The following is a 61,964-nucleotide window of genomic DNA, read 5'->3' as shown; positions in this document are numbered from 1 at the left end:
CGAGGTGGTGGGGGAGGAGGACAAGGTGGTGGTAGAGGAGGACGAGGTGGTGGGGGAGGAGGACGAGGTGGTGGGGGAGGAGGACAAGGTGGTGGGGGAGGAGGACGAGGTGGTGGTAAAGGAGGACGAGGTGGTGGTAGAGGAGGACGAGGTGGTGGGGGAGGGGGACGAGGTGGTGGGGGAGGAGGACGAGGTGGTGGGAGAGGAGGACGAGGTGGTGGGGGAGGAGGACGAGGTGGTGGGGGAGGAGGACGAGGTGGTGGTAGAGGAGGACGAGGTGGTGGGGGAGGAGGACGAGGTGGTGGGGGAGGAGGACGAGGTGGTGGGGGAGGAGGACGAGGTGGTGGGGTGCTCCTTGCTTAACTCCACTCAGGCATTGTTGTAAATATTTTCCGTCCTCGTGGGGGAGGAGTGGACTCTGGGGAGGGGGGCACCTCTCGTTCCAGGTCAGGTTGTGACTGCACAAAGCAATTCCATCTCTTCATTGGATTCCATTCAATCTTCTATGAGATTGAATGGTTGTCTCCATGTGTACGAACGTGCATCTTGGTGGAGGAGGAGCCTCCACTTCAAACCCAAAGACACCAAACTCAATGACCTTTCAGTCAATCGGGGCCGTTTGAGTCACCAGGTTTGACTGTGTGCTGATAACTCCACCTCTGCCTGGGGGGGGGTCAGCTGTCCCATATCTCAGCTCAGCACTTATCTGTCCGCCTGCTGATGTCCCAACGACGAAGCCCCCGGGGGTTAAGTGTAAGACAATGAAGACGCACCCGCGATCAAGAGGACATCTGAAAGACGCGGTGATGAGTGTTTTTGGTGGTTAAACAATGAGGGTTTCACTTCAAACAGATGCTTTAGTGCTTTAAGACAACAATATATTTAACACGCAAATCTAAATGAGACAAAACAGATGGAAGAGATTAGTAATATTATTTGACACATACTTTTCCAATAGCGCTTACGATTGTTGTTGACGTTCTTTTCTCCAATCGATCATTTTGGTTGTTGTCATTTCACATAAGTGTTGATCTCTAACTGAATGAGGACAATTAGTCTATTTTGTGCGTCATGTTCCTTTGAGAATTTGTTCAACTTTGCCACGCAGTATATTTATGTTTGAATGAACTGCCACAACTGCAATTTCTTTCAAAATATCTTTTCCCCATGAATCTCCCAAAAACAGCAGTGGCACACACACACACACACACACACACACACACACACACACACACACACACACACACACACACACACCATGAAATTACAACAGAAAGTAGGGTGACAGGTAATAATTGATTGAACAGACACAGCACACGCACACACGTCCTCTGTTTACTGGCTTATTACGGTAAACGCCGTCACTCACACGAGGTCACACAGGAGCGTATTGCGTATGACTGTTTGCTCAAGAGAACATCAGGAGAAAACATGTTTTCTCCATGACTTGCACCCTGCGGAGCGTCCAGCGTTTCCTCGCGTGACAAAGCTGCTTCATGTAGTAAAACACAGAAAACTGACGCTGTCTCATATTGTTCTGCTCTAAATCATCAATATATAAAACAGGAAAACCCTTCCCCAAACACGAATAGGTTACTAAACAGGGAAGACAGAAAAAAACTTCACCATTTCATTTTAACAAAGTGTGACATTAAGCGTGACAACTTTATTTCAAAGACAAAATGTCACATCATTTTTTGGTTTTAGTTTACACAGTTTACAGGGTTGGGGAAAGATGTTGTTCAAAGGGTCATTATGATGACGTCTGACTCTGTTAAATAACCTGCTCCTTTCATATATGAAAGTATTATTATGAAAGCATTAATACTACGGCTTCTTCAGCAATGCAAAGTACAGCGGTTGAGAGGTGAAGGATCCAGAGGTTGTTTTGTTCGCACTAATAATCTGGATATTTCAGCTTCTGCCTCATCGATTTTAGAAGGTGCAACATCACAATAATGGTTTGTCCTTTTGTGGGGAGGAGAACATCAACACTAGTTGTCCCTGGATGAGCCGTTCGTCTTCTTACTTCACATGATGTGTGAGGTAGTTTCACACTTTGACAGTTTAAAGAGGACACTTTTATTAAAGGACGTGATTCTGGGGATATTGGTGAAGACTATTTATATTTCTACTTAGATGAAGAGCTTGTATAATGTAAGTAGTAATAATATGTGAAATTACAATAAATATACAAATGGAAAATATCCCTATAGAAAAAGCCCAGGTAACTTCAAAGAGAAAACAACAAAGCAAACACACACCCACACACACACGCTGCAATCTGTTAAATGTTTGCTCCACGGTGCAGAAGTGTGACAGTAGTATTTGCTCTGCCAAAGTTTCGTTTTTTCAAACCACGGGTCGCTCTGTAACGCGGTTCAAGCGAACCGCGTCACCTCTGATTTGCCCCATCTGTTTATTTATAAGGCGAGGGGCGGGGGGGGGGGGGACTTCCTCGGTCTATCCGGGGTCATAGGACCTTTCCAAAGTGGATAAATGAATGGTGGGCTCGCCGGCCACACCATGCAGCACCGGCCGCTGATTGGTCCACTTTACGCAGGAATAAACACTCTGAGGGTATAAATGTCCTGGTGAGGTGAGAAACTCCCCGAGATAAAAGGACACGAAGGGGAAAGAACAAGAGCCACTATTGAACGATAAAGAATTCAGCTATTTTTAGGTTTAAAGTTTCAGGATGAGGGTGCAGATCCAAAAGGTCCCTCAGATCGTCGAGTTTCTGAAGAAGAAGCACGTCGGGATGCAGCACTTCAAACCCACGTCGTCGGTGTGCGTCCTGGAGGAGAAGGATGCTGCGGAGGCTGCGGGGTGCCCGCACGCCGCCTCCAGGGCGCGCGGCCTGGACGCGATCCCAGGTCCCACCAACTGGCCGCTGGTCGGCAGCTTGTTCCAACTGCTGCGCAAAGGAGGGCTGACGAGGCAGCACGAGGCGCTGGTACAGTAGCTCCGACCACGACGCACAGCCTCTGTCCCGATAATCTGTTGCCGTGTGTTGATGTATTCTTACATGTGATCTCAGGTTGACTATCATAAGAAATTCGGCAAGATCTTCCGGATGAAGCTGGGCTCCTTTGAGTCGGTGCACATCGGCGCGCCCTGCCTGCTGGAGGCGCTCTACAGGAAGGAGGGGAACTACCCCCAGAGGCTGGAGATCAAACCGTGGACGGCTTACAGGGACATGAGGGACGAGGCGTACGGGCTCCTCATTCTGTGAGTACACGCGCGCGTCAGGATGAGATCACGCGATGGAAGGACGCCGGGGTGTTAAAGCCGGCGCTGTGTTTGCAGGGAGGGGGAAGACTGGCAGAGGGTGAGGAGCGCCTTCCAGCAGAAGCTCATGAAGCCGACGGAGGTGGTGAAGCTCGATCGCAAGATCAACGAGGTGAGAAGCTCGGCCTGTCGGCCCCACAGATCACGTGTGTTCGGGTCGGGGGTCCGCGGCTCACCGCTTGTGTCCGTGAATGAAGGTGCTGGTGGACTTCGTGGGAAGAATCGGGGAAAAGAACGTCAGTGGGAAGATCGAGGACTTGTACTTCGAGCTGAATAAATGGTCCTTTGAGAGTAAGTTCCACTCTTATATTATATTATATATCGTATATTATTAGTTGATATTCATAAAGATGCTTTATAACAACAGTTGTAGAATATGCATTTGTAAAGTTGTCCTTGTCCTGCAGCCATCTGCCTCGTCCTCTACGACAAGAGGTTTGGTCTCCTGCAGGATGAAGTCAACGAGGAAGCCATGAACTTCATCACTGCCGTGAAAACAGTAAGTACGTCGCTCCAGCGGTGACCCTCCAGCGTGTGTGACGACCCGCTTTGAACCCTGTGCCCTCTTTGCCTGTGAAGATGATGAGCACCTTCGGCGTCATGATCATCACGCCGGTGGAGCTCCACAAGACCCTCAACACCAAAACGTGGCAGGACCACACGGCAGCGTGGGACCGCATCTTCAGCACAGGTACTCAGGGGCCGGTGGGGGGGGGGGTTGACCCGAGTGCCTCTGTGTTTTTGTGTACTTGTGCACTCTGAATAAACAGCAGGCAGACACATCTGCCAAATATTTGTAGAAGCAGAAGGGGGGGTGGGGGTGGGGGGTTGTGCTCCTCAAACATGGGATCATTTTAAAGCTGAGGTCACTTCATCCATATTACAAGCAGAGATGGACACTTGAAATGTCTCATTTTAGTTTTTACTTGATTAATCAATCAGCTCATTGCTTCAACAAACCAAACCAAGGGCCTACGTTTTAAAATGTTTGATCATCTACAGTCAGTAACCACGGAAACCTGTACCATGTGGACCACAGCAGGCAGCGTGGATTAACTCTTCCTCACGTTCCCTCAGCCAAAGTCTACATCGACAAGAAGCTGAAGAAGAACGCCGTCAGAGACCCGGACGACCTGATCGGTGACATCTTACACCAGAGCTGTCTCTCCAAGAAGGAGCTGTACGCGGCCATCACGGAGCTGCAGATCGGAGGAGTGGAGACGGTAAGCGCCGCCTTCCCCCCCTAACCCCCCCCCCCCCCCCTCCAAAGGCGCACATTCAAAGTGAAAGGCTCAAACAAACAGGTGCTTGCGGTTCCGGCGCCTCTGAAGCGGAGCGTGAATGTGATGTGGATGTAACCGAGGAGGCCTTCAGGGACCCCACACACCCCTCAGGAATGCACTCAGACGAGCTGCCTCAGTCAGTGACATCTCCCTCTGTTTGCCTTCCTCAGACCGCCAACAGCATGCTGTGGGCTATTTTCAACCTGTCGCGTAACCCCGGCGCCCAGAGGAAGCTGCTGGAGGAGATCAGAGAGGTGGTCCCTCCCGGCCAGGACCCCAGTGGAGAGCACATCAAGAGCATGCCGTACCTCAAGGCCTGCCTCAAGGAGTCCATGAGGTACAGTAGGGTTCTTAACGGCAATCCTTAAAGGCACTGAAATGAGTGTGCTGTTTGCAGACTGGCTGCAAACACATTTAACTCCGGGGTTTCCACGGAGATTAAGGGGCAACAATCACACTCGTGACTCAACAACATGGGGCACAAAGGACCCCTCTGCGCCCTCCCTCTCGTGCACGTGGATGGAGGCGAACGCCACGAAACGAGAGATTATAGCTCACTCTCACTCATGCACAACATGAGGAGTGTGTTTAACGGCTTAGAAGTGTGTGTCATGCTTTGCACCAGCTTCACTGAGGCCGTATTCCCATGTGCTTTTCTTTTTTCCTTGCAGGTTATCGCCATCAGTCCCTTTCACCAGCAGGACCCTGGACAAAGACACTGTGTTGGGAGATTATGCCATTCCCAAAGGGGTAAGTGGCTTAGTTCCTGTCTACCTACACTGACACGGTTACATGGTTGTATCCCACTGTACAAAGTCTGGAAGTGTTTGCTTCAAACTGTCAGAGCCTTTACTCCTGCACTCTATATGTCGCTAATCGCTCTTTAACTCCTCCCTGCAGACGGTTCTGATGATAAACAGCCACGCGCTGGGCTCCAACGAGGAGTACTTTGAGGACGGGAAGCAGTTCAAGCCGGAGCGCTGGCTGCGGGAGAACAACACCATCAACCCCTTCGCCCACGTGCCCTTCGGCATCGGCAAGCGGATGTGCATCGGCCGCCGGCTGGCGGAGCTGCAGCTGCAGCTGGCCATGTGCTGGGTAAGGTCGGGCCCGCTTTCACCCTGAAGCTCCCGTCGGCCCGACTCTGACCCGACTCTGACCCGACTCTGACCCGTCTCTGACCCGACTGCGTGTTCCTTACAGCTGGTGAGAGACTACGAGGTGGTGGCGACGGATGACGAGCCGCTGGACGTGATCCATTCGGGGCTTTTGGTCCCCAGCAGAGAACTTCCTGTCGCCTTCATTAAGAGATGAGGTGAAGACTTTAAATAACTCCTGTTGGCTGCTGAGCTAAGCTAACTGAGTGGTGTAAATGTTCTCACTCTGGAACTCTTCCTCTAAATGATTCTTTGACGAAGCGTTGTGGACACTGACTCTTTACTCCTTCTGTCTCCCAGGCTTCGTGTCCAGCTCTTTGGGACGTGGTGACGGAGGAGGAGACCTCTGTTGCCGAGGCCCTGATGGTCCAGTGACTCCGTGTATTGCTGCTTTGTAAATAGAAAAAGACACATTATTATACATGTAATCATGCCATAAATACCTCAAACTTATTTAAAACTATTACTTATGACTGAAGAAAATACCAGTTGCTGTGTACAAATAGAATGTTGTACCAAGGCAGCTGTGTATTTAACGATTTCTTACCCTTGTTCAATAGTTTATGTATGTAATATAAATGCATATGTATATATTCATTGTGTATATAAAGTGCCATTAAAATATTTTACTTTATTCATATTGTATTCACTGAACATTTTATCTTGTCCACAGTTGGATTGGAATCATTATACTTTTATATGATCAATATAATATAAAATAATCAATCTGAATCCTTTCTAGATATAAACAAACTTCTGATTGAACAAACTAAAACATGTTGAGTGTTCATTTAGAATTGACTGTATTATACATCCCAAGCACTGTAGACTTGTGATTATTTAAAATAAGACATAAGTCAGGAGATTGTTTTGTCTTTTTACAGCTGTTGTCTCTTCGAAGGACACAAAAACATCTAAAACATGAGCCAGCGATGACAAAAACACACTCAGACATTAGGCCTCTGTTTTACTTATCCAGACAAATGGAGTTGACTTTGAAAGCCAGGTATTTTTTTAGGATTAAACTCCTCACAAGCAATGAGCTGAATAGCGTAATATTGATTATTATATAAAACATTTGCATGAGATCTTGACTTATTCTGAGGAAAATTGAAGGTGCCACTAAAGATAAACGTTCACCATTTCCTTCCATCCAGTTTGGTAGTAAAAGCATCAAATAAGGAACTATATGTATGTGTTCAATAATTGTGGCTAAATGTTAGCTCCTCCTTCATGATCATTTGCTTTAACCTTTAAATACAATTCATAAAAACCAAGGATATTATATATATTTAATATGTATGTGATACACTAAATCAAATGATCCCTCCAAAGACAGCACTGTTTCCTGTGTGAACAGTGAACTTAGAGGCCTCATGACTTTAGTCTATAAACTGTATCCAGACAAAGGATCCAATTCAGCTCATCGCATGATTGGTAAATGTGTGAAAATTGTCAAATGTTTGAATAAACTCTCATGATGGAAACACAATTCTAGAAAGATCCAAAGCTCTTGATCATGTTTCACTAATTATGAATAAAACTACAGTGTTGGTTTAACCGGTCCGGCCCGTATGAGATCTAATTGGGATGCATTTGGCTAATAAACTGAAATCTGTAAAATCATCTTTTCATATACTTTTCCTTTGCTCTTGGGAATTTACATTATTTTTCTATTTTATATGTAACACACAAAATGTGAACTGAGTCAGACAACAAGCAGCTGAACAAAATTGGTGGGTTTGTTTTGTCGGAAAAGAAGAAGAAGATTTGCTCAATACTGTGATCGTAGTTGTATTTCCATTCAACGCTACTTTTATATAACTATCATTTGTTGTCCTGACATGTCGTCCCTGCAGGTTTCACACCTTGATTCACATGAATCGCATGTGAAAGTAAGTAGTTAAGAGTTAAAAGTAATGTTAGTGCGGGCCTTTATTTGATGGGACCGGTTTAAAATGTAAAAACCTTCTTCCGAGAGTTGATATGTGTCAACGTCATAAAGCAGTCATGTGACAGAAGGTCCTGTTCTTGCCTCAGAGGACGCTGGGTAATAACGTGTCTTCAGTCGTGTCCCCGCAGGGACACTTTGTCCGCCCCGCCAATAGTTAGGCCCTAGTGAGAATTGAACTCACGACCCCTGGTTTACTAGACCAGTGCTCTAACCACTGAGCTATAGGGCCGCACGTGAATTACATGCTGGTTTGGAGTATATGACGTAACGTGCGCGAGCGCTGGTCCCAGTGCGTCATCTGCTGATTTCAGGAACTGGGACATTTAAAAGTCTTGGTGTTTAGTGCTGCAAAAATGTTTGCGTCATCGCTGTTTCTTTGGCGATGAATATAGAATTTAGTTTATAAAGATGAACCAACTAAGGCTTTAAAAGAGGCTCTACAAATGTTTGCGTGTTAGGTGCATTTAAAGCGTAAAGTGACGTAGTTTGTACACATTTAGACCTCAGAGGGCGACGTGTTTAGTTCTAAAGTCTAAGCATTGCCACATCGGAAGGTTTCCTGTGTATTTACATTTACACACCATTCAATACAGCGTCTTGTCTGGTAACGTCATTGCACGGTACCTGAAGTCCAGGTGGGCATGCTGCACGTAAACGTACTTATCACCGAGTACTTCAGTTTACTTTTTTAAACGATCGCTTGACTCTCTTTCATTTAGGGGGGGGGGGGGTCACCACGTGGAAAGAAGCACACTTTGCTTGGTTACTCATTTAATTTACTATAAATGGAACATAATTTCCAACACGCGTATCCTGCTTTACGGAAGACGAGCGAGCTACTGAAACAAAGAAATATAGTGACGTCACTCAGAATCTCTCCCGCCCTCTGCTGCCCGGTGGAGGATCCAAGTTTAAGGCACACACACATATATATTTATAACTCTAATTAAACATTATTCTTAAATGTGAGATGTGAAAAGCACTGAGAGGGACAGATGAGGACGAGGATTGAGGAAAGTATGTGTATTTCTTTAAATGTGGAGGAATGGAAGCCTTACGATGCTGCCACCTGGTGGCCAGAAGTGGATTAACTGACTTCTAATGTTTACTGTAGATTTGTGATATAGGTAAAGAAGATGTACTTGTTGATTGATCCCTATGCACTTTATACTGGGCATGTTTGCACTGTCAACTTTACAGATACCCCTATTTTATTTAAAGCCTTTATTTTATTTCTATTTCACAATGCTGCTGTTAGTAGTGTGATATTAATTCAATGGTGATGGTTGCTATGTGTATATTGTTCTTATCCAGGTAAAGAGGAAGAACACCTGCCCTTTAATGTCCTCACTGAGAAAAAGTCGTGGAAATTATTTCTCTGCATTTTTATTTTCTGTGAAATAATAATCGTGTTTTTACATATTGTCATATCTTTTTTTCCATAGCTCAATTAAAGTAGTATACATGGCTTAATGGGGTGGAGTTAGGGTGAATACATTTGACAATAATGTATAATGACTCAAAATGTGCTTGACCATTTGGAAGTTGAGATCTTGTTATGGCAGCCAGTCTGCTGCAGATACCTGGTCTCCCTTTACATTACATACCGTGTCTCTGCAGGAGGAAATGAGGCCCGTTCGAATGGCACAAACACGCGCGCGCACACGCGTGTCCGCGTCATCTGGTGACAGGAAGCGTGAGCCGCGCTCGTCTTCTCACGTCGCGTTGTTCGATCTCACATTCGAGCAGCTGCTCTTAAATCTGTCGGTTTCCCCCCATGATCATTATTATTTGTCACATGCGCACAGCTTTGGTTTGTTTGCGACTTTGAAAAAGTTATTATAAGAGGCACAATCGTCCAAAGAAGGTAGAGATACTTCGAGGGGGAGATGAGTTCTGCAGGTTCGGGCTTCGCTGATGACCTGGGTCCAAACATCAGCCAGGAGGAGCTGGACTTCTCCGACCTGTTTCTGTATCATGTTCCTGGGGAGGACTTTCCTGGCGACTGCGATAAAGGTGTGCATGCGTTGCTTATTCTGCTTTTACTTACACTTTAAATACGCCTTTTATTACATCAATGACGTGATGTCTTCTTTATGGTATTTTTGAACTTCTGGCTGTGTGTGAGTTCTAGTTATTTTTTGGATATCTGAGTGCTGTTATCCATCCTCCTCATTGAGAGGGGATAAACAAAGGCTGATTATATGCATATATTATTAAACTAATGGTTCTTAATTCATAAAAATTGTTATTCCAATTGAAGTATGAAGGCATTGATGACTTTTTAACGTTTTCCATTGAGTTCATATTTTTTATTTTTCCATGTCTTCACCATCTCTACATCTCCCAGGGTTGTGTATTTGAAGTCTCTTGACATGTGTGCTGCTTACAGACGACCTTCAGAGCACCAAACAGCCTCCTCTGCTGGTGGTGGACCTTCCCGCTGCCTACATCTCCGGTTCCGACCGGGACGAGTCCAGCCAGGACACCTCTCCCCTCAGCCCTCCCACGGCCCACCTCTCCGGGGTCATGTTCGACTCCCTGGGGCAGGCTTCCAGACCCGGGACCGTCCCCGCACCCAGCCCCAGGATAGAGATCACTCCGTCAGGGGACTCTCTCAGCTCTCAAACCCTGGAGCTGAGCCCCGGCACCAAAGCCCCGGCCTACAGGGAGTGTGTGAGCCCGGCCAGCAGCAACTCCTCCACCGGCTGGCCCGCAGAGGCCCTGTCTCCTTTGGCTTCGCCGTGCATCTCCCCGTCTAACGGAGGCAGCAGCGCTGGCGCCGGCTTCTCCAGCTTGGACCTCTGCCCGGGCCTCCAGGGCATCCACACTTCTTCTGCCCACTCCTCCCCGGGAGCCTCACCGCGCAACAGCGTGACAGACGAGACCTTCCTCGTGCCCAGGCACCAGCGCGCCGCCTCCTCCCTCCCCCACCAGCGCTCCCGCTCCGCCTCGCCGCACGGGAAGCGCTGCTACGACCCGTCCCACCCGTGTCCGGGGGCCACTCCTGTCAAGCAGCGCTCCCGAAGCCCCAGCCCCATCCCCTCGCTCCATCATGAGCAGCAGGGGTCCTACTACCTCCATCAGTACCAGGCCCACGCGGAGTTCCACCCCCAAACTCAGAGCCCCCCCCCGGGCCTGGAGGAGATGCTGAGCGGCCTCAGCTCCGGCCCCTCCAGAGCGCCGCCGTATGCCGCGGGGCGAGACGCCGACGGGCCGGCCCAGAGGCAGGACTGCGTGTACGGGCTGGGCTACGAGCAGGAGGTCAAGTCTGAGACCTTCTACATGCTGCCGACCGCGTGGTCTCCTCCTCATGCGCTCCACCACGGGGCCCTCAGGTGTGTGCCTCTGATCCCCAGACTTTATCTCTACTGTGAGCTATGAACGTTTTTGTCTTTGGTTTCCCTCTAATGGTGCTCCTCTACGCGTCCTTTCCCCAGCGGACTGGCGGGGGCTCCCCTCCCCTCCCTCGAGTGGCCGCTGCCCAGCCAGTCGGGTCAGTACGAGCTTCTCATCCAGCAAGAGCCCAGATCCCACCACAGAGCTCACTATGAGACGGAGGGCAGCCGCGGAGCTGTGAAGACACCGAACGGAGGGCATCCCGAAGTTCAGGTGCTTTTTTTGGGGGGGGGGGGAGCAGAAAAGAGAAAGATCCCTCTCTCACTTCCCTTCAGTGTTGCTGAACGTTCTGTTAAAGAAGGAGGGATTGTAAATGTTCCCTGGTTTGTGTGTTTATGTAAAGCTACCGCCCTGATGCAAATGAGAGAAAGGACAAATTATTTAAGAAACACACCGTTTCAAATTGCTAAAAGATACACAAATGAATTCACATCATTTGTGTTGAAGTATTCCAGAAGTATTAAGTATTAGGTTTTATGCTTGGATGAGTTGGATGTAACTGTTGGTTTTCCTGGCACTGCTGCACAAACAAACACAAACAAACCATGCAAATCTCTGTCCTTGCTCAGCCAGTCGGGTCGTGACCTGTGAAATCCTCCCTCAGAGGGAAAGACATGTATGGCTCTCTGCCTCCATTGATGTTAATGGAATTATAGTTTATTTAACTTGCAACTGATGGGCTTTGTTGGCCCTCAGCTGCGTGGGTACCAGGGCCCGGCTCCGCTGGGGCTGCAGGTCTTCATAGGCACAGCGGACGAGAGGATCCTGAAGCCGCACGCCTTCTACCAGGTCCACCGCATCACCGGCAAGACGGTCACCACGCCCAGCACCGAGCACTGGATGAACGGCACCAAGGTGCTGGAGATCCCTCTGGAGCCAAAGAACCACATGAGAGTGATGTGAGTGGCAGAGAGACTCCGATCTTCTGCAGTCACCTCTTTGGTGTTTTTGCGTTTCCTTTCTCTGAGCTACAGATGCAGAGATAAACCCGGTCCCGTGCACCTTGTCATCCGTTTTCTTCTTATTTTCTGTTGATAAAGTTTGAGTTTTTTGAGCTCACTGCTGAGCTACAAGGTCTTTCGTGCTTTTTGAGATGAACTTTTGGCGGCAACACAAACTGCTTCCTGTGTGCCACACCGTTTTTCCAAGAACATCCGCCGCACCCTAGAACCCCTGGTGTGAACGATGTCACGGACCATTACAAACTCAATCACTGTCCACGCTGTCTTCTCTTACGCCTTCATAGGATCGACTGTGTGGGAATCCTCAAGTTGAGGAACGCCGACATCGAGCTGAGGAACGGGGAGACGGACGTTGGGAGGAAGAACACGCGCGTGCGCTTGGTGTTCCGCGTCCACGTCCCTCAGCCTGGAGGACAACTGGTGTCCCTCCAAGCGGCCTCTCATCCCATCGAATGCTGTAAGGAGCGCTATTCACCATACGTTTATATATGTATGTTTGCCGTGCTGGTTTGGGTTGGACCATGTGTGTCCCAGTGGGGTCCTTCATCCAGATGTTTCCCCTGGTCTCCTCAGCCCAGCGCTCTGCTCAGGAGTTCCCTGCAGTCGAGAGGCAGGACCTGGACCGCTGCTCAGTGCTCGGAGGTCAACAAATGGTCCTTACGGGGCAGAATTTCACATCCGACTCCAAAGTGATATTTTCCGAGAAGACGCAAGGTGAGAACTTTATTTGTCTGTTCATGTGAAGTTTTAAGTCATCCGTCAAATTACAGGAACTTGAAAGAAACGATTCACTCCTTTAGTTAGATGAGAATCTTATAAGAAGAAGCTTAGCAAAGCAAACAAGTTCCCAAAATGTTGTATTATCCCTTTAATGCAAAATGCTCACTCATAAAATAAACGTATATTTTTTGCTGCTTGAGCCGATCCACCTACTCATATATTTGTTTTTAGGAACATTTGCATTTTTCCCGGGCAACATCAACTTTTAATGACGCACATTTTCCCTTCAGCCCACACTTCACATCATTACTTTCAACTTTTACCATTTGGTGACACCTCTTATTGATTTCTACATGGAAACGTATCGCCTCATTATTGCTCCTGCTGCCCACACACAGCTTGACTTTGCTCGACATGCTCTGCGAGCAGGATGGCGTACAGTCGGCTGCACGTAAAGCCTCTCTGTCGCACTGCGTGGGGTTTTATGCAACAGGATGTGGTTCGTGAGACTGATAAAGATTCAGAACCGGAGCCGAGACGTCTTCTACATTGTGTGGGTAGAAAATAGTGACTGCAGGTTAAAACCTATGTGGTGATGGTATAATAAACCAGACTGCTTTCCATTATCCGTAAATTAATTAGCTGATGTAATCTGATTTGTTAAAAATTCCTCCATTACTATATAATATTGCAGTAACTGTAGTTTGGAAATTTGCTTTTATTTCATTTCATATATCTTTCAGGCTAAAGCCATGGCCAGCAGCTAGTTAGCTTAGCTTAGCACAAACTGCCAATTTAGAAGCTGCACAAATTAAATCATTTGCACACCAGCAAAAAGAAACTCCAGTTAAAGCCGCTGCCTTAGAGCCCGGTTAAGCCTATCGCTAAATACATGCTAACTGCAGCTAATTGATGTGGTTTCAACCTTCTCATCTATGTCTCGTCTAAATGTCAAACTGCTGCTTTTCACCTTGCTTTAAAGTGTTAAATCCCCTTTGCCTGCAGATGGGAAGCAGATCTGGGAGGTGGAGGCCACGGTTGACAGAGATAAAACACAAGCCGTGAGTTCACTTCCCCGTAATGACACGTTATGCATCTTTTATCAAACTTCATTAAATCATTACATCCACATTGTCTGTGACAACTTCACAGAAACTGAAAGCTAAATGCAAAACCTTTGGCCCAAACACCAGATGCAGCTTTGAGTGTCATTTTCAAAGAGTTTTGTTTCTGTTACGGATTTTAACCCGAAACACACAAGCGTAAGATTTGGGGCAACCTCCGCTGCTCGGTTTCAAAATGACTGTTTGTCTCTGCTACATCTTTTCTTCTGTCGCAATCCCCTTCTAGAACATGCTCTTCGTGGAGGTCCCTCCGTACAGAAGCCGCAGCATTTCCCACCCAGCTAAAGTCAACTTCTACGTGGTCAACGGGAAGAAGAAACGCAGTCAGCCTCAGCACTTCATCTTCAGCCCCATGATGGGTACCTAGCTCGCATGCCTAGCACTCACCCTGTCCCTGCTACCAGGGGCGCTGTGTTCTCTTATCCTCCTTCCTGTCCTTGAGCTCTTGTCCGTGACATAATGATTGGTTTCTCTTATTTTTTTCGTGTTGCAGCCATAAAAGCAGAACCGCTGGACGATTGCCATTCATACATCTACTCAGACAACCAGTGCCTGTCTGGCCTGTCCATGAAGTCTCTTCGCCACCACCTGGAGCACGAGAGCAACCTTCACTCCTTGAATTTCGGTCCAACGGTGTACCATCGAGCCCCCGTGGAGCCGCGAGGCCACGCCTCCTTCCCCGATCCGCTGGACGACGCGCCGCTCTACTACCAGTCCGTGATCGACAACCCCGCCCTTTACCAACGTTACGCCAACTGGGCGACCCCCCCCCATGGCGCCCTGATGGCCTCCCACCCGACCCCCGCTGCCAGCCCGTGCGTCAGGGCCCCCGAGGGCAAACCGGGCCCGGGCCCTCACGCCGGCGACTCGGTGTCCAGATACCAGAGTTACACGCAGACAGCGCTGCCCCTGGGGAAGTCACCATCGAGGTACGCCCCCCCCCCAAGCCAGGCGAAGGCCGGGGGCCGAGCGGAGCCTCTGGACCACGGCGGCTCGGCCTACGAGGAGCGAGCCCCGGGGCGGGTCCCGGTCAAACGAGAGAATCCCCGCTACGCTTACCTGGAGGACGGTGAGTCCTCCCCCATTTCCACACATTAGCAGGGTTTAAACTCTCTAACTCGATCCCCTTCATGTGTTTGTAACATCTGGGTCTGAGTCTCTGTGTCTGAGTCCACGTCTGGATCACTAAACGTTGTGTGTGTGTGTCTCTGCTCGAGCTTTTGGGGTTTTCCCACAGTTACGGAGGCGTTAGGTGGAGTTCTAGAAGATATCGCTTCGCCCCAAAAGATGAAATGTTAGGAAATAAACTGTGAACATAACACACCAAGTTGCCTGAGGGAGGGGTAATTTGTGGTCCAGTTTGCAAATGCACACGAGCTCATTGTAACTGTACGCTTGCAGATCCTGCATTGTGGTTCTGGTTGGTGTTTCTATCCACTTTCCAGTCTCTTTCAGTCTCACTCTGACACACACGGCCAGACGCTCACCACACTCGTAACGGCTCAATGCGCATGCACAGCCTGATGCATGATGAATCTAGGCCAGCTTATTTATTACCTCTGATGTATTTAAGCCTGATGGAGAGAGGAAAACTAGCAACACCACCACAGGGTGAGAGTACCTTGATGTTTTTTTTTTTACTGCGGGGCAAAGTTTCTGTTTACACCTTTGTGATGAAGACAGAAACAGGAAGTTTATTGCACACACAAATACATGCAGATACATCTGTGGTGTGTGAGAAAAAGCTGCATTGTCCTTTGTTCTGGTCACTGATACAGACTGGGCTGATAGTGAGAGCTCAGATTACAATTTTGCATAGTTTTGTTTGGAAAGACACCATTGATTAGTCCAAAAAGAGTATGAAAAAAAATCTGTCTGACCAAATATCCACATAGTGGAAAACGCCTTTGGAGATGCGTTGCATAATAAAAGTCAATGCATGAAATCGGAGGTTTTCAGAGGGACCCCCCGTGGCTTTAACCACAAACCACGAGTCCAAGGGAGGAACTTTGATATCCACCTCTCTCATTTCCTGTCACCTCTTCACTTCACACTCTCATGAAATCATTAAAGCCCCCCAAAAAATGTGCTTCGGCGACAGCTGCTGGTTGTATTAAATATTAAACACTGACGTGGAGGCCCATATTATTTAAAGAACCTGCACAAGTGGGTCCTGCTGTCAAGTAGGTTTGGATCTACCAATAAATGATCTATTTATTGAATAATAATATGTAAAGTGCGTTAGTCAAAAGAGATAATATCAAATGTGAATATTCACAAAAGATCAAAGGAATGATAAGTAATGCGTAAGAAGAGGAATGTCTTCAAATGTGACGTAAAATAAGCATGATGTCTTTGTTTATTACAGTGTAGTTGTGATAGTGGCTTACCGTGTTTACAATGTTTTACAGTGAATGACATCATAAGAAGAGACATGAAAGGCCACAATGGAGAGTGATCCTGGAGGCCAGATGTCCATCAGACCAAGCATAATATGTCAAATATATAATCTACAATGTCCTGAAGTGTCTTGCAATAAAACAACTTCACGTGTTCCATGTTGATTTTAGACTTTTTAGCTTTAGAAATGGTAGTAGACAGCATGTGCTGTACCCTATATTGTGTATCTAATGGGGCTTTGTATTAATCTTTTTATCTTTGTTCATGTATTTGTACAATTTCTCTTTGTAAGCATGTATAAGATGTTGTAAATCAAATATATTCTGTTGATACTAATCAGTATGTTTGGATTAAAACGAGGAATAGACCAAAGAGAATTATCTCAATTAGTGTGTAATAGGACTCCCACAGATGAACTAGTGCTTCAACCACCGTTGTCAAGTAACTATAAAATATCTTCTTTAAAAGAAGTTCATGACTAAAAGCAGGAAAGTATGAATTCAAAACGTTGAGTTATTATTACTTAGTGAATGGGTTATGAACTGCAATCTGAAAAACTCAATAAAGCTGTCAGACAAATAATAAGAATAAAATGTTATATAGTGGAGTTGGAGGCCTTAAAGTGATATACAGTCCTTGGAGGTGTAAAAATAGGTTGATACTCGTAACTAGGTTACATTTATCATACTCCTGTCATTGTGTGTCCTTTTTTTAATCCAATGGCAGCATTCTTTTTTGTAAACGTTTATGCCAATAAAGCACATTGCTCTGAATTGGTTGATACATATTGATTGAGCGCTAGAGGGCGACATCTTACAAACATTCACCGGGGCGGAAGTTGAGCGCCGGAGGCTACGTCACTTCCGGTTAGAGGATGTTTTTTCCCTTTGTGAGATAATTAGCATTGGGTTTTTTTGTCTTTTTACTGCTTCATTCAGCTTGTTTCGAGACAAAAACTCCCGTAACGTCAAGTAAAGCTTGAGGTACCCCCCACTGACACTGGTGAGCTCCTCCTTCCACGCACTAATGTAGCGTGTCATCGTTCATTGAGTGAATGCGTAGCGTTAGCAGCTGCTTTGCTAATGTGTCCATCGCGACTCCGTCCACCAAATACAGCATGTTTATCGTTATCCGTCTGTAGAGGTGCTAGTGTCATCGACGTGACTGTAAGAGCACGATACATCATTAGATTCACTCTTCCACGCTTACCTTTTATAATAAACATGAATAATAGAATGCAATACTATGGGTGAATATCATAGTGACGCATCGTTTGTGTGGTTAATACGTTATTTTTAAATAAATGCACGTTTTTATTCTTGTTTTACCATCGCTGGACGTGGTGTTTTCACAGACAACCGGACCGCAGATCAGCAGAGTCATGTCTGCAGAATTGGACCTGTCAACACCTGAGGTCCCTGAGCCCACCTTTCTAGAAAGCCTCCTGCGCTATGGGCTTTTCCTGGGGGCCATCTTCCAGCTCATCTGCATCCTGGCTGTCATCTTCCCCACAGCCAAGTCTCACGAGCAGGTGGGTGGACACTTCAGGGACAGGACCAGGTTTTGTGTCATTGGATACAACATTTTACTACACAAGTGTGTTACCTTGACTAAGTAAGCTTTCTTCTGCTCAGAATAAGGATTTGGGGATCATGGGAAACACAACTCAATAACTTCTACACAAAACTCTAGAAGCAATAAAAACACCAATCATGGTATTTTAATTGTTGCATCTAGACTTGTGTAGCGATTTCTGAAACTAGGTTAGCGCGACTTAACTCTCCTAAATAATGTTGATTCCAGTGGCTACGTCTGCCATGACAGTAACACAATATGAAACATTGGTGTCACAGCTGCTGGTAGTTTAACTAGGGAAATGATTTGGTAAATATCTTTATGTATTAGTTCTGCAATAGCACTCTTTTGTGAAATACAGAGAAACCAGATATCCATTAGTTTAGTGCTGAATAAGTCTTAATTTTAAATGTCCACAAAGACCGTACCATGAAGGGCAACTTCCATTATCTCCATAAAGACAACTGTCGGGAGGGATTATTTATAGACGAGGGCAATTAAATCCACTATCTAATTATTCTATTCTCAGACGCTGCCATCAGATGCACTGATTACGCTCCACACCGAGTTGCCGTTTCGTCCTTTATAGCCTTCTGTAGTTCTGTATTTCCATACAGAGACAGTTGAACGGCATCTGAATTTCTTTTGTTAGATTTGTGTGCATCTGTGCTCCAAGAACTCGGGGGATTTTATTCAGACTTCTATTTAATTGAGACAAGTCTAAGCAGAGTCTGAGCTATCTGGACCAAAATGTACTTTGCTGCTTGCTATCACTAACTACTCACTTCTTGATGCACAGTGTTCTGTACAAAACAGACTGTGTTGACAAGATTTTTTTGGAATATAATATTAACATGGCAAAAACTGTATTTGCAAGTCTGACTGAAAAAGTATTTTCCAGTTACACCTTGGCCTTCATATACATTCACACTGTGACTGATTAATTTGGAATTGACAGGTTAGTTAATGCTTCCTCTGTTTGCTCTACAGGAGGAGACTGAATCCACTGAAGGAAAGGCCACTGACCAGGTGAAGAAACCCAAAGGACTCGCTCCGCAGATCCGACAGAAACCAAAGAAAGAGAGCAAAAAGAAGCGATAGTGCTGTGTGTTTGTGTGTGTTTTACCGGCTTGTGTGAATGCATTTGTATGGTCAACAGTGAGTCCGCATTGGCAGTTACCAATACAATTATCACTACAGGTGTACCAAACAATGTCATATTACAACAATTAAAATGAGGTGCATTTAATTCAAGACTCTTGAGGATGACCTCGATGTCCTTCACGTTCAATGTGAAAACACTAATTGTCATTTATCTTTTGAATATTTTTTTTATGCAGCTAAATATTTACAGGGCATTTGTTGCGCCTTATTTTCTTTTATATTGAATATTACTTATTTCATTTTTGGGATTTCAACTTCGAAATAAATACATTATGTGTGATTTGTTTCTGTATTTATGAAATTTCTATGGCAGAATACATCAGGACTTCCTCACAAAGCTGCAGTTTGTGGCACTTGTTTGGTCTGCAGGTAAGGTGTGTGTGTGTGTGTGTGTGTGTGTCTGTGTATGTATGTATGTATGTATATATATATATATATATATATATTAAATGCCTTTTAAAAAAATAATTACATGATTTGTAAATCATGACACCATCCAAAATCAAATTTATGTAACTAGGGAGGATCAAGACAAATAAGTTAGGGCATAGTTTCATTCACAAATCAGATTTAAGGATTTTTTTATTGAAAATTATTGTGTTAAAAAAATCATCCAATATAAAGGCGCATTTATTGGGTATTTTTAAATTCTCAAATAGAGGTATGAGCTTAAAAAAACAAACATTAACAGCAACCCTAATTTCAAAGAACCTGCCGCGCCGCATAACCGCTCGCTTTAAATATCAATGCGCAGGACCGAAGTTGTGTCGCTAAGCAACCGGTTGTGCTGGCGAGCAACGCAGCTAGTTCTGCACTGGATAATAGCTGAGATGGAAGTACCGCTTATTTGCATCATGTTATTGTGACAATTCTCCTTACGAAAATAAAAAAAAGCTTCTAAATACTTCATCTCTAAGTGGAAAAAAGGCTAAACGTGGCCTCGTGAATTTAGCGCGTTACGCAACACGACGTGAATCTCCATCCATCCGACGTTCAGTGCGTAAAACCCGGACTCATCATATTTGTGCCCTCGCGTTGCGCCGATGATGCACAACCCTCCCCCCCCCCACTCCATACACACACACCCCACACACTACGAGGCAAGTCTTCCCCACGCCACTCCTGCTTCCTCTCATGAATGTACCGCGCCGTCGTCTCTTCCCAGCTGAACGCACCGCTCCATCACACTGACCCGGCGGGGGGGGGGGTTCTGTCCCGGCTCCATCACACTGACCCGAGAGGAGGGGTTCTGTCCCGGCTCCATCACACTGACCCGACGGGGGGGGGGGGCTGTTCTGTCCTCCCGGCCGGCAGCTGTGGCCTCTGCTCTGAAGGCGGCCCCCGCCATGACGTCCCCGCTGCTGCCTGCGTGCCGGTGATCGTCGCTCGGTGGGGTTGGTGTGTGTCTGCAGGGCTCCCGTTATTTCTCCAATGAGGACCCCCACCGGGATTTAACGCCGTTCCGTCCCGTCTTTAGCGGTGGGGAGGGACTCTTCACACGCGGCAAAGGTGAGTTAATTGCGGCTTTTCTGTCGGTGGATTGGGGGCATTGTGCGGGTTTGTCTCGCGTCTCATTGTTTCACGGCCCGTTGGTGTGTGTCCGTGTGTGTCCGCGTGAGTCGGACAAACGTGTGTTTAAATGTCACGATGCCGACCGTCTGCAGACGAGTCAGAAAAAAACCAAGTCAACAATCCATCGAAATTCAAAATGGAGCTGTAGCAGCACCTGTTTTGACTCATCACCCCCCCGCTGCCCCCCAGTCGCCTTCTGCCCCATTCATTCATTCACAAAATCCACTGTTTACGCGTCTAATGTGGATCCGTTTGGAAAACACGGATCGGTGGTTTTTCCTCTTTTTCTTCATTTCCCTCCCGTGGCAAAGAGGTTATTATTTTGACAGCTGCTCGTGTGAGGGGGGGCTTGTGTGCCCCCCCCCCCCCTCACACTGCTGTTTAATCCCGTGGAAATAGAATTTTAATTACGGGGCTAATCTATTTACAGTCTTTTCTTGGGGGGGGGGTGTCCCCGTTTATTTCCCATCAGGCAGTGAATTCACGTTAAGAATTAAACAAAGAACGCGAATCATCGAGCTCACGTGCGCTTCTTTTTTTTTGTTTTTTTTGTTTGCCAGTGGACACGTGAGCAGATGCTATGGAGAGCTAGCCTTAGCTAACACACACCAAAACACCACATGTCTCTCTCTTATAAACTAAGCAAAAAAAAGCCCCTTTGTTCGTCCGTTTTGTCTGGGCCGCATTTCATGGAAACCCATCCGGAGACAAAGGGATCAAATGTTCTCTTATGAAGAGCTGAGTGGGTTATTTCTACCATACCTTCTTATTACTGCTGGACTGTCACTTACCTGGAGTTTGTTTTAACACTCTTTGTGGCAGCTATTCATCGTCCTCTAGTTGAAATGAACAAATGTAAATGTCTCCCCCCCCCCCCCCCCCCCTTCTCTTCTGGGGGGAGATGGGAAGGGACAGCTAGACGCCGCCTCGGCCTTTGCAAAGTGAGGCCGCGTTCTGGGGAGAAGATGAAGCAGAATATCTGACCCGGGACCCGTGATGAGACGCCATCGGCTCTCACTCGGGTCACAGAGAGAGAATCTGTGTATTCTGCATGTGGGCCGAGCGCAGTCCGGGTCATCGTCCCACACACGATAGGATGTTGAATAATGTGCCCGTTTCCGCTCGTTTGGATCTCGAGGAGGCATCATCATCATCTTCATCACCCCCTCCCTAGCTGCTCCCCCCCCCAGGGAAACTGTCAGTGAAACGTTGGCTCTCTTTGTTGCCGTCTGCTGTGACTCAGGGAGGTTTGTGCTCGTGCTCCTGACCGGGGACCTGCAGCATGTGGGCTCAGCTTCAGGTGGAGGGTCACCAACGCTGATTAGAGCGGGGGGGGGCGTGAGAAAGAGTTGCATCATTTGTGCCGCGTCCTCCAAGCTCTCTGTGGCACAAATGACTGCATTTGTAGTACAAGCGAACAGGATTGAGGGTGATTCCATTTGTGTAGGACGATGACAATGTGCAAAGAATTCAACAGATGATTTGAAGGCCGTGGTTCCTTCTGCGTGCAGAGAGTAGACGAACTGATGATGATGATGATGATGATGATGATATAAACCCTAACCCAGTAAGTAATGTGAAGAATCCTGATGATTGTACTGTGCTTTTGAACTGGCCCCTTTGAACCATGATTCACTTCTGCTGCTTTAGTTTTCCATTCCTGTAACTTTATATAAATGGTGATGCCCCCCCCCCCGAGATGACATCCTGGCAGGGGCTGAATCAAAGCCTAACACGCCCGTACGGGCTCTGCAGTGTCCACATGTCTCCACAGCGAGGTCCTCCCGTGTCTTTGAGAGCCCCCGTACCCGTGTAATCATGCTGTGCAGATCACACTTAACCCCCCCCCCCCAATAAAGCTCAGCTGGCCATCATGCAGGATGCAACAACCACCTACGTGTTCCTTTTTACAGCCACTGCCAGTTCCTTCCTTCTCTCGTCAGCTAATAACCCCCCTCTGCCCTGTCCATCAGGGGGGGGGGGGGGGAGAATGTGTTTGTGCACGATAGAGCCTCGTTTCCCAGAGGAACCGAGGAACAGCTGCCCCCCCCCACACAGACTCTCTGTGGATCCCAGAGGGCCTTCAGTCACAGCGGAACGAGGCTGTTTCATGTGTGCATCACTGTCTCCGTGTCAGCCTGAAATAGCCCCCCCCCCCCCCCCCCCCCCCTCTCAGTGAATCACTCTGCGGCGCCTCGGGGGGGCCTCGGAGGGGGCCGGATGTGGTGCTCGAACACGGCACTACAACCTTCTGTGGGGGCCGCCAGTGTGTGTGTGTGTGTGTGTGTCTGTGTCTGTGTCTGTGTCTGTGTGTGTGTCTGTGTCTGTGTCTGTGTGTGTGTGTGTGTGTGTGTGTGTGTGTGTGTGTGTGTGTGACCTGCAGAAGGTGAATCTGTTTCTGTCCTTTTTGCATATTGATCCCGACAGGAAGGACCCTGAATATGTGTGTGTGTGTGGGGGGGGGGGGCTGTTTGAAGGTGTCTTCTTCTCACAGTATCTGCTTGCTAAACAGCTCTAACTGAACCTGGAACAGCTCCCAGGAGCAGAACGCGGCGCTTTCACCGTGTTTGGTCTGAATGTAACTGAACGAGTCACTTTGCTGCTAGTTTTTACACGATGTTTCCTGATGGAAAACTGATGTGTGTCTCGATTGGCTGACATCAACGTGTTCTCCTGAGTGCTGCTGCTGCAATCTAGAAGCACCTTTTAGGTGCAGAAATTAATTAAGTCTAAAGGGCATCCTCATCAAATTTGACACTTTTTTTATTTTGAAAAGTTGTTATTTTGAAACATCGTTGCCACAAAAATCTGAATCCGACCATCAACCCTAAAGCCAGAAGAAGCAGCAAAGCCTTAAAAATAGAAGGCAGACCACCAGAGACGATGGATTCGGTGGCTTTCTGACCCACGACTCTCTTCCCAGGTCTGCGCATGGGGGCGGGCAAGAGCAAGCCCAAGGAGCCGGGCCAGCGCTCCATGAGCCTGGACGGCACCATCGGCGCCGGCTCCGACAGCGGCCACTTCCACCACCTGGGCCCGGCCCAGCAGACTCAGACCCCCAACAGGAGCCCCGCCGCGGGCACGGGCCGGCGCGGCCACGGCCACCAGGGGCAGCACCAGCTCGCCCCCACCAACACCCCCGTGCTGGCTCTGTTCGGAGGGGTGGACCACGCCGGCGCCGTCACCTCGCCCCACAGAGGTAGGGCCCGCTTCGGCACCAGTGCAGAGAGCTTATGGGACGACGTCGGCTTTGCGTACAAAAGGGAGTGAAAGTTTCCTCTTGAATCCTTGAGGGTAAAAAAAGAAAAGGGGCGGGACGTTTTTATGAGAAGGACGAGATGAGGCTCCAGGTCACTTCTCGACTTCCAGGAATCTCACATGAGCGAGAGATCCAGCCCGTTTCAGATCAGAACTGGAGAGGATTATCTACTCGTGTAGCAAATTCACCTCCAAGTAATAGTTAATGAATGTGAGGGAGTCCTGTGACATTACAGACAAAAAGGAGCTTTAGAAAATGATTCACGCTGAGTCACATGTCCACAGAAAAGCTTTTTTTTCCCTTTTCCACCATCAGCGGCCCAATCGGACTTGAAGCCTTCTCTTTGGCTTTGAAGCCAAACTGATCTTGAGTGGCGTCAGGCTGAAATGTGTCTAGACCGTCCAGATGGTTAGTGCTGCTGCATCCAGGGAGAGGAGGTGTGACTCCTCCTCCTCCGGGTCCTCTAAGGAGCCAATCAATGATCGGCGTGGAGTAGATCGCTGCCTCGGTAAAAGGGCCGAGTAGAAGGAGAGGTTAAATATAGCAGTAATACAGAGGATGTAACCACATCTGTATTAGGGAAGTGAATCGGACTAGTTCTTCACGGGAAGTACCTTTTCTCTGTTTAGCTGGGCCTATAATTACATTCTTCCTTAAACGTGTGTGTGTGTGTGTGTGTGTGTGTGTGCTGTCTTGCAGGAGGTGTCACTACATTCGTGGCGCTGTATGACTATGAGTCACGGACCGCGTCCGATCTGACCTTTAGGAAAGGGGACAGGCTGCAGATTGTCAACCACACGTAAGAATCCACAGTGTGTGTGTGTGTGTGTGTGTCTGTGTGTGTGTGTCTTTTAACCAAACATCCTAACACACAGATTTGTAGACTTGCGTTGTGTGACTAAATGAACAAAGCGATGTGTCTCCTGTTGGACGCCTGTCTTTGACGTGGAAGTGAAAAGTGGATTTGGAGCCAAACTCCTACACAGTTCCAATGAGAACAATCGTTTGGTGTTATGGTCTGGCACCAGTTGGGCTGACAAATGGAATTCATTCATAATTAACACATATTATTTGACTATCTAGTTTTCCAAAGACTTAATTGGTGCACGGGAGTTTTTAATGAACCGCTTTAATGGAGTAAAAATGATGAAGAATCCCACGATACCTGGTTCTGATGATTCATGGATGAGACACGGGTCACATTTCTGCAGCCCCTCTGGAGCTTGTGAACTATCGGTGGTCCTCGCCGGGTGTTGATGTGTCTGCTGTGACTCTCTCCCTCTCTTTCTCTCTCATGCTTCATGCTTCCTCTTAGGAAGAAGTACAGCTTCAGGTCAGTAATAAAAAATCTCACGCAACCTTTTGTTCACCGTCCCTCTGCTGCTGAAGCTCGTAGCATCAATTAGAATATTAAAGGATGTTAGAGGGTTGGTGGGTGTGTTACATATTGTACGTCTCCCTCTATTTGGGTATTAAAATGTAAACTGAGGGGTTTCAAGTTGAACGAAAGGTTGCATTTGTTTTGTCCGACGATGAGTTTTTCTTCACTTTTTGCACTTTAATGTTGAATGAGATGTGGTGTTTTATTGCAAACACAATCTGTTGGGTTGTCTGTCGCACAATGTGGAGGTTTCACACCTCACTGAGGACACACACACACACACACACACACAATATCCTTATAATACGGGTAGATGAACTGATCCGTTTCGGGCAGTTATTTACTTGGTATTAATCATTTGGCCGGTACATCACCTCCGAACTTTTAACGCACAATAAAGTACAGCCTCTCGTACCTTTGTGCTTAAATATATAAAAGTTAATGGATAAAAATGTTTGTGATCCATATTCTTCTCTTATTATTAGAGATGGACCTCATTATTCTAAAGACACGCCCTCATAGATGGTGACCTTCTATGTTCCTTCATTATGCCAAACGTAGGAAGTTCTATTTTGAGTCCTTCCAACAGAAGAAGAATACAGAAAATATTCATCCATATTTAAAATATCTGTAAGAAGCAATGGGCTTTGGACAGATGTCCTCAGACGGGTTGCATTGCTGCTTTTAGACAAAAAAAAAGTTCTTCCTCCATCAGACTCATTAACTCGTCATTAACGCGTAGTCTCTCGGTGTCTCCGTCACAGAGAGGGGGACTGGTGGCTGGCTCGCTCTCTGACCACCGGAGAGAGCGGTTACATCCCCAGCAACTACGTGGCTCCGTCCGACTCCATCCAGGCCGAAGAGTAAAGGGCCTCCTCCTTCTGTCCCTCTTTACTTCCATTACATCTCTACTTTTCTACTTCTACCAGCTCAATGTCTCCAACGTCGCGTCCCTTTGGACACAGCGCGGCTCCGTGGTGGCTTCTCTCTGATCTTCTTCTCCTCTTTGGCAGGTGGTATTTTGGGAAGATAACTCGGCGCGACTCCGAGAGGCTCCTTCTGAACTTGCAGAACAGACGAGGAACCTTCTTGGTGAGGGAGAGCGAGACCACTAAAGGTGAGCGGATCCAACCTGAACTTGTTCCTCACCATGAAGCCAATGTCTTCAGCCTTTGGGATTGTGAAGCTGAAACCCCGACGCGTGACTTCTGATGATGAAACATGGGCTTTTAATCCAGAGGACTAGGAAGTAGAAACCACCATCTGTCCCTGGAGTCTCCTCCACGTCGCGGATGTGATCCTACTTATAACCACATCCTTAGGGACTCAGAACCTCGTAATTAAGTCATTAGTTAACCTTCACGCAGTGTCTGTAGTTCCCTCCTTCTTTCTCTGGATCTGCAGTCGGATGCCGTCCTCGTGACCCGTGACCCGTGAGGGGGTTGAACACGTGGTACTGGTGGGGAGGCCTTGCATTGTGCTCACATTCAGTGTAGTGTCTCTACAGACACTAATGTCTGACCACTGGTTGGACCGCAGTACAGACTTATTGGGGCGATCCTGCACAAATGTAGGATTAAGGGATTTAAGCTTATTTGAGTTTGTGTCTCTCTCACAGGGGCCTATTGCCTCTCGGTGCTCGACTACGACAACACCAAAGGCCTCAATGTGAAACACTACAAAATCAGGAAGCTGGACAGCGGCGGCTTCTACATCACGTCCCGCACGCAGTTCAGCAGCCTGCAGCAGCTGGTCTTCCACTACCGCAGTGAGTCCTCGCGTCCCATCCAGGCCTTGCCCCCCCCTCACCTTACGCCGCCCCGCTCACCCTGCCCCCCCTCCCCTCCCCCGCTCAGAGCACTCCGACGGGCTGTGCCACGCTCTGTCCGACGTGTGTCCGGTGGCCAAACCGCAGACCCAGGGACTGGCCCGGGACGCCTGGGAGATCCCCCGAGAGTCGCTGCGCCTGGACCTCAAACTGGGACAGGGCTGCTTCGGAGAGGTCTGGATGGGTAAGGACCGCAGACCCCCCCTCTTTTAGTGGGATTGATTGAATTCGTCTCACACTGATGCTCTGGTTATTGCAGTCATGTGAGAATCGGGTGCTCGCTGTGCAGAGACGACGTCCGTCCCCATAATGGCTCATTTGTTTAGATGGAAGGGACATAAGATGCATGTGTGATCACCTTGAGAAGTTATTAGGTAGGGGGAGGTGACTAACTCCACCTCGCAGCGCCTCTCGTTTAATGGCAGCTTATTTACTGCCTTTAAGACTCTTTTTTGTGCCGAGTCAACTGTTGATTAGTGAGATTTGTGCTAAGCTAACAGGCTCCTAATGACATCAAGAGTGGCTCTGATTTTCTTATCTATGAAATAGGGTGTATAGGTATTTTTCTTTGAGTCTTTGTGGTGATAAAATAACGTTGCGTTGACAGGCACGTGGAACGGCACGACGCGGGTAGCCATTAAGACCCTGAAGCCCGGCACCATGTCCCCAGAGGCCTTTCTGCAGGAAGCTCAGGTCATGAAGAAGCTCCGGCATGAGAAGCTGGTGCAGCTGTACGCCGTTGTGTCCGAGGAGCCCATCTACATTGTGACCGAGTACATGAGCCAAGGTAACAAATGCTGCTTACATTTTAAGGTTTGAACATGGAATGAACACCTTGATACCTGTGTCCCTCACAGGCAGCTTGCTGGACTTCCTGAAAGGAGACACGGGGAAGATGCTTCGTCTGCCTCAGCTGGTCGACATGTCCTCTCAGGTAAAATCACCTCAGTTCAGCCTCACGACAACACACTTCCTTTTTTTCTGTTCGTATATAAAATCCACCCCCCCCCCGCCCCCCTCCAGATTGCAGCCGGCATGGCCTACGTGGAGAGGATGAACTACGTCCACAGAGACCTGCGCTCCGCCAACATCCTGGTGGGGGACAACCTGGTGTGTAAAGTGGCCGACTTCGGTCTGGCGAGACTCATCGAGGACAACGAGTACACGGCGAGGCAGGGTGGGTCCACATGCGGTTCCTCCTGTTCCACCCAACCACTGACTGAAGATCCGTTTTACACTCGCGTCTCTGTGTCTCCTCAGGAGCCAAGTTCCCGATCAAATGGACGGCCCCGGAGGCGGCTCTGTACGGACGCTTCACCATCAAGTCGGACGTGTGGTCCTTCGGGGTCCTGCTCACAGAGCTGGCCACTAAAGGCAGAGTCCCTTACCCAGGTAGGGCCCCGCAGGGGACATGGACCTCAACCCAGCTGGATCCGTTAGATCCAACAAAACTAGGAGAGGACGCCATTGTGTCCTCTGCGACACTGTGGGACCTTTTTCACTATTTTCTGTCATTTTACAGACCAACAAGGACGATCATCACTGTGATCCGATATGATGATAATCACATCTTTTGGTATTTCACGCTTGCTTCGTGGTGACTCTGCGTCTCTCTCGGCAGGTATGGTGAACCGCGAGGTTCTGGACCAGGTGGAGCGCGGCTACAGGATGCCCTGCCCGGCCGAGTGCCCCGGCTCTCTGCACGAGCTCATGCTCTCCTGCTGGAGGAAGGACCCAGAAGAGCGGCCCACCTTTGAGTACCTGCAGGGCTTCCTAGAGGACTACTTCACCTCCACAGAACCCCAGTATCAGCCCGGGGAGAACCTATAGGGCCGCACACTGGACCCAACCAGGGGGCGAGGACCTCAACACAGAAGCGACCTGCACTAACCGACCTCAGAGGAGAAGCCTGTGAAACTGGGAAAGACTTGAGATTCTTCTGTGTAAAAGGAAACAAAAAAAGAAAGCTGCAGGAGTCCAGTCTGCTGTAGAGAAGGTGTCAGAAGGTCCTCCTGCTGCAGTGAGCTGCAGGCTGTGGAGGAGGTCTCCTGGGGGACCACGTGTTTTTAGACCGGTGCTGATCAGGGTCCACAGGCGGAGCGATGGGGGCCCAGAAGAACCAACCTTTTGACAAGGAGACCGGGTCAAGGGAGGATTATTTGGGGCATCTTCTGTCTCCTCGCCATGGGCCGGGTCATCGTTCCGCCCACAGAAGAGCGGCGCCGCCGAGGCTCAGGTGCCAAAGGAAAGTCTGTCTCTCTTAAGATGCTTTTATCTCCTCTCTCTCTTTCAGTATCTCCCTCAATTCTTCTCAAGTGCTGCTTCTTCAAAGTGTCTCCAAATAGCTCAGCGCTGGAACTCTTTATTCATGTTTACTTGGACTTTTTCCGTCCTGTGGTTTAAGCTTTTGTTTTCGGCGGCAGACAAAACTTGTAATTCTGTAATTTCTCTTAATTATTTTCTGGTAGTGCAGAAGGTTTCCATGGTGGACCCAGTGTAGGTTGTGGAACACTGGAAGGCCCCCACAGCTCCAATCCCAACCATCACAGATGATTCTGGCGTCGTGTTTGGAACCTTGTTATTATTCATTTGTTTTGATCATGATTTAACTGCAAAGTTGCGTTGACAATAATCCTCCTCGTTATGGGGGCTAAACGGCACGTGTGTGACCTGCTGAGACGCTGATATGGCAACCAATCAGATTACTGCTTAATACTCGACGACCTAAAAGTGTGCCAAACTACTTCTTTACTGCCATCCATGTATATAATGTTTTATCATCACGCAGCGGGGGGGGGGGAGGGGGGGGCACTGCACTATTTCCCCAGTAAACGTCAAGGATTTAAACGGTTTTCATTCACATTACGGAAGCTATTTCCTTTTAAAGAACATAAGGCCACTTTAATGAAACTGTTGGGGCTTAACGGTGAGTTTTAGAACCAGTTTGCATGCTTTTGTCGTCCTCCTGACCACTGGCTGGGTCTGTGGTTCTGCTGTACTGTGCATCCACATGTGGATGTTTACTTCTCTTAAGGTTCAGGCGACGGGATCATAAACTGACTCGTTGGTGCCATCAATCATTTTAAAATCTTTCCCACTTTCCTTGTGTACATATGTAGCTCAGTCACACATCACAGGGGTTTAGTTCATGAATTAGCTGATGCAGAAACATTAGATGATAATTAATAGATTTTTGATTGAATAAATATGAGCCATGCAGCAATAAGAGATGGTCCGTGCCCCCTAAAACGATTAAATTATTATTCACGGCTACTTTAATCAATGATGAGGACGATGGTGACTTTAAAAAAGGGCGTTTGTGATGTGACCCCAACAATGAGGTCAAAGATGTAAATAGTATCTTCAACAAATGACTGTGACTATCATGTAATTAGTTTTTCCATATTTTTCTTTAATTGCACCTCATTGAGGCTTTTACAGTAACGCACGCCGCTCCTAAACTGATTTAATATTTACCAGCTGCTGTTCATGGGGCTGAAGGAATGTTTTTTTTTTTTTTATTTAATATTGGATTCATCATTTCTGCTGAATAGAATTTGAAATTAAGCTTGACATATTTTTACTTATATGTGAAAATCAGTGCTTTCCTCTTTAATAATTGGAAACCGCCTGTAACGCGGCCTGATCGGCTTCTCTGTGCCATGTTAAAGAAGCCTCCTGCCTTCTGTTTTTAATGTTTTTTGGGGTTTTATCGATCTATGCAGTTACGGTCTGGCATTCCTGCAACGACGTGGTTATTTTTTTTGGATCATGAACAAGGTGTGAGCATTTGGTTAGGGCTTCTTTTTGTCTTTTGTTTCTGATGTAACAGGATTGAAATGGGTATCGTGCCACATTATGTTGATCTTTAAATGTGCAATAAATTATATTTGAGATGTGTTTTGATACGAGCGTGATGTCCTTTGAGCTACCAATGAGCGTTGTGCTGTTTGAATGGAGAAGTGAGCACGTGACCGCAGGTCATCGGGGGCCGAATCTGTCGCACATTCAGAAAGAAATGAAACGTTGCATAATCAGAGAAAAATTAAATTAAAAATTGTGGCTGTTAAAATACAAGTACGGAAAGAAGTTCAGTGCAGAGAGAAACAAGATAAAATCTATAACTATAAAACTGACCAGAAACCAGATCAAATGCATAAAAGCAGCTCACTGTGCTGGTTCAGGTTACCCCCCCCCCCCCCCCCCCCAGAGCGGCTGTAGGTTGTTTTGTCCACACGGAGGCAGTATTTGCCAGTAGTGGTGGAGAGCAGCACACCTGCTGCGGGGGCTTCCACTAAACTGCAGTAACCTCCGGGGGGGGGGGGGGGGCATTCACAGGCGACGTGATGGATGGTCCTCTCTTAAGGCCCCGTACTGTACTCGGCTCACCTTTTCTCTCGTGTTTGCTTTGAAGCCCCTGAAACCAAATGCAGCTGTTAATTGATTACAGATGAGCTCGGTTCGGATTGGACGCCCTGTTGAGCCAATCAGCAGCTGACGTTTCCTCGTTAATGAGCAGCTACTTCTTTCCTTCCCTGATGTGAATACAAGAGAAAGAATGTTTATAAAGGGTTTAATTTCTAACATACAGCATATCTGTGTGTGTGTGTGTAAGAGTGCGAGTCATTTATCTCAGTTATCCAGACAGTGTCACAGCTCCATCTGTGAAAACAGTAAACACACTGACTCACACTCTCTAAGTGACTGCCATTGATAGCAGACAACGCAGCACTGTGGATACACACAAGGATATAGAATGTCTGCTCTCTCTCTCACACACACACACACACACACACACACACACAGGGCTACAGTTACTGTTTGTTTTCATCTCATTACAGTGACAGCAGCATGGCAGCCCTGGAGGGAATAGTGGGTTTTTTCCTCTTCCCCCTAATGGCCTTCTCTTCTCATCAGTGGTTTGTCTGAATACATGAAGTTATCACAGTCCTTTGTAGCGAGGTGATTGGCTCTGTGGTTAGGGGTATGGGTTAGGGGGAGGGTTGGGGGGTTAGGGTTAGGGGGTAGGGTTGGTTGCTCCTCCTCTCTTCTATATTGCATGCGGTTGTTTATGCTGCAAGTGTTGTGTGGTCACACTACATGTGATGTTGGTTTTGTGGACTCTAGAAATGCACACATGGATACTACATGAGCAAAATCATTCATTTTGAGACGTGAGCTTTCTGCACTTAGATGGCCCACAATGCATTGCATCTGGGGGCCATGAGATGAACAGCACCCTCCGGGTCTGAGAAAGGAGGCCGTGCCTTAAGATTTTTAGATTAGATTAAATTAAACTTTTATTGTCATTGCACAGGGTACAAGTACTGAGGCAACGAAATGCAGTTTAACATCCAACCAGAAGTGCAAAATAGCAAAAAGTGCAGAGTATGTGCATATGTTAGGTGTAATAAGTAAATAAATAGATATGTACAATAAAGTTTGGACACCCAACATGGGGCTTTAACCCACAACCCTGAGATTAAAAGCCTTGTTTTGTTCACTCTTCACCACCTCAACGTTGTTTCTAATGACATGGTTATAAATTAAATGGATTGTGTATAAGTCTGTGAAAAAACAATGATTACCTCAGTAAAGATTACAAACATAAGTTTAATTTAGTCTTCAACATTTATGAAATAATGTTGCCGTTCTTTATGTACTTTATATCAACACCATAGAATGTGAATGTTAGTAGATAATGTATACGGAAATATATTTAAATGCAATATACCTGGCTGAGAAATAAGAAACCAGTCAGATTTAAGTACAAGACAAGTATCTTAATGTATTGCACAATGGATTAATGATGACAACCCCAGATTAGCTGATTTTAATACCGTTTTCACTTTTGTAACTCATGGATTTCCTTTTACATTTGTATGAAAATCAGCGTCTTTGTTTCAACTTGAACTGTTCTGAAAAGTAAAATAACCTAGACGTCCCGTCTGCGTGAGCGAACATGAACTTAACATTTCTTTTCATTCTTGATTGTGAGATCTTTAAATAATTGACTTCCACTCCTTTTAGTCTCCTGATTATTCCCTCGTCTCTCTTGGTTCACTCAGGTATTCGTTTGAATGGAAACCGACCCACATGTTCTCCATCGTTCAAACACCGCCTCCACGTGTCCAAACGCTCCCCGTGGCGTCCTGTTTGCAGCATAGAGACACGCGAGATTCTTTTTGATATCACAGCATAGACAGGTGTGCCCCCCCCCCCCCCCCCCCCCCCTAACTTTAATCAGTCCTCCTTTGTTGCGCGGCGATCCGCCTTGTTGACCGAGCTGTTTGGGGTCCAACCCACACGGCGCCTCCCACGAGCGACCCGCCAAGTCGCCGCTGCATCAGGAGGAAGCCGCTCCCCGACGTCGGCCGTTTTGGCGGGAAAAGTCCCGCCCGAGGCCGCGTTCCGACTTGCCGGCGCGACCTGCGTCGGGATTGTTTTGACGCGCATGAAAACCCGAGCACACGTCTCCAGGAGACCTGAGAATATTCCGTGAGGGGAAATATTTCCCTGTTTTGATGTGTCAGCCAGCGTTATGTTATCTCACATCTCTTCATCGCCCCCCATTGGTTTGTTGAGGTTTGCGGCCTCTGATTACAAACCGAGAACAAATGATCCTGTGGTTTGTGTACTTTGAGCCTGTTGGTGGTATCATACGGTACATGGATTTACCCGCACACTCCGCTCTGCACCAAGCTGCTCACTGAGAGCCAAACACTGGACTAGATCACCACTCTTTGCTGTCCTGCTCCTAAATGGTGGAAGGAGCTCTGTGATGACATCAGGGTTAGGGTTACACTAACACACTGTAGACCTTAAACTCGATCTTATCTAGAACATATTTTGAAACGGCTTATTTGATGAAAATTGTACTTTCTTGTTACTTGTTCTTCTGAGTTTGTATCTCTACGATTGAAATGCACTTATTGTAAGTCGCTTTGGATAAAAGTGTGTAATGTGAGAAAAATACCTATATACAAATATTTCAATCATGTATGTACAAGGAGGCACGTGGTAGAATCATTCATAGTTCACGAATCATTGTGTTTCCTTCACACATAAGGGAGGAGGGGGGAGCGACGGGGAAGTCTCCTCTTCTTCCTGGATCCTTACCGGAACGCAGTACGTCGCTCCCGGACCGGGGGAGGGTGTTGGAGGTCCGGCAACCCTCACCGTCTGGCCCACCTCCATCAGTGGGCATTCCCGCCGGTAGTTCCCGGGTTGCCCGCACCTACAACACTCCTGCCCTGGGGGTTGAGGCGCTCTCGGCGGGTCGGGAAGAGTGCCAGGCCCGGTCGGTTCCCGGTGAACCGCCAGGTGGTCCTCCGCCAGGGTGACAGCAGCCTCCAGCTTCGCCGGGCGGTGGTATTGGACCCACGACGAGGTCCGTGGCGGCAGACCCGGTCAGCAGTGGCAGTAGGCGGATCGCCCATTCGTCCGCCGGCCACCCGCACGCTCCCTCCATCGCCTCGAACATCTCCAGGTAAGACTGCACCTCATCCGCCGGCGTCATTTTGTGCAGCACCACCCCCGCGTAAGCCGGGGGACCCGTCGCCGGCGCTGCCGCGACTGGCCGGGCCACCAACTGCTCCAACACCCGGGTTTGTCGGTCCGTCTGGGCTTGAAGCGCCCCCAGAAAGTGCCGGTTGGATTCGGCTGCATTGCCGCGATTTTTTAATCGCTCTTAGTCTGGACTCTCCCCTGAGACCGGTTGTCCTTGGGCCGGCCTACAAGGGGCTCGGGCCACAGAGACGACACAGATCACATGATCACTGAGCCACTCAAACTCCTCCACCACGTTAAGGTGGCGATTCACGGACGAGATTTTTTTTTTAATGTGGGAAACCCAAGAAGGGGTGGGAAAACCCACAGGGGAACCCCCAGATGGTGGGTGGGGGGTGGGATTTTTTTTTTTATGTGGGAAACCCAAGAAGGGGGGGGAAAACCCACAGGGGAACCCCCCGATGGTGGGGGGGGGGGGATGTCAACCCTAGGTGTTAGTGGGGTTGAAGGGGGGGGTCTTTAGCGCTGTCAACCCCAGATGTTGGTGGGGTTGGGTCTTTGGCGCTGTCAACCCGGGTGTTAATGGGGTTGAAGGGTGGGGGGGGGGTCCTTAGCGCTGTCAACCCGGGTGTTAATGGGGTTGAAGGGTGGGTGGGGGGTTAGCGCTGTCAACTCCAGATGTTAGTGGGGTTGAAGGGGGGGGGGGGGGTCTTTAGCGCTGTCAACCCGGGTGTTAATGGGGTTGAAGGGTGGGGGGGGGGGGGGGGTTAGCGCTGTCAACTCCAGATGTTAGTGGGGTTGAAGGGGGGGGGGGGGTCTTTAGCGCTGTCAACCCGGTTGTTAATGGGGTTGAAGGGGGGGGGGGGGAGTTAGCGCTGTCAACTCCAGATGTTACTGGGGTTGAAGGGGGGGTCTTTAGTGGGGTTGAAGGGGGACGGGTGGGGGGGACCGGGGGAGATGGATGAGGGGATGAGGTGAGAGATGAAGACAGGTGTTGTTACACAGGCACGTTGATGTTGACGTCTCATTTTTCTTCTCTTCTCTCTATTTCTTTGACTCCTGCATCTTGCGCCTCATTTTGTCCATCTCCGTCTGACGGTCTCGCATCCGTCTCCCAAAAAAGCCTAGATGCTTTTTTTTTTGGGCGAGGCAGATGTCCTCAAGGAGAGTTTGGTCATCCTCTAAATCTTGGATCCTGGTGATGAGGATCTGATCTCCTTTGGCGATGGTATCCTCCATCTGTCGGATCTTTGCGATCAGGGAAGACTCTGTGGAATGACAGGTAGAGACCACCGTTTGGTGGGTCTCCTCTTGGCTCTTTTGTAGAGCAGCCAGAGTCTCTGTCTCGATCTTCAGCAGTTTGTGTTCCGCTTCCAACTGGTGGTTTATGGCCCGCTGCACGTGCAGCTCCTCTTGAAGAGAACCGTTGGTGGAGAGTAACCCTGTTACTTCAGATTCAAAGGACTGTTGTTGGTAAACCAGTTTATTTGATGTCTTTTTCTCCAGATCGTGATACTTCTGCTGCCAGGTGTTGTTCATGACAGTGAGTTCAGCCCTTTGGACAGAAAGTTGTTCTGTGGTCTCGCTGAGCTTCAGAGATAAACCCTCGTTTTCCCTGATAGTCTCGGCCAGAGCCTCTGTCTCGATCTTCAGCAGTGTGTGTTCTCCTTCCAAATTTTGGTTTATGGCCCGCTGCATGTGCAGCTCCTCTTGAAGAGAACCGTTGATGGAGAGTAACCCTGTTACTTTAGAGTCAAAGGACTGTTGTTGGTAACGCAGTTGATTGGATGTCTTCTTCTCCAGATCGTCATACTTCTTCTGCCAGGTGTTGTTGTTGACAGTGAGTTCAGCCCTTTGGACAGAAAGTTGTTCTGTGGTCTCGCTGAGCTTCAGAGATAAACCCTCTTTTTCCCTGATAGTCTCGACCAGCTCTTCTTGAAGAGAACCGTTGGTGGAGAGTAACCCTATTACTTTAGACTCCAAGGACTGTTGTTGGTAAACCAGTTCATTGGATGTCTTTTTTCTCCAGATCATCATACTTCTCCTCCCAAGTCGTGTTGATGACCGTGACTTCAGTCCTATGGAGAGAAAGTTGTTCTTTGGCCACGGTGAGCTTAAGAGACAAATCCTCATTCTCTTTGGTCAGGTCTGAAAGCTTTGTAATCGTGCGAGCATAGGCCAGACCTTGGTTTTCCGACTTGCGGTCGGTAATGGCCTTCTGCGTTTCAATGTAGCCAGTAAGTTCAGTCACTTTCCTTTTCAGGGAGTCTACTTCATCGGTGGCATGATAACGTTCATTCCTCACATTGAACCTAGTTGGAGGAGTCCTGTACACTGGAGTGTTAGCTCCATTTCTTTGGTTGTATCTGCGAGACATGGTCAGCAGTGGTGTAGACTGGTGAGAAGTCTTGAAAAGCGCTAACTATTATTTGTTGGTAAAAGACTCGATGTAGTGTCCGAAAAATGTTGATGAATCTTTCAAAGCACTAATTAAGTCAGTGAAGAAGTGAACTGGAGTCACCATGACAACAATGACGTCATTGAGCTGACAGGGTGGGGTGCGCTAGCGGTCGTCGACGGGGCGTGGTGGGGGGGGCGGTGCTAGCGGGCTTGCACAATGGGCAGCGCACAACTTCACAACAACCGGGAGTTTTTCGCGCGTCATTGACTTAGCAGGCTGTGATTGGAAATCGGTACTGGAGCTGTCAAATCAAAATCGCCCATAATTCGGGGTGTCCCGGGTAATACGCGATGGTTGGCGACCCTATCGAGGGGTGATGCACCCCGTTGCAATCGGTGACGCTGCTCTGCTGCTGCTGCTGTTTTGTTGTTGTTTTTGTTTGTTTTACGTATCTTAGACGAGCACCATGGCGTTATATGCACAAGGACTATTACTTGTACTGGTTGTCTGGCAGCTTTTAAGGATGTGCCAAACTTTTCCACAATCGTTGGGCGGATTACGTCTCATCTACTCCGGAGACACGCTGCTGTCCCTCCGTTACCCGAGAACAACGTCGCCGCCCGCGGTTTTACTCCACCTGCCGGGGGGCGTTTACGATCTACGGAAGAGAGACCGACGTGGGGGGGACCCGACAGACCTCCGCTGCCCGGTGTGATCCGGAGCAACGTTCGCTCTCTTAAAAAACTAAATGGAGGAGCTCCGTATTAACATGAGAGAATGTTCTGAATAGCGTGAGGCGGGCACGCTGGTGTTTACTGAGACGAAGACACCCCCCAACGCCCCGATCGAGCTGGTTTCTCCCTGGTCCGTGAGGAGCCGAGCAGGAGGTATGTGTGTGTCTGTGAGTGACAGCTGGTGCAGGAAGTGTTCAGTGTGCTGCCCTGCCTTTGCAGACTGTGTCCCCCTGTCTTCATCCTCTGAGATTTCAATCACTGCAAATCTGAAATTTGCGGCACCCGAGACAACAGAGTGTTGGACAAATGTTATGGTAAAATAAAACACGCATACAGGGCCAGTCCAAAGCCCCCTTTGTCAAACTCTGACCATAATGCTCTCCATCTTATACCTACATACAAACCAGTAACCAAGGCAGTGACTGGATGTAATGACAGTATTGAGACATTGAAGGGCTCATTTCTCTGTACTGACTGGGACGTTTTTCATGATCTGGGTATTGACGAGGCCACTGGCACTATTACGGAGTATATTAAATTCTGTGAGGATTGTGAGGCCACCAAGAAGGTTATTAGTATCTATCCTGTGTGCTGTATTTTATTATTTTTCATCTTTAGCTATTTATATTTGTGTATATGTAGTTTTGTGTATTTTTTCTATTTTCTATGTGTATTTTATTGTCTGTAATGGCAGCGATGGCACCAAGCACTTTTGAGTCCATAATAAATTTCCCCCAGGGGACAATAAAAGTATATGCTATTCTATTCTATTCTAACACATTCGCTCAGAATATGTGTGTGTGTGTGTGTGCACATACATACATACTGTATATACAGTGATACACTGTATATATATATCACTGTATATATGTGTGTATTTTATTTTTTGTTATACTATTGCTAATATATATATATATATATATATATATATATTTATATTAATATTGGAATGTCAATAGATTAAAAAAAACTATGGTGTTGGAATGCTAATATTATTTTATATTTTAAAATGCACTCCACTCCCTCCTGCAGAAAGCTCAGCTGCTCCCCATGTTCACCTCTTTCTGAACCTTGTCAATTTGTATTTATTATATTGGTGGTAGTAGTAGTTTTAGTAGTAGAAGAAGTAGCAGTCTATAAATGCATATTAATGAAGCTCTAATCGTCTGTAATAGCTCCTTCGCACCGTCCTGCAGGCGCGGCACCTGTCGTCCGTGAGCAGCGGGAAAAGACGTGGTGCACATTCCTTCCGCCCTGCTCATCAATCACTCTGGAACCCTCCCCCCCCCCCTTTAGCCCCTGGGAGGGGGCTGAGGAGCGATGGGAGGGAGGCTGAAGTATGTCGAGTGTCTGCTTCATGAATGTTCTGAATGTCCAATGTGTGCTGAGGGCTTCACGCTCACATGACATGTTCATGTTCATGTTTGAGCCTCAGCACGTTTTAAACTTTTTTTGCAGTGACGTAAGTATAATATTAAAGAAGCACTATGATTGAGTAAATGCACATAGTTGTGGAAAACAGATAAACTGCAGTTGGCAGATTAAAAAAAGCAAATCACATATATTCAATATATTTGTTCCTCAAATTTCCAATTCAAGCAGTTCCCCACTGGGGACATGATGTCAAATTCCACACGGCTGAGCGACCTGTCGGGGGTCGATATCGGAGCAGCAGCTCAAAATATCTGATCATTTTCGATCAATAGGTTCTATTTTGGATTTAAAACTGCAGTATCCACACAGATCCTTACTACGTTATATGAGTAGAATATATTTAATGTGTGGAGGAGACACGTCCAAACTGTCAACATGCTGACCACAATCCAACGTCCCAGGAAAGGAAAGGATTTAAATCTCTAAATCTTTCTCTGGACACAAAGTAAATCTTTTCCACGCTTCACATGTTCAGAAAAAGCAGAATTTGAGATGCTGCTGAGGACGTAAGATCTTGTGCTGCCAGAGGAGCATGAGCTCATCACTAATAATCCATATTACAGCCAGACGCTGCTGTGTTTGGAGGACGTTCTGTCAACCAAATGCTCTCATTTTCCACAAGGCAGCCTTCTTTTTAATAGACTTCTAACCTCCGCTTTGCGTTCAAGCCCCTCCAGGCCTCCTTCTCCTCCTTCACCTCCTTCTCCTCTTCCTCCTGCACACAGGATCTACTGGAAGAAATGGATACAAAATGTTGTGGGTGCAAGAGCAAAGTGGTTTGTCTCAGAGGTCGGCAGAGGAGGAGGAGAGGAGGAGGAGGAGAAGAAGAGAGGAGAAGGGGAGAGGAGGAACGAAGGAACAGCTGCCGCAGCCAAACAAAACAGATGTTCGTTTGTGGACGTTTGGTTCCAGCTGCAGCGGGTGGGAAACAGAAAGGTCTCCATGGGATTTACATCCAGCGCTCCTCTCCTCCTCCTCCTCTTCCTCCTCTTTCAGCCTCCTCTTCCTCTATTTCATTTCATTCCTGCACTTTGTCTCCGTTCCTTCTTCCTTTTTCTCTTCCTCCTCCCATCGTCTCTCCTCCTCTCCACATATCCTTTCCTCTCCTTTTCTTCTCTTCTCCTGCTCTCTCCTTTTGTTCCCCCTCTTTCTCTCACCTCCTTCCTTTCCTTTCCTCTCCCCTCTAAGGAGCCGTCTCATGTAGTATCTTAATCCTGTTTGTGGTGCAGCGTCTCAGAACAACTAAATATTATCACATTTCATTGTTTAGAACAACAAAGAATGTTTGAGGTGTCTTTGGATTGAGGGTCCGGGGGGGGTTCAGTCTGGAAAAGACAGAGTCTCCCCCCCCCCTTTGCCTGCAGCTAGCAAATGGAAATCATTATCTGTGATTAGCTGCAGCAGAAAGGGTCTGTGTCTCTGACTGAAGACCACCGGCTCCCTGATGGAATGTGTGATAAAGCCATCAGGCCCTCGGGATTAAAAAAGCCTCTTTTTAACTTTCAGTATTGGGTTTGGCTGATATTAATCTGTATTTATCCAAAATGCAGCGATGCCTTGCTTTCCATTCCCACCGTGCAGACATCAACGCCTACATGCCAGAGGTCCGATAAGGTCTCAAGTATCTCGGACCCGTCTGCTTGTCCCGCTCCCCGCGAGGCGCTGCTCCTGACCTGCACTTTCTCTCCTGCTCCTCCCTCCACCTAATCTCCGTCGCCCCTCGTCTCCTCCCCTCTGTTTGCTTTGATGTTCCTTGTCAGCATCACTCCCCCCCTGTCTCCCTCCCGCCACCAGACACCCTGGTTAGCACAGATTACAGGGCGGTGGAGAGAAGCAGTCACACAAAACACTCCTTTTTTCCATTGTTGTTCATACATGAAAAGGGTCGTCTGATTCTGATGAGTCCATCTCGGAGACTTCTGCCGTCATCTCCAGCAGATGGACATCTCCGACCTATGAGCAGGTGTGCAGAGCCAAGAAGAGCGATCCTGAAGAGGTGACATCATATGAAAATCCAGTTCTGAATGAACTGTTTCATGCAAGTGGGAAAATAAACGAGCAGCGAGAAAAAAACAACCTAAAGTGACCAAGTGATGGACAGAGACAGCCAGACGACAGCCAGCTTGTTTGCAATGACTTAAAAGTCCTGAAGTGTTTCCCCCCTGAAGGTTGTTTTGTTAATGAAATTCCACTGAGCCTTTATTCCCCAAATCCCCTTCTAATAATGCAAAGACTTGGAAGAGAACCAGTGAGGTTTCTCCGGGGGCTTTGAGTGCTGCCATGGAGCTTTCCCCCCCTGAACCCCTGCAGAAACCCACCCCACCACGTCTACTCCACCCCAACACCCTAATCTTGACCCCCCCCCACCCCCCGCCCTGTCAGTGTAACGAATGCACCCCCATCCTGAGGCCCGGCGGGCCGTGATGGATGTGCACGTCACAAAGCCGACGGAGAGATGGTGGAAAAGCTCATCCATAAATGTCAACCCCCTCTTCTCTCTTTGGCCCCCCCGCCGCTAACGCCAACAGCAACCACGGAGGGTTCTGGGCCGCGGCGGCGCTTTATGGCGTCCCGCACGGGAGAACTCGGGTGTGAAATTGAAGACGAATTGTCGTCACTTAAGAATGTGCAGCGCAGAGAGTGATCGCTTATTATGTTTTTGCAATGAAATTCTTTTTTTCTCTTCTGTACTGGCGTGGTGGGTTCCTCCAGCCGCAGGACGTTAAACCGTAAATCAAGCGAGGATCCCGAGGCCGTCAGACGCTTCGCTTCGAACAACAAAGCCCCCCCCGACAACGACCTCTCACCTCGCAGCGAACCGGCACAATGTTACACCGCGACGCGTTTCACCCCGTTCCTCACTCTCCACAACCTGCAGCCTGACAGCAGCTCCAGCTGCGCCGCCATGGTGCAACAGGAGTTGTGTTTGTGTAGCTGCGTGTGTGCGTGTGCGTGTGTGTGCACACACACACACACACACACACACACAGAGGAGGAAGTGGTGGATTGAGGAACAGCGTCAGACTCTAAGCCCCAAGATCAGCCACCTGTGTGTCTTATCAACGGCAGCTTGATAATCCTGGCTGCCCTGTGTGTGCCCCCCTTTGCCTCCACACACACACACACACACACACACACACACACACACACACACACACACACACACACACACACACACACACTTTGATCTCACGTCACTGGTTTACTCCTCGACGCGGCCGTGGACGAGGTCTCTATAGCTCATGGCAGCGGATGATGAGACGTGGTTATCTCAGTGATCCATTCCTGTTGCAGGGTGTTACTGTCAAGCACAAATCACAATATGTCTCCATGTGTGAATTTGAGGTTCAGAAACCTCCGCCTCCCCCAGGCAGCAGAGAAAATAAACCCACATCACTTCTGACGGGGAATTCCTTCAACCACATAATTCAAACCCTCCAGAGAAAGCATTGGAGCAGGTGAAGACCTCGAGATGCAAACAAGAAGAAAGACGCTGTCACCAAAGCTGCTTCGATCCAAACCTCCACAGGATCTTACAGATTAGCAGTTCGCTCTCTAACTGAACCTCCAACACTCGTCCTGCATCCATCGCTCCCCCCGACCCGGTTTGCCTCTCCAAAGGGGGGAAACTCTGTTTCTACAGAGGGGAACCTGTCCAACAAGGGAGCCCATTCTTTTGAAGGATCACTACATTTCTGCTGTAATTTAATTCCTGCCTGCATCACGGCGGCGTGTCTCCGGGGTGCAACGCGGCGGTAAATAACGGCCTGAACCTCTGCTCGCCAGCCGTAACTCCTCCACAAAAGAGAGAGAACATGCCGGGGCCGAGGCCATAAATATACAACAGCTCCATAAAGAGCTGAATACGCTGAAAGGTGCCTTGAAATAGGATCGTCATTGTGGGAGCTGTTACTTAGTTATTTATTCTTAAACATTATTGTTTCATTTCTTGGGTGGAAATAGTATCCACACAGATTTTTCTGTTGTTGTGGTCAACTTGGAAGAATCCTTTTTTGTCACTGAGTATGTGTAGTTTGGCTAATTAATTGGGTAATTGGACCACTAATTAATTGGGTAATACTGTGGGCACCTGGAGGTTATTTAAGGGCATATCCAGGTGTAGGACCAGCATGCACCTGGGTGAGCAGCCACAAGCCACTTCTGAGCGTTTGTGGCCTTCTTTGAAACAAGATGGACGACCTCGCTGCGTAGGACCAACGTGAAGGTCGATGCATCGGTGGCCCTTTGATGTTGGTGTGATGGTCCCAGGGACCGATGGCCATGACGTTGTTACGGAGAAGCAGGAGAGCGGCGGTGGACCAAGTAGCCACGACCAATGCTCATCATTAAGATCATGAACATCAACATGTTTCTTATGGGTTCTTTGCTTCTACAATTGACAAAAATAGAAGTCTGGGGTCCCTCTACTGAGGCTGGAGCTTCATGCTTTCATCGTTTCCACCTCCTCCTCCAACCCCACCTCCTCCAACCCCACCTCCTCCGACCCCACCTCCTCCTCCAACCCCACCTCCTCCGACCCCACCTCCTCCAACCCCACCTCCTCCGACCCCACCTCCTCCAACCCTACCTCCTCCTCCAACCCCACCTCCTCCGACCCCACCTCCTCCGACCCCACCTCCTCCTCCAACCCCACCTCCTCCGACCCCACCTCCTCCAACCCCACCTCCTCCGACCCCACCTCCTCCAACCCTACCTCCTCCTCCAACCCCACCTCCTCCGACCCCACCCTGGTAACCCAACACCACTTCCCCCCTTCAGGAGGCAAAGCAGGAATGAAATCCATCGTTTCCAGATCAGTGGAGGAGGGAGAGTGCGAGGAGGGGAGGGGGCGGGGTTAGCGAGAGGAGTAGCGTGACCTTCTTTGATCCCCTTCCCCCATCACCCCCCCCCTCCCCCCCCTCTCACATGCAGGTTTTGCCCTGCCAAGCACCTGTCTGCAGGTATGAAATGAGAGAGAAAGACATGCAGGGTATTTACCTGCACACAATGTCCCGCCTGGTCTCACCTGCCTGTCCCCGTCCTCCCCCTTTCTCTCTGCGTCCTTATCTGTCAACGTCCATATCGCAGACTAAGTTATAAACACGGAGCGGTGCAAAATGGAGGCAATGATGATAACAATCAGACAAGACGATCTACAAGTCAGAGGCGCTCGAACCCAAACTCGCTCCCTCTTATCCTTAAAAAAGCAAAGTGACTTGTGTCCTGAAGGCCGTCCCCTTGTTCTCGCTCAATGAAGCCTTTTCTCTGGGGCTCCTGATTGATTGATTGATTGATTGATTGATTGGTGGAGAGGCTTCGCTCTGCAGACGGTTTCAAACCGTCGAGGTTTTACTGCCGAAGGAGAGAAAAAGCTGCAGACCCAACGGGAAAATAAATGGTATCAATGGAACCAGGCCCAAAAGCATGAAATGCCGGTGCCGGTGCCAAGAGAAAGGCCCGCCTGTGTTTTGACGGATCTTAAACATATCAAAGGTCTATTTATCCGCTTTGACAGTTGCTGATGTTCACGCTGATTAAAGCCACACATTCACTCTGCTGCTGACTTTCAGGGGAAATCAATGCTTCACTGGAAACGTTTTCTAGATCGATGGTTCAATAAGGTTTCTCTGATTGATGTGTATTTAGGATTATGCTTTTCCACTCCTAGAATAATTCCACTCTGATGTGGATTCAACAACACTTTCCAAGAGTTGAGCTCTTACAAGCTGACATGATAATCTGCCTGAAGTCATGCAGAAACAAAGCATTCAAAGGGTCTCTCTCGCATTAATGCATCGTGATGCTGTGAGTCAGGCCGTGCACAAACTGTCATTAACAGATCTACACATGTTGAAATGTGAAAAAAATCAACACACTCACTAGATTGAAGTCACAGCAAACGTGACCTGTGACGACCTCGTGTGAGTTTAACAACCTAAACTGTTTGTTTTAAACTTGACGGCTTGCAAAAGGTGAATCTTTGTCTCGTTGTCTCTTCTCCAAGTCGTCCATGTATCTAACAGATGATTTTGGAACATTGAAGAAGCTTAAATCCACCATAACGCAACAATAAAATGCCATATTGGAGCTTTGTGGATTTATTGGTATCCTCTTTGACTGTCTGTTGATTTTAAGACCCAGAAAGGAGACAAAAGACCCCTTCAGAAAGCCGGGTGAGAGTGACAAAAAGCATCCAACTCGAGGCTATACAGCCCATAATAACTGGGCGAGGGTTCTTCTTTACGAGTGATCATGGACCACCGTCCATGTAGGAACATGAGCGCCGCTTTAATGAAACACTCTGAATCCTGATTTATCCCTCGAGTCGCTGCGATGATTCAGCGACAGGAAGCTTCTCCGCGGACCACCATCGCAGGTCTCAGCTCTCACCTTCAGTCCCTCTGGGACGTCCCGGGACGCGCTGGGACCAGCGGGGACGCGCTGCTGTCCCTCCTCCCTGCAGCTACAAAGCAAAGGATATGAGGCCCAGTGGGAGCTGACCCGGGTCACTGGAATTGCCTGAGGTGTGTTTGATTTGCCACACGAGGTACGGCGGCGTGAGTCAAGGAACGGAGCCACAGCAACACGAGCTGCAGCCCACATTACACCAGGATCTGCTGTTCCACTGGAGGAGATGAACGCGCGTCATAAATCAGCAGCAGCATCTCCAGCGTGGCTGAAAAAGGGCTCTCAGCCGGCCTGCGGATTTAATCCAACATGACTTTTGCATGTCAGAACCTCGTTCGCAGCCCGGGACCAAAGCTCTTCAGCGACTGAGGTCGAGTAAAATAATATGTGGGAAAGGAACTGATCCAAAGGACGGTTTGCGCTTTGGACCAAAGAGGGAGACGTGTGTTTGTTCAAGTGTTTCCTTTAGACGTGTCCTTGTGCACATTCCCCCGCTGCAGGAGATCCATCATCTGGGTCACATTACAAATCAGTGGGGATCCTCGGCCCGCTCCGGCTGACGGATGAAAAGAAGACCTGAGATGGCAGCTATGTCAATAACAGCTGACATCTGCCAGCCTCCAACCCCCCCCCCCCCACCCCACCCCACCATTTCTAAAGCTTTACCAACCAGATGTGACTCCGGCCAACATCTGTCGCAGCCGTGACCCCTCGCCCTCTGGGTTCGGTCCCATTTTGGTGGAGTTCTAGAAGAAGATGGCCATTTAGCCGCTGATTGATGAGACGTCGTAACCACGCGTCCCGCCTGCCAAACATGGTCCTAAAGCCGCCAATCGCAAAACACACTCTCATAAAAAAGTTCAACTTGACTCGATGGAGGGGGGGGAAGGGGGGGGGGCGTGATTCTGCAAACTGAGTGTGCCAAGCTGCATAAATCAAGAAAACCTCACAAAGTATAAATTGAAACATATGTTTAATTTAAACATTAAGCTAACAGGAAACACTTGGACTGGACCGTTTCACAGGGTCTAAATGCAACTTGAGATGTGATGATTATAAGTTGAAGAACATCAACATCGGAGGCTTTGCAGAGATCGTTTAGAGGAGGATGGGTGGTCATTTTCTTTCTTTTTTTTTAGGTTGAACATTCTTGAACAAGGGGAGGCTTCAGCTATCTTTAATCTCTCTTCAAACTGAGAAGATACGAGTAAAGCCAGAGATGTGTCACGGGTACGATCCCACCCTTACAGATAGAGGGAGGTGTAAAGTTACCACCTCCTCGTCCTCTCCTCTCTGATCACATCAAACGGGAGGAGACTGTTTCACAAATGACCTCAGCCACAGACTTTTAAAAGTTCATTTGAATGGACCAAATCCAAGCGATAGTTACAGCACTTCTGTGGCCGGCTGCCTGCTGAGATGAAGGTGACTTCATCATCACTTCTTCATTCATGCATTCCACTCAAAAAAGATGGAATCGTCTATTTCTTTGGACGTGCTCCTCAGAAGCGAGCCGGGGGGCGGGGCTTAGGAGGAGCGTCCGTGCTATCTGAACCCAATACGCAGCATTGACATGTGGGGAAATGTGCTCGGGGGGGTTTTGATCCCACGGGGGGGTCAACAGCTCAAGTGTTTTCTCTCTCAACGTGCAAATCGCTAAACGGAGACGTAAACTGGAGTGACAGAGGAGCGGCCTCGCCCCCCCCCCTGCTGATGATGGAGAAAACATATCTATGCACTCTAGAAGCTACAGGACGTGTCACACAGAGACGTCGTGACACGGTAACTATGGCAACGCCTTGGCATTCCTCCTCTGGCTCTCACTGTGACGTGTTCATCTGCACACTGAGGGAAACATCTAAACATGCTCAGAGCTCCACAGAAGTGTCAACAACCCACCTGAAGGCCCCCGGTGAGGCGCTTTATGGACAAAGGGGGGGGGGGGGGGGGTGGGGGGGTGATGTGGGAGTCTTTCTTTCTGCATGTTTGGAGTCATGCGTCTCGCAGATAAGAGGCAGACATGTGAATGTGTGATGATTAACGAGCAGCGAGCTACCCGAAGCAGGCCGAGCATGCTGGAGGGGGGTGTGCACACACACACACACACACACACACACACATAAAGAGACTCTGAACCGACAGGAGAGGAAGCAGAAGGCAGGTTGTTCTTGATTCTTTTTTAGGAAACGGGAATTCAAGTCAGAAAGTTTTATCACATTGTTTTGAGGCTGAAAGTCACAGAGTGAATCCTTTGTGTTTTTACCTGTTCTCAGAGTTTTCCGCCCTGATGGAGGCGCCTGCAGCTCGCAGAATCACCACAAACCACCTCCATCCAAACAAGCACACCGCAAAATGGCCACCATGAAGAACCCCAGTCTAACATTCTGTGTGCGTACGCACGTACACGTGGTTACTCAAGTGTGTGTGTGTGTGTGTGTGTGTGTGTAGCCTACATGCCCAACCAAACACACACACACACACACAGCCCACCGGCCATGATGCCTTATGCTCATTGGAGGAGTAATAGTTTCACCATAGAGAAATAATTTCATCATCAAATAATGTGTGCATGTGTGTGTGCGTGTGGGCATATGTGTGTGTGTGCGTGTGTGTGTGTGTGTGTGTCCTGCTGAAGCAGCCAGCTGTCACATGGTGGATCAGAGATCAGTGGCCTCCCTCCTCTTCTCTCTCCGTGGCTCCGTCACAGCAAGTTAGCACTCGGCCCAAAGCCCTGATCAACAGTCAGATTAACCCCCCCGGTCCCCCCCCGCCCCCCCCCCCCCCCAGAACAATGGCTGTGACCATTGGCGGTGAGGATCGGACTGAGAGAGCTGTCGTGTCTTAGTTCAACCATTAAGTTATATATATATATAAAACGTTTGCAGCCTATCAGCAGACAGTGAGTAGAGCTCGTTGTAATATGGTGATGGTCACAGTAAGTGAGCAGCAGCCACGTTGGGCTCCAGTGATCAAAGCCGCGTTCTGAGAAGGTACAAAATGACTCCTCATCGCTCAGGAATTCAGCCTTAAGACTGTTTTGGAAAAGCATTTTCTGTTTGCCTTTATTTTCTCTTCCAAACTTTGACTGAAGCTCAAGTTTCTCGACCTGTCAGACTTGTTTTTGGAGATGTTGCAGCAATCCCAAATGTTAATATCACAGATAGCAACAACACAAAAGTAAAAGAATAAAAGCTTGTGTTGTAAAACGCAATGGGACAGGATTACGTAAGACCCGTCCATGTGGTGTTTCATGACCTTCATAAAAACACTGTGAGAAACTTTAAACATTGGGCTCAGAAGAGCAGATTCAGGCAGAATGACAATTGGCAAAGAACCGTTAACACAAGCAAAATGGAGCATTACGAATGTTCCACATAAAGATCCTCTCCTTCTTCAGCCTCTGCAGTGGTGACCGATGTCAGCAGCTCCGTGTGTCGCTTTCACACTTTTATTCAACCAATATTCCTTCTTCAATTTCTGCTCGAATCTTCTGCTCGAATCAGCCTCACGTCAAGCTTCATTGGGACTATTTCTTTGGTCAAATCACGTTCCAATATTACCAGAACAAGAAGACGTTTAATAATTCAATCTCATTAAAACTCACCAAACAGAACTTTAGTTTAAAAGGAGGTAAAAAAAAGACATTTCTATTTGTTGGGTTTGAATACTTTTCATTTTGTAATAATTAACATGTAAGATACTATCAAGGTTATTTAGTTACCTGAAAAGTAACCAATTCCTCATTGCATCCCAAAAGTAAGTTCACAATTCATTACATTATTTATAATATCGTCACATAATCAATAATAATAAGTGGCATTAACCCATTTAGAAGAATGAAGTAAGGATTGCAGATAAGAACACAGGCCAATCAGAGACAGGTAAGTGGTTCCTGGTTCTGGGATCAATGCTTTAGAAAGAATCCTCACTGCTGAGTCTGATCAGTTCAGAGCTTCAGTAAGAAGGAGAACATGCCGTGTGTTTTGGGTTCTTCTAATCGTTTGCTGCTGCCCTTTTGCACCTTGCTCTCACAGCTCCATGCTTCAACAGCCCCCCCCCTCCTCCTCCTCCTCCTCCTCCTCCTCCTCCCAGACACATACGCACCCACACTCAAACTTTCCCTCTCCCTCCCTCCCTCCATCTCGCTCTCCGTCTTACTCCCTCCCCTCGGCCCGACAGGAGAGCACAAGGACTAAATACTCCTCCTGCTCTCATGCACTCAGTGCGATGTCGTGTGATTGAGAGAGAGAGAGAGAGAGAGAGAGAGAGAGAGAGAGAGAGAGAGAGAGCATTGACTTTCCCTCTCCCCCCACTTGAGGAAAGCTGCAGTGTGGAGAAGTTGCATAAAGCGTGTGGTTCCTGCTGGACGTTCATATCAAGCCGTGAGAGCTGAGAGGAAGAAGAAGAAGAAGAAGACTAAACTTGGCTGAACAGGAGACCTCCATCCGAGGGACTAGTGGACTCTGCTGATCTGCTCGTGTCATGGTGATCTCCTCCATGGTCTCCTCTGCGTCCTGAGCGTCACCATCTGCTCCATCAGCCGAGGAGCCTCTGAGCAAAGTGTGCGACGGAAGCAGGAACCATGTGGAAGGGACACTTCAGTCACCTGCTGGGGGGGGTCTGGATGCTCTGGATGTGGCAAGGTGAGTCCACTTCGGACCTTCAGGACCACGTGTGTGTGTGTGTGTGTGTGTGTGTGTGTGTGTGTGTGTGTGTGTGTGTGTCCCAGCTGCCTTTGGGGATACGTAGTTTTATTTAAATTATGAGCAGAATTGCAAACTTTTTGTCCAAATGTATTTAATAAAAATGAAGGTTCTCGCAGTGAGGGACTGACTGACTTGGATCTTAGAGGCTGGACAGAGAAGGTAAATCTGACCTGAACATTTAGTGTAAAGAACATTAAAACAGACAAACTAATTACAAGGAAGTGATTATAAGTCATTAGTGATTAGTTCAACGTGTGGATCGGCCCTTTGAACGTAGACCTGTGAAAGGCCTGTGCCCCCCCTCCCCCCCCCCACCTGTGGATCTTCAGAGCGTCGGAGCAGCCTTTGAAGAAGAGGACACGCGTGACCCTGGAGACGATGTCACGCTAATGGTTAGAACAACAGGACGCCGCCATTACTGCCGTCACCTCGGGGCTCCATCAGGGCTGGTTAAGAGCGGACGGGGGGGGGGGCATCTGCCCAGTTATCACACAGAGAAGCCTCCCCCTTATGCCCCCCCCCCGTCCGTCCCTAGCTGCTTCAGTGGTAATCAGGGGGGGGGGGGATCTGTGGATTGTTTTCTTTCTCATTGCTGAAGGTTTGGCCCTGAGCAGATGTCAGGGGGAGCGGAGCAGTTCCCCCCCCCGAACAGGGCAGAAGCAATAAGTTGATTTAAGGACAGAGTGGAACGTACCGAGCCACCACTTGTTTTTCAAACCAACACTTTTATATCTTTGAAGCCCTTTTATCTCATTTGCCTCATTGAGGGACGTGAGAAGGAACCCTGGCACATGGGGGGGGGGGGGGGGGGCTCTCCAGGTGTTTGGATGAGCAGTGAAGACATGAGACAAACTGGACTGGATGTGAACATCACCACTGGATGTAATAATTGTCTCCCCAGCTTTGGGGGGTGAAACTCAAAGACCCAGATGGACCATCAGCTCCTCGGCGCCTGCTTTCATCTGAAAGCCAAGGTGAGGAAACGGTGAGGGTGGAGCTGGAGGTGGAGGTGGAGCTGAAGGTGGAGGTGGAGGTGGAGAACCATCGAACTGTCAGAAGCTTCCGCCGGTCAAACCTCTGGATCCCTTCTCCAAATAAACGAGGCCACTGGATTATGCAGCTTACACAGTGATGAAAAGACAACAGCGTCCGTCCATGAGGACGCTGAGGGAGAACAGAGGGAGACCCCTGGTCGGGGGGGGGGGGGGGGGGGGGGGGCTGTAAGATACTGGGGTTAAAGCTAGAAAAAAAAGAAGGAAGGGGGGGCCCATGGTTACAATAACACCAGAGACCTCGTGTTCCTTGAAAAACTTCTAAATCAAGCTGACCTTCGCCTGACTTTAGGCGACAGAGGGGGGGGGGGGGGCTGGTGGAGAACATTCCTTGTGTAGAACCTTTCAGCAGAGAAACGTCACGACACCAACATCGGGTTCTCTCTTTGCTTTGCATGAGTGGACTTTGGTTTGGTAGATGTTTCACTGATCTTTCAATGTGTTCTGGACACTGAGATGTTTTGATGAAGGTCTCAGTCGTCTCACTCTGTCTCCAACATTTTGTATTGAATCCACTTCTCTTTCAATTTTTTACTTTCTTCTGAGACGAGGTTTGCTGGAGGTTGATGTCCATTCCTACCAACTGCTGTTATTTCAGTGATTATCCCCCATAAATAGGAGGTGAAGCTCCCATAGTAACAGACTTATTGATATATTATTATTGTATTGAGCCATCTGCATGTGTAAGATCTTTGGTTGACTTCTTTGTTGCGCTAACGTTAGCGGATTAGCAGAGTAAAGTGGTCAGCTGTCAGCGTGGTTAAACCACAATGTTTTCTATTTCTATACATGTTAAATATAGAAAATGTCACATGTGGAGCTTCTCAAAGGCCCCTTTGACAGAGAAAATTGAGCAAGAGAAGTACAAAGTAGCGTTACTTTGCCTCGGAGGAAACAATGCAAAGGTGTTTGTAAAAGGTTACAAGCCTCGTCTCATAAAACCAAGATCCAAAACGTGGAGGAGCAACCGAAGAAGCAGCTGTGAACAATGAAAGATGTGCTCCAGTTGGTAAATAGGTGGAATGAGCCGGATCTCTCTGCTTCTGTAGCTCCCCCCCCCTCCCTCCTCATCCTGACCATTCACCTCAGCGCCCCAGAAGGATGGAATCTGAAATCCACCCAGGAGAAATGAGCCGTAAACATACTGGGGGGGGGGGGGGGGCAATGGACACTTCAGGGACAGTTTGGAGGGTTTTGTCCTGCAGCACCGAGGCCAAGAGAGATGAGAAAGTGCCTTCAGGAGACCCATGAACTGCTGGAACATGGAGGAAGTGGCCCAGGTGGGTCTTCACTTGGAAGCCTCAGTAGAAGCAGCTATGAATCTCTTCTCTCCGATGAAGAGATTCCTCCTGCGAAGCCCTGAATCCCGAAGCTGGACCTGCTTCTTGTTTTTACAGCATCGCTCAAACACAGAAGCACATGAAGCTGTACTTTCACACGAGAGAAGAGAGCGTCATCACAAACAAACAGAGTGCAGCCCGGAGGTCCTTCATAAATGGCTTCCCTTCTGCAGTGTACTGTAAATCAATGTGAGCAGTGTGTGTGTGTGTGTGTGTGTGTGTGTGTGTGTGTAAATATAGCAGACAGGTCGATGACTTTGGCCGCCCATCACTCGGCTGAATTGAGGGTCCGTGGTGATGACAGACTGACGGTCCAGACCACACGCAGGTCAGCGCCCGCCGCGCTGCCCCCTGGTGGGGGAGCCCTGACACTGCGTGGGGTGGGGGGGGGGGGTGTAATTGAATATCTGAAGTGTGTCGTTTAGCTGGAATCCGGTTTAGTGCAAAGGCAGAAAGAGGACGGTGTGTCTTTAGAAAGGTCAACACATTCATAGCCTTGAATGATGGCCTGTCTTTGTGTGTTGCTATAGCAACCCCATTGTCATACGTGCATCAATGGTTGTGGCTTATTTACCAAAACAATATGAGAATAAGAATTTTCTCTATGTTGATAGTGAGCATTAAGAGGCCGACAGTCTCATCAAAAGCTTCTCTTTTCTTACTGTGAGATTAAAGGTCAGACGCCACAATTCTAATGAACACAGTTCATTTCAACCAGTCTTTAAGCTTAAAGTTTAAACTGTGAGCGAATAATGCAAAATGTCACTTTTGGGTAGAATCAGTTTTACACTGGTTTTATGGGTAAAAAGACCTTCCCTGAAGGATGCAGCATGTTATGACAGAGAGTTGCATACTACATCATTAAAGGAGGTTTTATGGGCTCCTGAACGATAAATCAGCCATTCACCAGTAAAATGATTAATATCTGACTGATATGTAGGAAGTGAGTGGACTAAATCAGTCCCTTGTCTCCTCCACAGAGTCGGGGGGGATATTATCATTACATCTCCTTACTTGTGGTTGGAATGAGCTCTTTTGTAGAAGAATACTTCGAGACCCACGACGAGCAATTCTGTTTGACTAAGCTCTGCTTTTATGAGTCCTCTCTTGGTAAATGCAACCACATGTCCAGCTGGAGTAAGGCCCAAGAGGAGGAAACGACCTCGGGAAACGCTTTAGAGATACAGCAGCACAAACGGCTCCACGACCTGCGACCATCGGGGCGACGTGCACCTCAGCTTCAGATGGCTGAAAACACAAAGCAGAGCCACGAGAGGCCGTGAACTGATCCTGATCAGTGTGACATCATCACACCGGAGCCTCTGAACAAGAAGGATTCATCTCATCCGCAGATTTGACAGGCGGCTTGAAGAAGGAAGTTTGAATCTGGTTGTGGTCTGTGACTTTATCTCCATGAGAGTGTCTCTGGTTGTGGTCGCCATGTGGGAAGCGTTCCAGAACAAAAACAATATCCTGCCTCTGACACGAGGTCCATGAACGCCATCCAGTCCGCCGCCATCTCGGAGCCTTTTTACGGTCACAAAAAAAAAACCTATTTCCCTTCAAATTCCCCATTTCCCTTCATTTCCTTCAGAACACACGGATCTTTACAGCTCCCAGACCCACCAGAGGCTCAACAGGTGATGTTCTCCCCAAGCGCCTCTAAAGTCCAACACGCACGGCGTGCAGGGAGATTCCACACATTCATCCCCCCCAGAGGAGCTCCAGGAAAGAGGAGAACGTGAGAGAGAGAATGCCAGAGGGGAGCAGATTCATTTCACCCTCATACGGGTCTGTTCAATGAATACTGCAGCGTGTAGAAGAAGAAAGACTGCAAACAGAAGCAGAAAGAGTCGACCAATCAACAACCACGTGAGAGGAGCCCTTTGGGAGGATGAAGGCCTGATGACCAACGACTTCATTTCCATTGACCTGAGGGTCAGTTTAAGGGGAAACCAAAGCGAGAACCTTCATAATGTGTGTTTGTTTAATTCATATTATCAAAAGATTTGCTTGGCTGCTGTCAGAGACCCCTGCACACAAACACACACAAACACACACAAACACACACCTCCTGCCTCCAAGCAGACCCCCAAAACAAGGCGGGTGTGTTGCAGCTGGAGGCTGGTTGGAGTGACAGGTCTACAGCTGCGTTCCTACAGCAGAATGCGCCAGAATCAGTTTCCTTTCTTTTACAGACGTTAACAACACTAATAATAATAATGATGCTCTTTGTCTTCTGGCTGTAGCTGTGTTTGTGGACGCGACGCAGAGTAAACTGTGGGAGGTGCCCACAGCCTCCTCCTTCACCTCCTCCACCAACCTGAGTGAGAGCCGGGGGGAGCAGGACTGTGAGCGCAGCCACAGCCGGGTCACAGCAGACACTCCGCCCAGACTGGACGGCACCTGGGTGTCCACCAGGTGAGATCCACTCCGTCCCTGTGAGGGTCCTCCAGGACTCATCCGCACCCTTCGTTTTAAGTTGTTTCTGCCTTAAAAATAATACATTTTAACTAGAAGTGGCCTTCAGTTATTTTTGATTCACAGAAATGTGGAATTTAGACTTGTTTTCAGGACCAGTTTCAAACAACTAGACCTTATATGTATATAAGCAGCTTAATAAAACCCTTTCATTAATAAATACTTTGTGAGAGGGACATTTCTTTGATTTCGGTTGACAGCTTTCAAAGTAAAATATGAATAAGTGGAGCTTTGTCCTTTTGCTGGCCTTCTGCAAACATCATCTGGGATGAAGCACACATACGGGATGGATGGATTTCTGCTCATGAAGAAGGAACCTCGGCTCTGAATCACTAAACTCCGTCTTTGTGTGCAGATGTGAAGTCCGGCCCGGTCCGGAGTTCCTCACCCGCTCGTACACATTCCACGCCGGCCGTCACTTCCGGGCCCTGCAGCACTACTACAAGGAGGCCGGCTGCGAGGAACCGGCCTACTCCCTGATGATCCGGGGCAAGCTGCGTCCGCGCCAGGCGTCCTGGATCACGCGCGGCGCCACCGAGGCCGAGCACCACCTCAGCGAGGTGAGCCTCGTGGTCCACGGGCCGGCGGCCCGGCAGAGGCTCGCCTCCCGGCTGCCCGCGACCTGCGTGGGTCCGACCCTGGGTCGGGTGGTGCCGGGGAAGCCGCTGGAGCTGTACAACACCCGGGCGGGGCGGGGATGCCTGGAGGCGCTGGGCTTCTCCATGATGGAGATGTCGCTGATGCGGGTGGAGACGCAGCACCAGAGCCGCGGGGGGAAGGTCCAGGAGCTGCTGCTGGGGGACGTTCACACCGACTGGACACAGAGGACGCAGCACCGGCCCACGGGGTACCAGCCGCCGCTGCAGAACGCCATGGTGAGACCGTTATTCAGCAGAGCTGGACTGGTAGAACCTCAGCGACAAAGCCGCCAGCGGAACCTTGAATTCAAGGAGCTTTTCTCCGAATAAGAATTTAATTTTGGAAATTAAGCTAAAAAGTTTCTGGCTAAAATGTGGTGTTTTGTTGCATTTTCTGCAACTAACACTGAACCTTCTTATATTTTGACGGCCCAACAGTTCAAACTTTGAGAACATTTAGTTGTTTTATTCATAAAGCCAATCCTGTTCAGCGTTTATAACCCACAATGAATCGATTATTCATGCAGATTCATTTTCTACGGATTGATTGATTGATTGATTGATTGATTGATTGATTGCATGTGCTAAATAAACCGTGGATGCATGTCTGAAGCAGCTGTTGTGTCTCCGTGCAGCACCACACCCACCCCTGCCCCGTGTGCGCCCTGGTGTACCGCTCCTCGGAGCAGCGCCCCCCGGTTCTGCCCCGGAGCCCCGCGGCTCCTCTGGCTCTGGCGGGCCGCTGGGTCAGCGGCCGCTGCGAGACCCGACCCGACGTCCTCTTCCTCACCCGGGACTTCACCTTCGATCCCGACCAGCACGCGTGGCAGGGGGTCTACCGGCACTACTCGGACCCCGCCTGCTCTCGGCCCACCTTCACCCTGAGAGCCTCGGGCCACTTCGCCCAGGGGAACCCCTCCGCCAAGGTCTCGGGGGCCACCGAGTTCGTCTTCAAGGTCACCCGGGTGAGAGTCGCGGCGTTGGACGGGCCCACGGCGGCGCTGCTGAACGGGACGAGGCCCGGAAAGTGCGGCCGTGCGGGAGGTTGGGCGGTCGGCGTGGAGCAGGACCTGACCCCCACGGGCGGCTGCCCCCTGCTGGGCATCAAGCTGCCGCATAAGGAGTACGAGCTGCTCAAGGCGGAGCTGGACCCCCGGAGACGCCCGCTGCTGTTCATCGGGGGGAGGCCCACGGACGGGCTCAGTCCGGACCGGCCCCAGAGGAGGCCCACGTCCTTTCAGGCTCCCATGGGGCTTTGCGGCGGCGGCGACACGCGGCCTTCGCGGCGCTACGGCTCAGCCTTCAACAGCAAGCAGCTGGCGGCCAGCGGGACGGAGGCCCGGGCCCGGCTGGTGGTACTGGTGCTGGGATCTGTGCTGTGCAGCTGCTTCTGGGTTTATTAGGGACACTGATTGCAAATGAAGTCTGTTTTACAGCTGAAGTCATTGATGGACAGTGTTTCATGGCAGATTTCAGGAGGAATCACCAGAATGCTGCCGGTGCTTCACTGACTCCAGACTGCAGCTGCATTTCCACTCTGAAATAATCTGTATATAAACCACCAATATATACAAATGTCATCACTTGAGTATGTAAAGTTATATTCTTTTACACGTCTTGTTCTTGTGTGACGAACAGATTCATTTTTTTGTCACATGGTTACTTCAAAGTTAAAGTGGTGGTCGGTTGTTTCCACATCGAACTGAAAGGCAAACCTTTTAATGCAGTAGAACTAATGCACTTTGTACAGAACATGCTGCAATCAGCCTCTATAGCTGCCGTCCTCTTTGTGGGGGGAGATGTTGCTTCAGCTCTTCTGTAGAAGCTTCTGTAACAGTCGGCTTTTCTAGTTGATCCAAACGGACAAAGGAATATTTATTTTAACCATTTATACTGTATTTTTTTATATGAGGAATAGTTTGGTTCAATATTTCAGTTAGTTTTGCAATTTAAAAAGTGATTATTTTCTGTATGTGTATTAAAAGTGGCTTTTCATAACGTCTTGTGTTCAATTAGTTTTAATAACCCGAGTCCACAGTCGTGCTAACGGTTAAGCACTACATGCTTTTCACTGTATTAAACCCACTGGGCAGCAGGTGTAATCTTTAACATACTCATCCATTTAGTGTTTGCATGTATCTCTTGATAATTAGCAAAAATGTGGAAATATAATAATGAATACTAATATGAACCAAATTGTATCATCCATGAAGTTTGAATCATTTGTCAGCTAAAATACCACAGTGTGTGTGTGTGTGTGTGTGTGTGTGTGTGTGTGTGTGTGTGTGTGTGTGTGTGTGTGTGTGTCTCTGATGATAATGTGACAGCAGTAAAGAGACCAGAGAGGAACGTGATGTTGAGACTGAAGCAAATGAAGCGCCTCCACAGAGAAACATCCTCCACCTGTAAAAAGACTGCGGCTTTATATTTTTAAATGACTGCAGCCAGGAATAAAAATCAGCTGTTTATATTTAAGTATTTTGAAATAACATGCAAATAGTCTGCATTCTATAACCAGTAAGGAACATTTCTTTAAGGCTCCACAGTGTTGATGAGCTACAGCTTTGATAAAATGCGTCATCACGGTGACGTTACCTTCGGCTGCTGGTTTGAAGCCGTGAACCGAAGCGGAAGAGCAACGCGTTCTGATAGCGACCTGTCAATCACACCTCAAAGCGTTCACTGCTTATAACTAGGGCCGGGACTTTAGCGTGTTAATTACGATTAATTAATTACAATGTGAATTAAGATTAATTAATTACACAAAAAATAACACATTAAACATTTTTTACGCATTTTTACACGTATTTTTTGCACCGCGGAACGTTTCTCACTGGATGAGTTTCGGGGGGACCGATTATACTGGAGCACCAACTAGCGTCCATGACTTCAGACAACAACAAACCACAGTGAACATGAACGAAGAAGCTGACGAGACCGTGTCGGGTGGCCCCGTGAATGGGAAATCTTCTTATAATAAACACACGGATGGAAGCGTCGATAAGAGCGTGGTTGTGTGCAAGCTGTGCAACAAGGAATTCACATCGAGCCTCAAGTATCACCTCAACGCAACACAATTAGCAGCTAGCGTGGACGTACAAGGACCCACACCCAACCCACACTGCACCAGATGACTGGTTTAAGGACCAGGGTAACTAAGTCCACGTCTGAAAAAATAACCAATGTTCTGAATGTCCTTGAAAGTATTGGTCTACTTAAAAAAACCTAGTTTACACAAGGTCTACTTACCTATAGGCTACCTGAATTTCTGAAAGTACTATATTTCTAAATATGCTATTGCTACACTTGTCTGCTGGAATTGGTTGAACAAAAATAAAAATCCATGTGAACAAAAATACTTCTCACTGTTCTCAGGTCAAATATTTATGCAATTAAAATGTGATTAATTTTGATTAATTAACTACAAAGCCTCTAATTAATTCGATTTTATATATCAAATTATATGTATATATTGACCATACATATATTTTTATAATAATTTTTTACCTATTATTTTAAAAAAAATCTTTTCTTTTTTGACCCTACATATTTTGACTTTTCTCACAATATTTTTATACCCATGACATGACTGGAATGATCTTAGATGGAGCAACCTACACATCCCTGTCACTAATGCCAAATGCCCCAAATTTCTGTACTTTAAACCTTATCTGGGTTCAACCCTCAAGGGACATGGTGGCTCTTCCTAAATCCTTTTTTAGTTTTGACATTTGTAAAAAATCATAATGGGATATTGCCCCAGAGACGGATTGGTGCATCTTGGAGGATCAACCGTGCTATTCATCCTTCCTGCATTGGTAAAGGCACAAGTGAGTTGAATTTGAATGTAACAGAGAATTGGAGGGTGGATGCACTAAAAAGGGTAAACAAATCTACACCCTGTGCCAGACTGTCAGTTTAAGGTTGTCCACAGGATGCCCTGAAGTAGACAAACATGTGATTGTCTTGAAAAATGCCCTCAGAGGCTGTAATAAGTTTCATGTCAGTGTGACCACTGAATGAGACACATCTGACTCATCCGGCCTTCTCTCCCGTCAAAAAGGTGGAATCCTATAGGCTACGTAGCATGGCTAATGAGTGCTAAAAGGCTAAAGCAATTAACATCAAATTTAGTTAATTCATCATCATTCAAAAGATTCTTCATCATTCTTGACAATGCCATCATAACTCAAGTGAACGCGCCTTGTGTTTCTGCATAACCCCCAGGGTACACTTCTCTGAAACAACCAGTGGGGACAATGCCCCCACTACTACCTCCGCGGTAGTGCGCTCAAGACTTGGCAGGAGCGGGATTTGAACCCACTGGCGGCGCTTACAGAGGCTTTCGGCTCCTTCTTGCACCCCTACACTACCAGTCCTAGTCACATTTTGGCAACTTTGATTCTCCCATTTAACCTTGAGCATGTGAGTTAAACCTCAAAATTCTTTTTAAATGCTATTTCCACATCTGGACTTGAACCCACAACCTTCAAGTGCGGCCAGTGCAGATGGGGCTTATGTCAGCAGCTCTTCCGCTGTGCTACTTCACCACACACTAACCAACCCTTTGTTTGTTGTATTTAACCTTGAGATTGCTACTCAAACCTGAAGTAAAGCCAAAGGCTGAAACCCAAGACTGGGCTTGAACTCACAACCTTCAAATGCAGTGCAGGCTTGTGGCAGCAGCTCTTCCGCTGTGCTACTTCACCACACACTAATCAGCCCTTTGTTTGTTGTATTAAACCTTGAGATTGCTACTCAAACCTGAAGTAAAGCCAAAGGCTCAAACCCAAGACTGGACTTGAACCCACAACCTACAGGGCAAGGACAGTAGCTCCTCTGCTCTTGTGCTGCACTACCTCACCATGCACAAATTACATTTTCGGTTCTCGTATTTAACCTTGAGACTCCTACTCAAACCTCAAAACTCTTTCAAAGCAGAAGTGATGTCTGCATGAAGGGGCATGAACCCACAACCTCAGACAGCAGGTTGGAGCCTGCAGCCCTTCAGTTGTTCCCTTGTGCTATTGAAGCACATGCCTCATCGTGTCCGTTTCTCATATTAGACCTTGGGATTGTTTACTAAACCTCAAAACTGTTTCAAAGCTTACAGTTTGAAGCCCTGACTGCAACCAAACCCTCCTTCTGAGAGAGCAGGTTTGAACTGAGAACCTCAATTCTCATAGATTCTCAGGCTGAAATCCACAACCGTTCCATACCGTTATAATAGAATTGCAGGTCAAGTAAAGTCATGTAATGGCATTTCTAATAAAGCCCTAGTTGATTTCACTACTTTTATGCTGTGATCCTTATTTCACTTTTTTCGACATGTGTGCTGATGCAAGTGATCTACACTTGTCTGCTGGAATTGGTTGAACAAAAATAAAAATCCATGTGAAAAAATGACTTCTCACTGTTCTCAGGTCAAATATTTATGCAATTAAAATGTGATTAATTTCGATTAATTAATTACAAAGCCTCTAATAATTAGATTAACATTTTTAATCGAGTCCCGGCCCTACTTCTAACACATAATGACATGCCACTCGGTTCTGGACAAGCATCATACAGATGTTGTTTTTTCATAGCTCTTGTGCTGAAAACCGCATTAACAGAACTGTGAAACTGTAATTCTATGTGTGTTATATGGTTTAAAAAAGTATTGACTTTAGTTGCTAAGAAGAATTAAAACCATCTTTTCAGGGGCTGCAAGCAGAATGACAGAATTTACCTTTGAAGTTTGCCAAGTGTACTTTGTACTGAGTAAATAAACACAATAACCATCCAATGAATATTATGTTATGCTCAAAAAGAGGAGACAGAAGGCGAGTGAAAGAGGGAAGACGTTGTTTCCAGAGTCTGGATCCTGTTCCTATTACCTCCTGTGAGAATGGAGATGGCAGCTGTTGGCCCCATGAGGTCATGCTGCAGGCCTGAGATCTGTTCCTCCTCCAGCCAACACCACAAGCTGAGAGTGTGGAAGAGTGGCATTTATCTGTCATTAAATGGAGAAGCCATGAACGCAGCAGCAGCCGGTCGACCTGTTAATTATGGATATGTGGGTTATTGAAGGAGAAAAGAGGCCTGTAGCATCATTTAAAGTAAAGTATAAAGGAAGTACGCTTGAATTCCGGATGGGTCTCAACATCAGGTTAATAGTCACTATCTAAAATATAGATTTCTGTGAAAGAA

General features: G+C 47.9%; 5 protein-coding genes and 1 non-coding gene across 7 annotated transcripts; 5 read left to right on the top strand and 1 right to left on the bottom strand.

The window, feature by feature from the left end:
- The first annotated feature begins 2,501 nt into the window (after positions 1-2,501).
- LOC119194098 (1,25-dihydroxyvitamin D(3) 24-hydroxylase, mitochondrial) lies at positions 2,502-6,365 on the top strand. Its single transcript, XM_037448177.2, has 12 exons — positions 2,502-2,956; positions 3,041-3,231; positions 3,310-3,403; positions 3,489-3,582; positions 3,699-3,790; positions 3,871-3,982; positions 4,369-4,514; positions 4,745-4,911; positions 5,246-5,324; positions 5,475-5,672; positions 5,778-5,889; positions 6,032-6,365. The coding sequence occupies exons 1-11, from the start codon at positions 2,699-2,701 to the stop codon at positions 5,886-5,888; spliced, it is 1,542 nt and encodes a 513-aa protein (XP_037304074.1). The 5' UTR covers positions 2,502-2,698; the 3' UTR covers position 5,889; positions 6,032-6,365.
- Positions 6,366-7,841: 1,476 nt separating this feature from the next.
- On the bottom strand, positions 7,842-7,914 carry trnat-agu (transfer RNA threonine (anticodon AGU)). The gene has a single exon. It is a non-coding gene; the product is annotated as a tRNA-Thr (tRNA).
- A 1,481-nt stretch (positions 7,915-9,395) lies between these two features.
- Positions 9,396-17,102, top strand: LOC119194179 (nuclear factor of activated T-cells, cytoplasmic 2). The gene is made up of 10 exons (XM_037448326.2): positions 9,396-9,701; positions 10,078-11,023; positions 11,126-11,297; positions 11,781-11,983; positions 12,331-12,503; positions 12,620-12,760; positions 13,772-13,827; positions 14,117-14,249; positions 14,384-14,959; positions 16,302-17,102. The coding sequence occupies exons 1-10, from the start codon at positions 9,575-9,577 to the stop codon at positions 16,346-16,348; spliced, it is 2,574 nt and encodes an 857-aa protein (XP_037304223.2). The 5' UTR covers positions 9,396-9,574; the 3' UTR covers positions 16,349-17,102.
- Positions 17,103-17,135: 33 nt separating this feature from the next.
- Positions 17,136-19,309, top strand: manbal (mannosidase beta like). The gene is made up of 3 exons (XM_037448327.2): positions 17,136-17,292; positions 17,645-17,821; positions 18,856-19,309. Exons 2-3 carry the CDS (start codon positions 17,672-17,674, stop codon positions 18,964-18,966), a joined length of 261 nt encoding a protein of 86 aa, XP_037304224.2. The 5' UTR covers positions 17,136-17,292; positions 17,645-17,671; the 3' UTR covers positions 18,967-19,309.
- Positions 19,310-19,620: 311 nt separating this feature from the next.
- On the top strand, positions 19,621-30,975 carry LOC119230156 (proto-oncogene tyrosine-protein kinase Src-like). Of its 2 annotated transcripts, XM_037491188.2 has the most exons (13): positions 19,624-20,538; positions 23,525-23,800; positions 24,560-24,659; positions 25,176-25,193; positions 26,006-26,104; positions 26,255-26,358; positions 26,860-27,009; positions 27,098-27,253; positions 27,677-27,856; positions 27,927-28,003; positions 28,093-28,246; positions 28,330-28,461; positions 28,691-30,975. In XM_037491188.2, exons 2-13 carry the CDS (start codon positions 23,533-23,535, stop codon positions 28,897-28,899), a joined length of 1,647 nt encoding a protein of 548 aa, XP_037347085.1. In that variant the 5' UTR covers positions 19,624-20,538; positions 23,525-23,532; the 3' UTR covers positions 28,900-30,975. The 2 variants fall into 2 exon arrangements, with proteins under 2 accessions (XP_062419957.1, XP_037347085.1); XM_062563973.1 differs by lacking the exon at positions 25,176-25,193 and having other exon boundaries at positions 19,621-20,538.
- Positions 30,976-49,755: 18,780 nt separating this feature from the next.
- On the top strand, positions 49,756-57,772 carry apcdd1l (adenomatosis polyposis coli down-regulated 1-like). Its single transcript, XM_037489732.2, has 4 exons — positions 49,756-50,198; positions 54,903-55,074; positions 55,490-56,009; positions 56,408-57,772. Exons 1-4 carry the CDS (start codon positions 50,138-50,140, stop codon positions 57,173-57,175), a joined length of 1,521 nt encoding a protein of 506 aa, XP_037345629.2. The 5' UTR covers positions 49,756-50,137; the 3' UTR covers positions 57,176-57,772.
- The last annotated feature ends 4,192 nt before the right edge of the window (positions 57,773-61,964 follow it).

Source organism: Pungitius pungitius, chromosome 8 (genome assembly GCF_949316345.1).
Source record: "Pungitius pungitius chromosome 8, fPunPun2.1, whole genome shotgun sequence".
Taxonomy (NCBI): domain Eukaryota; kingdom Metazoa; phylum Chordata; class Actinopteri; order Perciformes; family Gasterosteidae; genus Pungitius; species Pungitius pungitius.
This window is presented reverse-complemented; position numbering and strand designations above follow the sequence as displayed.

Coding starts and splice junctions, on each gene's coding strand:
- LOC119230156 (XM_037491188.2), top strand. CDS start 23,533: ATGGGGGCGGGCAAGAGCAAGCCCAAGGAGCCGGGCCAGCGCTCCATG. Junction 28,247..28,329: donor CGAGTACACGGCGAGGCAGG/GTGGGTCCACAT, acceptor GTGTCTCCTCAG/GAGCCAAGTTCCCGATCAAA. Junction 28,462..28,690: donor AGGCAGAGTCCCTTACCCAG/GTAGGGCCCCGC, acceptor CTCTCTCGGCAG/GTATGGTGAACCGCGAGGTT.
- manbal (XM_037448327.2), top strand. CDS start 17,672: ATGTCTGCAGAATTGGACCTGTCAACACCTGAGGTCCCTGAGCCCACC. Junction 17,822..18,855: donor CAGCCAAGTCTCACGAGCAG/GTGGGTGGACAC, acceptor TTTGCTCTACAG/GAGGAGACTGAATCCACTGA.
- LOC119194179 (XM_037448326.2), top strand. CDS start 9,575: ATGAGTTCTGCAGGTTCGGGCTTCGCTGATGACCTGGGTCCAAACATC. Junction 11,984..12,330: donor AAGAACCACATGAGAGTGAT/GTGAGTGGCAGA, acceptor ACGCCTTCATAG/GATCGACTGTGTGGGAATCC. Junction 14,960..16,301: donor CTACGCTTACCTGGAGGACG/GTGAGTCCTCCC, acceptor AATGTTTTACAG/TGAATGACATCATAAGAAGA.
- LOC119194098 (XM_037448177.2), top strand. CDS start 2,699: ATGAGGGTGCAGATCCAAAAGGTCCCTCAGATCGTCGAGTTTCTGAAG. Junction 2,957..3,040: donor CGAGGCAGCACGAGGCGCTG/GTACAGTAGCTC, acceptor ATGTGATCTCAG/GTTGACTATCATAAGAAATT. Junction 3,404..3,488: donor TCGATCGCAAGATCAACGAG/GTGAGAAGCTCG, acceptor CCGTGAATGAAG/GTGCTGGTGGACTTCGTGGG.
- apcdd1l (XM_037489732.2), top strand. CDS start 50,138: ATGTGGAAGGGACACTTCAGTCACCTGCTGGGGGGGGTCTGGATGCTC. Junction 55,075..55,489: donor GGCACCTGGGTGTCCACCAG/GTGAGATCCACT, acceptor CTTTGTGTGCAG/ATGTGAAGTCCGGCCCGGTC. Junction 56,010..56,407: donor CGCCGCTGCAGAACGCCATG/GTGAGACCGTTA, acceptor GTCTCCGTGCAG/CACCACACCCACCCCTGCCC.